Source organism: Oncorhynchus nerka, linkage group LG13 (genome assembly GCF_034236695.1).
Source record: "Oncorhynchus nerka isolate Pitt River linkage group LG13, Oner_Uvic_2.0, whole genome shotgun sequence".
NCBI lineage: Eukaryota > Metazoa > Chordata > Actinopteri > Salmoniformes > Salmonidae > Oncorhynchus > Oncorhynchus nerka.
This window is the reverse complement of record NC_088408.1, coordinates 51,038,155-51,110,243: the sequence shown is the minus strand read 5'-3', so window position 1 is coordinate 51,110,243 and position 72,089 is coordinate 51,038,155. Positions and strand designations below refer to the sequence as shown.

Genomic DNA, 72,089 nt, shown 5'->3' with positions numbered 1-72,089 from the left:
TCTGCGAACCGAACCCGTTAGAGGGATTAAATTCGACAACATACAGTGATCGCTACATAAATAGTCATATTAAACATTCATGAAAATACAAGTGTCTCACATGTTTCGAAAGCCTAGAATCTTGCTCACCCAACTGCGTTGTCAGATTTAAAAAAGGATTTACAGCGAAAGAATACAATGCGATTATCTGAGGATAGAGCCCCATAAAAAACTATTTCAACCAGCACAGGCATAACAAAATCACAAATTGCAATAAAATTAATAGTTTACCTTTGACGATCTTCCTCTGTTTGCAATCCCAATGCTCATTGTTACACAATGAATTGTCTTTTGTTTGATAAAATCCATTTTTATAGCCTAACACGAAACATTTTTTGAACCGCTTGTGTCTTGAATTCTGTCTCATTCAATTTTCGACGACACATTCGATGTAAATACACACACTAAACGTGACTTTTCCAGTCATGTTTGGTTTCATTGCAATCAACTGGTTTGTTTGTAACACAACCAAACGTGATGGGTCATTTCGCGGGACGTATTGACTGAAAGAAACCGATTTGAAGACAACAAGTAATGACATCTTGTGCACCAATGATATGACCTCTGTTTCGTTGATTGACTATATTTTAACCCAATGACCACTGATCGTCTTGAAATCTAGCTGGGTAGATAGCCAATGAGCTGAGGTAAACGGCAATATGTAATGGTTATGTGTTGGAAGACCAACCCATGTGATAAACTCCGGCGTAAAGAGGGTCATTCGCCATTGAAGATTCATACTGGAAGGAGCGCATGTTACACACAGCACTTTTTTGGTAAAGCGCATCGTCAGCTGTTTATATATCAATCAGTATGGCGACTAAGTCAGGGAAAGCTAAATCTAAGTCTATATATACAGATGAACACACAATTTTAGAAGAAATTGATCGGGAAAGTGAGACAGAGATTGTTCGAGGACGACTCATTTAGCTAGCATAGTTTGATTCCCAAATGGAGGTATTTTTTTTGAACGGAGAGGACATCGTTTTGGACTGGTAAGTTCTTTTCGTGCTAATGTTGAAATTAATAATATAAAATATTATTTGTGATTTTTAAATTTTTTAGTAGCAATATATAATAATTTAATGAAATGTGTCAAGTACACGTTGGCTATACATTGTGGGTGGGGGTATGTTTGTATGTATGTGTTTTACCCATAGCCTATGTTTGTGTGTGTATATATACATATTGTGGATTAGAGGGAGCATGGCCGAGATGCGTGTCTGCCGCTCCATCCCACCCCACCCCAACCCCACATGAAATAGCCTGTTTGAGGCTGTTGAGGGGAGGGCAGGCCCACAACAATGGCCAAAGTGAAATGGAGACAGTAGATACAGCTGGTCTGTTGTAATATAATAAAGACAGTAGATCTAGCTGGTCTGTCATAATATAAATGAGACAGTAGATCTAGCAGGTCTATAATAATATATTCAACCTTATGTTCCCTGTACTCTATATATATATTTGTTTATTATACCTGTTGATACAGGGCTCATATGTGAAACTATTCTAACTGAACATTTTCTTTCACAGTGACACTGACTCCGAATGGGAGCCCCCAGTGCCAAGGTGTCCATCCCCCACTGAAGCTGGTTCATCCAGCCGGACACCTGTTGTCTCAGCGCTACTGGGGCATGGACCCCAAAAAATGTCCCCATTTCAACTGCAATAAAGGACTACAACAAGAGCATGGGATGTGTGGACCTGTCAGATGTGCTGAGGCTATTACAATGTCCTCCATAAGACGATGAAATGGTACAAGACCTTCTTCTATCATTTCATCGACATTGCTGTGGTGAATGCATTCATCCTACACAAGGAAATTGCTAAGAGCTGATGAAAGCCCGCCATCTCACAGCTAGCCTTCAGAGAGCTGCTCATCAAGGAGCTTGCTGGCTACAGCACCACTGCACCACGTTCTGGCCACTCTACCTCTGTCGCTTCTGCTCCTGCCACAAGTGGTGTTCATCTGCCCAAATGTATTTCTGCAGGCATGGATGTGCCTCAGGGCCAAAAGGGCACAGCATGGAGGCGTCGCTGTGTTCTTTGCAAAATTAAGTCCCCCATCACCTGCACCACATGCTTGGTGACCCTCTGCTTTACAGCAGAAAGAGATTGCTATGGCACCTGGCATCAGCAGCACAATATTGTGTAGAGGACTGAGGGTCTTCCAAATATTGAAAGTGTTATTTTGTAAATGTATATATTTTTCTTAATGTTTTTTCTCCATTTTTTGGGGGTGGTGTGTTAGAATACCATTTTGGTATTTTGTATATAGTTATTCCATTCAAAAAGTATAACTTCACCAATTTGGCCACTTGGATACATTTGGGCTACTTGTATGGGACACCTGGGTGACTTCATGATAAATGTCATGTAGCACACTCATTTCGGAAGTTATCATTCTGAAACCTTGCACTAGTACTGTTGCCCTCTTATGTTTTTCACTAAAATTGTCCCCATCATCCTATCTGAATGTTGGTTTTGTCTTGTTCATTTTAAAGATGATGATACAACAATAAAAAGTATTATCTAAACTAGATCTATTGTGTTATATTCTCCTACATTCAATTCACATTTACACAAACTTCAGAGTGTTTTTATTTCAAATGAAACCAAGAATATGCATAGAATAGCTGTAAGAGGTTAAAGGACGACAGGGTAGGTCGGAAGTTAGAGTAGCAGTAATCCAGTGTATTGCCGCACGTGTGTTACAATCAATATGCTGATAGAATTTAGGTAGCCTTGCTCTCAAATTTGCTTTGTTAAATCCCCAGTTACAATAAATGCAGCATCTAGATATATGGTTTCCAGTTTGCAGGCCGTCGTGTTATCAGCTAGAGGGGGATATACATGGCTGTGACAATAACTGACTAGAATTTGCTTGGGAGATATGGTCGGCATTTGATTGTGATGAATTCTAGGTCAGGTGAACAAAAGAACTTGAGTTAATGTATGTTGTTACGATTACACCTTGTGTCGTTAATCATGAAGCATACACAGCGCCCTTCTTCCCGGAGAGATGTTTATTTCTGTCAGCGTGATGCATAAAGAATCCCGGTGGCTGTACCGACTCCGCGAGAGAGCCATGTGTCAGTGAAATAGAGTATGTTACAATCCCTGATGTCTCTCTGGAAAGCAACCCTTGACCGAATTCTTCTTCCAGGTATGAAGGTAAGACCCAGATGCAGACCACGTCGAATAAACAATGTTTTAATATTCCAACAGGGGCAAGCAATAGACAGGTCAAGGCATTCAGGGGTCAGCAAACCAGTGGTGGGGTAATGGTACCGGGTGGCAGGCAGGCTCAAAGTAAAGCAGAGATTGGTAAATCCAGTGGGGGACAAAGGTACAGGTTGGCAGGCAGGCTCCCGGTCAGGGGCAGGCAGTGTGGTCAGGCAGGTGGGCTCGGAGTCAGGACAGGCAAGGGTCAAAACCAGAAAGGTGAGAAAAGAGAGACTGGAAAAAACAGGAGCTGAGACACGAAACGGTGGTTGAACAAACAAGATGAACTGGCAACAGACAAACAGAGAACACAGGTATAAGGGGATACATGGGAAGATGGGTGACACCTGGAGGGGGTGGAGACAATCACAAAAACAGGTGAAACAGATCAGGGTGTGACAACCTCGTTATCTAGAGACTGGATATTGGCGAGTAATGTACTCGGAAGCGTGGGTGGTGTGCACTCTTCCGAAGTCTGACCAGAAAGCCGCTCCGTCTACCTCTTCTGCGGTGGCATTGTTTTGGGTTGGCCTCTGGAATCAAATCAAATGCCCTGGGTGGTGGTACAAACAAAGGATCCGCTTCGGGAAAGTCGCATTCCTGGTCGTAATGTTGGTAAATTGACGTCGCTCTGATATCCAATAGTTATTCCCGGCTATATGTAATAGCCCAGAAAATCTTAAGTGTTAACAATGTAAGAAAATAAACATTAGTAATGCATTAAAAAAAAAATCTGCGTAGTTTCCTAAGGACTAGAAGCGAGGCGACCCTCTCTGTCGGCGCCATCTTGCATTAGAGAGGAAAAATGAAAAAATTACAGTGGAACTGGCTTCAGGGTCCAGAGTTGAGTTTGAGGGCTCCTACGATTCTGTGCTTCCAACTTTGTGGCAACAGTTTGGGGAAGGCCCTATCCTGTTTCAGCATGACAGTGCACAAAGCGATTTACGTACAGAAATGGTTTGTCGAGATTGGTATCGAAGAACTTTACTGGCATTAACAGAGCCCTGACCTCAACCCCGTCGAACACCTTTGGGATGAATTGGAATGCCGACTGCGAGCCAGACCCTAATCACCCAACATCACCCAATGACCTCACTAATGCTCTTGTGGCTGAATGGAAGCAAGTCCCCGCAGTAATGTTCCAACATCTACTGGAAAGCCTTCCCAGAAGAGTGGAGGCTGTTATAGTAGCAAAGGGGGGACCAACTCCAAATTAATGCCCATGATTTTGGAATGAGATGTTCGAGGAGCAGGTGTCCACATACTTTTAGTCATGTAGTGTAGGTAAGAGGAGAAACAAAGAGATGTACAGATGAAGAGTCTTAATTTGATCACTCTTTTGTTACTGAGAATGTTCCTGCACTGCATGAAATGCAGATGAGCTTCATGATTTACACAAATTCACTGAAAACCCGCAATAACACATGGCTGTATTAACAGTAATGCACTTTTATCGAGCAGGATTATTTTTATGCTCGAATACTGGTCAAATTAAGATGTGTAAGAGAAGGGATGGAATATGTATAAGGGAGAGAGCTTACATAGACAACAAGCTGAGAAAGCAGAAGACCGTAGCCCACAGTATAATACTTGCCTGTGGTGATTTTGCATCTTTCAGCAAGCCTCCTGAAATCCCCACTCTCAAACTCAAATTCAGTGATATTGAGCCTGAAGCCTAGATAGCCCAAATACACTACTGTAACATTCTATCCAGAATGGATACAAGTATGTTTGTGAATTCTGTTATTTCAGACCATGTATGCCGAGATAAGTTAAAAAATAAGTTTGAGTAACCAGTAAGACTAGTCATGCTGTAAGGTTATGATGTGTGGTCATTGTACTATATGTCAAAATCCTAGTTCCATTGGCTCATTTGCCACCACATAGGGATGTGAGCGATGCAAGCCTTAAAGCAGTGTGTGACTCAACATTGATTACTTATAACAACCATATGGCCGCCTCTCCTTCTGGTTCTCTGCTGCAATGACTGGAACGAGCTACAAAAATCTCAAACTGGAAACACTTATCTCCCTCACTAGCTTTAGGCACCAGCTGTCAGAGCAGCTCACAGATCACTGCATCTGTATATAGCCCATCTATGATTTAGCCCAAACAACTACCTCTCCCCCTACTGTATTTATTTATTTATTTAGCTCCTTTGCACCCCATTATTTCTATCTCGCACATTCTTCCACTGCAAATCTACCATTCCAGTGTTTTACTTGCTATATTGTATTTACTTCGCCACCATGGCCTTTTTTTTCTCCTTTTTTTGCCTTTACCTCCCTTATCTCACCTCATTTGCTCACATTGTATATAGACGTATTTTTCTACTGTATTATTGACTGTATGTTTGTTTTACTCCCTGTGTCTTGGCCAGGTCGCAATTGTAAATGAGAGCTTGTTCTCAACTTGCCTACCTGGTTAAATAAATGTGAAATAAAAATAAATAAATAATAATGACGCTGACTGTAAAGCTTATGAGATGATATAACTTGTGTATTCTTGCACTCACCCTTGAATTCACTCTCTGAAGTTTGGAATGCCTTACTTCATTCAGAAAACAGGGCCCATCTTTTTAATGTTTTTATGAGCATGGTTCTGAATACGTAATTTGCTTGCTAGCACATCATTTGTCCACCAGAGGGAAGCAATGGGCTTCACTATTTCTCTATGGGAATGACTGCAGACCATGGACATAGAGCCAGGTGCCCTCAGCTACAGTAGGCTATCATCCACACTGGGAGTCACAGTATTGTTATCACAGTGCTATTTATAAAAGCCCTGATTCAGCTCCAGAAAAGTATCCATTCTGAAAAAAAGTTGTGGTGGGACATTTAATGTGGACCCAAGGAGAAGAGGGATGTCAGGGAGAATGTTCCTTTTTTAGGTACTAGGACAAATGGGACTGAAGGAATTCACCATCACACAGCCCAATATACAACAGGCTTCTATGGGGATGTAGTGATTGTAGATATAAATCAACTAAGTCAAATCATAATAATGTTGATGATGACGTTATGCATCATTATTATGATGAGAGGATCTGTTTTATCATATAATAATACATGCATTTTATCCAAAGCGACTTACAGTAGTGCGTGCACCCATTTTGGTACCTGCAAAACTCCAGTCTCAATGTCAACTGTGAAGAGGCGACTCCGGGTTGCTGGTCTTCTAGGCAGAGTTCCTCTGTCCAGTGTCTGTGTTATTTTGCCCATCTTAATATTCTCTTTTTATTGGCCAGTCTGAGATATGGCTTTTTCTTAGCAACTCTGCCTAGAAGGCCAGCATCCCGGAGTCGCCTCTTCACTGTTGACGTTGAGACTGGTGTTTTGAAGGTACTATTTAATGAAGCTGCCAGGTGACGACTTGTGAGGCGTCTGTTTCTCAAACTAGGCACTCTAATGTACTTGTCCTCTTGCTCAGTTGTGCACCCACAAATGCTGATTCTCCAGATACATAACTAGTCTAAAGGTCAGTTTAATTGCTTCTTTAATCATCACAACAGTTTTCAGCTGTGCTAACATAACTGCAAAAGGGTTTTCTAATGATCAATTAGCCTTTTAAAGTGATAAACTTGGATTAGCTAACACAACGTGCCATTGGAACACAGGAGTGATGGTTGATGACAATGGGCCGCTGTACGCCTATGTAGATATTCCATTTAAAAAATCTGCTGTTTCCAGCTACAATGGTGATTTACAACATTAACAATGTCTACACTGTATTTCTAATCAATTTTATGTTATTTTAAAGGACCAAAAATTATATTTTCTTTCAAAAACAAGGACATTTTTATATGTGTGTATGCTTAGTAAGACAGCTACATGGAGATATCCTATCATCGTCGCTCAGTGCCACTGGCCCCTCGCCTATCTGTCGGACTGGTCAGTGCACTGGGGTGATTCTGTGTGTGTGGCTAATACACATCTAGACCCAAAGAGCCAACAGCACCATTTGTACCATACTACAATAAGAAATCAAATAAAATGATTTTATCCTATGAAGTGTTAACCCGGAGATAGCCGACACCGGCATAGCTGGTGTTTCGGGTGTGTTGGAGGTACAACTGGAGGTACAGTTATAGCTGTAAAATCAGAGCGGCTAATCGTGTGGTCAATGTCATTATATCACAAATCAAATCACATTTCATTGGTCGCATACACATATGCCCTAGCTACAACAGTGCAGTAATATTTAACGATACACAACAATACACACAAATCAAAAAAGTTAAAAAACAGAATTTATATCAATATGTACATACATTGCATGACCAAAAGTATGTAAACACCTGCTCCTCGAACATCTCATTCCAAAATCATGTGCATTAATATGGAGCTGGTCCCCTCTTTGCTGCTATAACAGCCTCCACTCATCTTGGATGGCTTTCCGCTAAATGTTGGAACATTGCTGCGGGGACTTGCTTTCATTCAGCCGCAAGAGCATTAGTGAGGTCGGACTATGATGTTGGGCGATTAAACCTGGCTCGGTGTTCTAATTTATCCCAAAGGTGTTCGATGGAGTTGAGGTCAGGGTTCTGTGCAGGCCAGTGAAGTTCTTCCACACAGATCTCAACAAACCATTTCTGTATGGAACACACTTTGTCATGCTAAAACAGGATAGGGCCTTCCACAAACTGTTGCTATAAAGTGGGAAGCACAACATTGTTTAGAATGTCATTGTATGCTGTAACGTTAAGATTCCCCTTCACTGGAATTAAGGGGCCTAGCCCGAACCATGAAAAACAGACCCAGACCATTATACCTCCACCAAACTTAGGGCAGGTAGCGTTCTCCTGGCATCCGCCAAACCCAAAATCGTCTGTCGGACTGCCAGATGGTGAAGCGTGATTCATCGCTCCAGAGAATGTGTTTCCACTGTTCCAGAGTCCAATGGCGGCGAGCTTTACACCACTCCAGCCGACGCTTGGCATTGTGCATGAAGCTCCTGATGAACAGTTCTTGTGCTTCTTGGGCTGACGATGCTTCCAGAGGTAGTTTGGGAATCGGCTGTGAGTGTTGTAACCAAGAACAGATGATTTGTATGCACTACGCGCTTCAGCACTCGGGAGTCCTGTTCTGTGAGCTTGTGTGGCCTACCACTTCGCGGCTGAGCCGTTGTCTCTCCTAGACATTTCCACTTCACAATAACAGCAATTATAGTTGACTGGGGCAGCTCTAGCAGAGCAGAAACTTGACAAACTGTCTTGTTAGAAGGGTGGCATCCCATGACAGTGCAAATTTGAAAGTCACCGAGCACACCAGTAAGGCCATTCTACTGCCAATGTTTGTCTATGGAGTTTGCATGGCAGTGTGCTCGGTTTTGTACACCAGTCAGCAACAGGTGTGGCTGAAATAACCGAATCCACTCATTTGAAGGAGTGTCCTCATACTTTTGTATATATAGTGTATGTGATGGGATGTATAGCCAAATGGACAGTTTATGGATTGAATAAGTAGTATATCTGAAAAAAACATAGGACAGAATAGTTATGTACAGTTGAAGTCGGAAGTCTACATACACTTAGGTTGGAGTCATTAAAACTTATTTTTCAACCACTCCACAAATGTCTTGTTAACTATAGTTTTGGAAAGTCAGTTAGGACATCTACTTTGTGCACAATACAAGTACATTTTCCAACAATTTTTTACAGACAGATTATTTCACTTATAATTCACTGTATCACAATTCCAGTTGGTCAGAAGTTTAAATACACTAAATTGACTGTGCCTTCAAACAGCTTGGAAAATTCCAGAAAATTATGTCATGGCTTTAGAAGCTTCTGATTGACATAGTTTCAGTCATTTGGAGGTGTACCTGTGGATGTATGTCAAGGCTTACCTTCAAACTCAGTGCCTCTTTGCTTGACATCATGGGAAAATAAAAAAGAAATCAGCCAAGACCTCAGAAAAAATTGAAGACCCCCACAAGTCTGGTTCATCCTTGGTACCATGTTCATCTGTACAAACAATAGTACGCAAGTATAAACACAATGGGACCACGCAGCTGTCTACCGCTCAGGAAGGAGACGCATTCTGTCTCCTAGATGTGAAAGTACTTTGGTGCAAAAAGTGCGAATCAATCCCAGAACAACAGCAAAGGACCTGCTGGAGGAAACAGGTACAAAAGTATCTATATCCACAGTAAAACAAGTCCTATATCAATATAACCTGAAAGGCCGCTCAGCAAGGAAGAAGCCACTGCTCCAAAACCACCATAAAAAAGACTACGGTTTGCAACTGCACATGTGTCACGACTTCCGCCGAAGTTGGTGCCTCTCCTTGTTCGGGCAGCGTTCGGCGCTCGTCGTCACCGGCTTTCTAGTTTCCACCAATCCATGTTTCTGTTTTCTTTTTGTTATGACTTGAGTGTACACACCTGGTTCCCATTAAGTTATTATTATTTCCCTATTCAACCCTCTGGTTCCCATTATGTTTTGTGCTTGATTGTTCCTGGTTTGTGTTAGTCTTTTGTGTTAGGGTTTGTGATCCCTGCATGGATTTATTTTTCCTGATTATTTTCCTGAATAAAGTTTGTTATTTTACTGAGTTCAGTGTCCTGCGCCTGACTCCGTTCTCACCTCTGCACAACTAACACCTGACAACATGGGGACAAAGATAGTACTTTTTGGAGAAATGTCCTCTGGTCTGATGGAACAAAAATAGAACTGTTTGGCCATAATGACCATCAATATATTTGGAGGAAAAAGGGGGAGGCTTGCAAGCTGACTAACACCATCCCAACCGTGAAGCATTGGGGTGGCAGCATCATGCTGTGTGGGTGTTTTGCTGCATGATGGACTGGTGCACTTCACAAAATAGATGGCTTCACGAGAAGGAAAATTATGTGTATATATAAAAGCAACATCTCAAGACATCAGTCAGGAAGTTAAAGCTTCCCGCTGTCCATTTGGGTATTCCAAATGGACAATGACCCCAAGCCTACTTCCAAAGTTGTGGCAAAATGGCTTAAGGACATCATAGTCAAGGTATTGGAGTGGCCATCACAAAACCCTGACCTCAATCCTATAGAAAATGTGTGGGTAGAACTGAAAAAAGCGTGTGCGAGCAAGGAGGCCTACAAACCTGACTCAGTTGCACAAGCTCTGTCAGGAGGAATGGGCCAAAATTCACCCAACTTATTGTGGGAAGCTTGTGGAAGGCCACCCGAAACGTTTGACCAAAGTTAAACAATTTAAAGGCAATGCTTCCAAATACTAATTGAGTGTATGTAAACTTCTGACCCACTGGGAATGTGATTAAAGAAATAAAAGCTGAAATAAAACATTATCTCTACTATTATTCTGACATTTCACATTCTTCAAATAAAGTGGTGATCCTAACTGACCTAGAACAGGGAATTTTTACTAGGATTAAATGTAAGGAATTATGAAAAACTGAGTTTAAATTTATTTGGCAAAGGTGTATGTATACCTCCGACTTCAACTGTATATGTACAGCAATAGTTAAATAGAATAGGCCTAGAATAGAATACAATATATACATATGAAGTGAATTAAACAGTATGTAAAAGTTATTAAAGTGACCAGTGTTCCATGACTATGTACACAGGGCAGCAGTCTCAAAGGTGCATGTTAGAGTAACCGGGTGGTAGCCGGCTAGTGACAGTGACTAAAGTTCAGGGCAGGGTACTGGTTAACGGTGAATATTTAACAGTCTGATGGCCTTGAGATAGAGGCTGTTTTTCAGTCTCTCGGTCCCGGTGTTGATATACCTGTACTGACCTCGCCTTCTGGATAGTACCAGGGTGAAAAGGCCGTGGCTTGGGTGGCTGAGGTCCTTGATGATTTTCTTGGCCTTCCTGTGACATCGGGTGCTGTAGATGTCCTGGAGGGCAGGCAGTGTGCCATCAGTAATGCACTGGGCAGACTGCACCCCGGTCTGGAGAGCCCTGCAGTTGTGTTCGGTGCAGTTTCCGTACCAGGCGGTGATACAGCCCGACAGGATGCTCCGAATGGTGCATCAGTAGAATTTAGTGAGGGTCTTAGGGGCCAAGACAAATTTCTTCAGCCTCCTGAGATTCAAGAGTAGCTGTTGCATCTTCTTCACCACACTGTTTGTTTGGGTGGACCATTTCAGCTTGTCAGTGATGTGTATGCCGAGGAACATGAAGCTTTTCACTTTTTCCTGTTGATGTGGAAGGGGGCTTGCTCTCTCTGCTTTCTCCTGAAGTACAAAATCAGCTCCTTCATTTTGTAGTTGTTGTGGGAGAGGTTATTTTCCCTGCACCACTCCACCAGGGCCCTCACCTCCTCCCTGTAGGCTGTCTCATCGTTGTAGGCCTACCACTGTTGTGTTGTCTGAAGACTTGATTATTGAGTTGGAGATGTGCCTTGTGAGGCCTCTGTGTTGAGGATCAGCATAGTGGAGGTGTTGTTGGCTACCTTCACCACCTAGGGGCGGCTGGTCCGGAAGGACCACCCAGTTGCACAGGACGGGGTTCAGACCCAGTGTCCCGAGCTTAATGATGAGGGTACTATGGTGTTGAAGGCTGAGCTGTAGTCGATGAAGAGCATTCTTACATAGGTATTCCTCTTGTCCAGATGGGATAGGGCAGTGTACAGTGCGATGGCGATTGCGCAATCCGTGGAGGTGATATGATCTTTAACTCAATGCACTTCATGATGAGAGAAGTGACTGCTACAGGTGATAGTCATTTATTTCAGTTACCTTTGCACTCTTGGGTACAGGAACAATGGTGGACATGTTGAAGCAAGTGGGGACAACAGACTGGGATAAGGAGAGATTGAATATGGCTGTAAACACTCTATTCAGCTGGTCTGCGTATGCTCTGAAGACGCGGCCGTCTGGACCAGCAACCTTGCGAGGGTTAACACGCTTAAATGTCTTAAATGTCTTACTACAACCCTACAGATTATCTCTCAACCCCAACAGAGGAAGAGAGATCTAGGGGTCTGAAGATGTGGGGGTTTTATGACCCCTCACGCACCTGGTAAATCTTAGGCCATAGACAAATTCCTTTTGTCCTGTTACTATGGAGAACCAGCCTCAGAACATTAAACATGAAATAAAGGGACTTTGGAACAATGGTTTCCGTCAGCCACAATGGTGGTCATGATGGAATATGAAAATGTATGTAATTTTTATTTTGTTATTAAAGGTTAATAGATGACGTTATTACGAAAACATTGTAGGTCAACAGTTTACCTAGTATATGTTTGATGTTTATACATTGTACGTTGTATGGAAAATGTCCAAATCAAAAACAATGTTTTGGTAAAGATGAAATGTGAAGTTAGTTGTCTAAAATTGGATATAAGTCTAATCTAGACCTTGCCTCTTAACTAGGTACGCCCAGAGAATTGCCCTAAAGGCGGTTACGCCCACTTCTGACACGATGGTATAAAACCTGTGAGTGAAGAATTTACAGATAAGACTACGTGACCCAAGCTGCAGCCGAGGTCTAAAACGAACTCAAAACGCAACACAAGTTTGAAGACAAAAGAAATATTTTTCTACCCAAGCTACGGATGAGTAGCTGTGTCTAAGCGGGTGAATTCAAGTCGAAACACCTAGCCTCCATCTCCCATCGAATCTTGGTAACTACACTGTTTCATTCCTTTGCTGTGAGCTCTGAGCTACAGAGCTGTCTGTCCTCAGAAGACCCCTTCCAGAACAAGGGCGAGGGAACAGACTCCTAAGCCAAATGGACACTGACATCGTGAGGACGACCAGAGAGGTGCGCCGGAGAAGTGCGTCATTGAGCAGCCTGAACGGTCCACGTGTAGAATCCATAGAGACCTTCCCCACGCAATTACATCATTATATTCTGATCCATAAGAGCGGCAGTTTGGGGCAAGGCTAGGGTTAGAATAAGCATAGCTGACAAATTCACCCAAATGTATATTTCTCTCGTGTACTTTCTCTTTTTCTCTCTTTTTTAATCCCCATTTTGGGTAACATGCGCCATAGTGTGTTGGCCCGTTATACTAAGTTCTAATCAATAGCCTAGAATGTGTTTTTGTGCATGTGTATCTTTTATCATCATTTTAGCTTTCTAGTAAATAAATACTCAACTAAGATTGGTGTGGTACGAACTCATTGGTGAGACCCGGGTCCGTGCAGATTCCCGGATTATACGACGTTCAGAACGAGATTGTAGAGGTAACTGATTAATTAGCGGCTGTTGTAAAATCGATATTATGATATCCTTTGAGTTAATTTGGGAAATAGAAACTCAATAAAAACGTATTTTCCCATGGTGCCCCAGGTTAATGAGTTAATAATGGCTTGATTCAGTTAATCACTTATAAACTTTTAATCATTCGATGAGCAACAGTCGTCACATTAACTAATACAGCGTTACGACAGTAGCGATTACAGCTATGAGTCTATCTGGGTAAATCTCTAAGAGCTTTATATACCTGGATTGCAATGTCAATTGCAATGCATTTCAATTAACAGGTGTGCCTTCTTAAAAATGAATTTGTGGAATATCTTTCCTTCTTAATGCGTTTGAGCCAATCAGTTGTGTTGTGACAAGGTAGGGGTGGTATAGAGAAGATAACCCTATTTGGTAAAAGACCAAGACAATATTATGGTAAGAACAGCTCAAATAAGCAAAGAGAAATGACAGTCCATCATTACTTTTGGGGCGGCAGGGTAGCCTAGTGGTTAGAGCAACCGGAAGGTTGCAAGTTCAAACCCCTGAGCTGACAAGGTACAAATCTGTCGTTCTGCCCCTGAACAGGCAGTGTTCCTAAGCCGTCATTGAAAATAAGAATTTGTTCTTAACTGACTTGCCTAGTTAAATAAAGGTGGGAAAAAAACATGATGGTCAGTCAATGCAGAAAATTTCAACAACTTTTAAAGTTTCTTCAAGTGCAGTCGCAAAAACCTTCAAGCGCTATGACGCAAATTGGCTCTCATGAGGACCGCCACAGGAATGGAAGGCCCAGAGTTACCTCTGCTGCAGAGCATACGTTCATTAAAGTTACCAGCCCCAGAAATTGAAGGCCAAATAAATGTTAGACATTAGACCGGTGGAAATTTGTCCTTTGGTCTGGAGTCCAATTTGGAGATGTTTGGTTCCAACCTGTGTCTTTGTGAGACGTGGTGTGGGTGAACAGATGATCTCCATATTTCCATCAATGGATGCCGATTTAACTTTTATGACTGCTAGGATTGTGAATAAATCCCTTATGCGCTTGTGCATAACTATAGATAAATCCAACAGGAGAGTTTGAGGGATGAAAGTTGGACATATAAAATATGTTTAGAATTGTTTAACACTTTTTTTTGTTACTACATGATTTCATATGTGTTATTTCATAGATTTGATGTCTTCACTATTATTCTGCAATGTTGAACATTATAAAAAATAAAGAAGAACCCTTGAATGAGTTAGGTGTTCTAAAACTTTTAACCGGTAGTGTACTTCCACTTTAACATTATGGAGTATTTTGTGTAGGCCAGTGACACAAAATTCAGGCTGTATAACACAAACAAATGTGGAAAACATCAAGGGGTATGAATACTTTCTGAAGGCACTGTACATGTTTCCCTGAAGTTTCAACAAAAACCTGTGTGGAGGCCTGGGACTTTAAAACCTGTATTTGACATGTGCATAAATCAACCAGTTCTGAGTTATCTCATCAGGCCATAGTATAAAAAATATTGAAGCGTTCTAGTTTTTAGGTAGCATAGTTTAGCTTTGGCAAGCAGCACCTTAGAGAGCAGTTGCAGTATTTGTGTTACAGCATTTTATCCAGGCTTGAAGGGATATCGTGCGAGTAGGTTGATTTCATCCCTCCTATGACACAGGAAACTGTTTTGACGGTTACCAGTGCAGCAGGGCTCAAACTGAAACCTCCTCCCTGGTTTATTTCTGAGTCCTCTGGCTGGGAGGCAGCAGAGTGTATACAACTGTGTGTGTACGTCACAGGAGGCTGCTGAGGGGACGACTCTTAATAATGGCTGGAATGGAGTGAATGGAATGGTGTCAACCACATGGAAACCATGTGTTTGATGGGTTTAATACTATTCCTTTGATCCCGTTTCAACCATTACTATCAACCCCTCCTCCGCAATTAAGGTGGCAATTAAGGTGCCACCGTCCACCTATTGTGTACGTGTATGTAGCTATGTGTGTTTGAGTGTGTGTGTGGGCGCACGTGCATGCGTTTGTTTGTGTGTGAGTGTGTGTGTGTATATGCCTATTTACAGTACGCAAGTGTACATAATGTATGTGTGTGTGTTTATATTGTGTGTGTGAGATAGGCCGTCCTCTTGGGCCCAGAGCTGGGAGAGCCTGCCTTTCCTAATACGTCCATGAAGCGTAGCCAGGGCCGGGGAGTGGGGAGCAGGGAGGGAGTGGCGCGCATGCAGCAGCGCTAAGATCAGGGCTATTCTGGTGCAGCCGGCCTGCCCAGCGCTGAAAGGAAAGGATTAATGAGGCAGGGCCGCTCATCACTCATAATTAGAAACAACACAAAAAACTATTTCTGGGCCTATTCCTATGGAGGGAACTTGACCCGCGCTGTGTTAATCAAACCCCCCTATTCCCCATAGCCATGCAGCAGTGGATTCCTGCAGGGTTGGAGTAAAAATAGGCCCATAAGTCCTGCAGCTATGTGACACAGGGTTCAATGGACGAGTGCAAATAATTCACAACTCTGTTTCGGTGCAGCGGCGACGTGACTATTCGCATTTCAGTAGGCTGGGATAACTGGGAATAGTGCCACTCTTTATGGACTGTGTGGTAGTGTTACACTGTGGTGAAACTGTTGTTGTTATTGTTGTTGCTGTGTTATAATGTACATAACAATAAAATATTTACCCAAAATGTGTGTGCTTTACAGTCAATGCAACCAGGAAATGGATTCAAAAGGAAGAGAACACGTAAACATTTTTACAAACGCAAAAACACACGCAACCCCAGATAAAACTTTTAGCCTCGGTTTATTTTAAACCTTTACACGTAGGGAAGGGATTACAAAATTACAGTGCTTAAACCACAACTGTTTAAGAATAGAGAGGAGGAGAGGTTCATAGTCATAGATCCGTCATAGGGGGTAATATTAAGCAGGTCATGCAAAAAGGTGTTGTCCGGGAGAAGGCCTCCATTATAATAGCACCCTTTGTGAAAAAATAAAATCCAGCTGTCCATCCATAGGTCAGTGCAAAAATAGTAATGGATATAAATTTATGCATAGAAAAGTTGTGAATATAGAGTATATGCTTTAACTGCGGAACTATAGACACACACTCACTGTTAAAGTACATACACTTGTATAGTGACCCCCCTGTTCTCCCCAGAGTCTCCGAGCCCAAAGCAGAAACTCAAACAGGTCTAGCCATAAACAGTCCCAAATCAAATATGACAGTTTTAAATGGTTCTAATACAGAGGTGTCTTTCCAAATAAAAGCCATATACCGGAATCCCTTTCAGGGAGCTGTCACTCAAAACCGTCTTGGCGAGAGACACGAAAGTTGCCTCCCAAATGGCACCCTACTCCCTATTTAATGCACTACTTTCGACAAGTCTAATCAAAAGAAGTGCACTATGGAGGGCATGGGTAGGCAAATATATTCACATAATTTGAATAATTTGTAAACTGCAAATTGACCACAGCTAAACCCAAAAAGAGATTGCATTTGAAAATAACAATAATTTAATATATTGATTACATTGCGATATGATTTTTCTATTTGTGAGAATACATGTCCTAAAGAAACTAAAATCCCCCAAATCGCTGATATTGGGTGCCATTTGGAACGAGGCATAAAAGCTCGACATCCACAGTGAGAGAGCATCATTGGAAAGACAGTAGAGAGTTATGAGCGTCTCTCATGAACCGACCGGGGACATTCAACACACATGCTTTGTTTTCCAACCATAGAAGAAGAATGTACAACAGTAACATTTATCAACCAAATAACACACTAATTACAAATGAAAAGCAAATATGTGCCGATAGGGAACAGGTTTAGGAACCAGTGGAAGAGAAATGGGGGTTTATATTTTTTTACTTAATTGGTTCAGATGTGTACTTCTTTTGCAGATGGTTATCATTTCATATACTGTAAATGTACAAGCTACAAACATATGGTAAACGTTTGAAGACCAGTCATATCCACGTACAGTGTTTGTATAGCACCAATATACACCAATGTACTGTAAATGATAATAGCAACTGAAGACAGGAAGAATAGGTGAGAATTCAAAAAATATAATTTATTACCCCAATACATAGATATTTTGTGGATAGATAAATGCTTTGTACTCTCTTTAGTTGTGCAATCTCCTAAAGAACACCTCAATTTGCTTAATTTGTCTTGTAGTCTCCCTAAACTCTCAAATGTTTTCTTGAGTGGACTATACGATGAATAATCATGAGGTTTTGGGTGCAGCAGTAGCAACAGTATGTATATAACCTATATGCAAAGTAACTTCAGTTCAAACCCCAAGGACACTGCCACACAAATATTATGATTGCGCGTGCTAAGCATATTTAAGTATACTTTTCCTAATTTATTCAGACACTAGTATATGACTCCATGTTTTGTCTTTGTTTCTGGGTCGTATTCATCAAGCACTAAATCAGGGGTGTCCCAAAAAAAATTCCCCGGGCGGTCTTCAACGAGATCCGGAGTGCCGCACTGAAAATGTGTTTTATTTCCACGGCGTAAAAATGTGCATCTAAATTTGCATCTATCCAAAATTTTAATCTATCCATCTTTTCTGGAATTTTCGATACTACCTGACTGTCTAGCTTTAATTTAGGTGAATATTAGCGAGCTGGATACAGTCAAGAACCTATATAAATGTAGGTCCATTCTAATTTCCACAGTTTTGATTTGGTTTTAGTCATTTTAAAGTATATTGAGTTATCCCGCCCAATTTTGGACCCCCTTGCGGGCCGGACCCACTTATCCAATGAAAACTCAAATTTCCATTTTCTGTTGTGAAAATTTTTAAGCATTACATGCCCTATTGAATTACGACCCTATTTTGTCTTTCGTTGTATAGTCTACCATTGTTTGAGTTGTCGTGCTAACCCTAATGCTAACGCTAGTTAGGGCCAAAACTGAGCATCAACATAATTAGCAGCTAAGTGGCTGCACATCACCTTATTTGAAACAGCATGCATTATGCAAGGTAACATTTCAGTGACTCGTCTTTGATGAGATTCAAAAGCTCAGCGCGGAGTCACACACAGCCATCATAACATACTTTTTTTGCTTCCGCACAGCCTGTGTGGAAGAGGCCTAGACTATAAGTTGGTCAGGATCTCAATTCTCCTTTCAAATATCAGATTCAGCACCAGATCATAGTCATTTTAAAATACACATTATCTAAATAGCCCAAAGTGCCTTAAAAACCAAAGCAGCACAGAGTCCATTAGTGAAATTTGGTTTTAAAACAAATTCTGTGACAGGCTCTTTGGAGTGAAACTGTGTGCAAACTGCCTTAATATCCTTTTGAATGTATCACAGAGTTGACTGCTGCTGCTGAAGGTTTGGCCGTGTAGTCGACCCCAGCCTGCTCGGCTGCTTCTGTCTGCATGCGATGATGGCCTGTACTGTACAGTGCCGCAAAAAGATCCAGTGGAGAAAAGATAGGTGTTAGTTAAGGCATAGATAGAGGCACAAGTACTGAGCTTGGTGTTACACGAAGTGGCAGAACAAGAGCTCCCCGTTAGCTTAGCTTAGAGGTAGGACTGGGAGGTTTCAAAATATTAGAAAGGGGTTACAGTACCTTCCTTCTACGACAGGTCTGACTTTTAACAATGACCCTTGATACAATGTCTTGTTTGATGCCAGAGGCCCAATTCAAGGTAATCTCAGAACTGTGTTACTTTGTAATGTAGTAAATCATACTCTATAAGGGCAACTATACCAAAATATATCTGAAGAGGTTAGACACTACATTAAAAGAGGGACAGGTTAGAAGCGAGGGTAAATTATTTAAAAAGAAACACAGAATAGTCCTCAAATCTACTTTACAACTGAAGTAATACTTAAAACAGAATTACCACCATTTCGTTTGAGGAGCAATATATCTGCTTTCAGTAAACTTGGGGTACAAAGCTCTTTATGGCAGTAAATGTATTACTAAAAACAAATGGTATGGTTGATGGTGATGGGCAATGGAAAAACAAAAAACACAGACAACGTGAATGTTTTCATGTATAGTATTTTTGAAGAGTAAACAGAATGAAACAAATATACACACACAACTGAGACACTTCAAAAAAAATACAACTATTTTGTCAATCTAATTTGTGCCAAACGTAACAGCTCAATTGTATGTGCCAAAAAATACGGAATTGAGAACAACAATAAAAAATTAAAAAAGGTACTTAATGTCAAATCAGCGGCGAGCTGGAAATGTTTAATCGTCATTGAATACCCATATATACACATAATATCAAGCTCTCAGGCGCAGACCACTCAGAAATTATTGCACAGTAAGCCACTTTGGGCTTGTCATGGTCACTCCCATAAACTCCTGTATAAAAATAGAACAAGAACATCAACACACCAAACAAGTCTTCATCATTTCTGACAGGCACCGCCTCGGCCAGCTCGTTCCCAGCCTGCCTTCAACATTAACCATGCACAGTGTGAGCCTGAAGAGTTCAGTTTCTATAACTACTAAATTGCTCAGTCCCCACAGAACATGGTGTTTTTTTCTCTCAAAATAGTTCATATATTTTCTTTTCCTTCCATGTTTTTGCTCCTCCGTTGTCATGCACAGACAACTTCCCACTGACCGTTTTCTCTCCCCAACACTGCTGTTCCTCCGGGAAGCCGGCCAGTTCAGAACAGCTGGGATTTTTGGCGTATCTCATCTCAAGAACGTTGGCACTCCTGTGACAGTCCCAAAAGAGCATGATTAGGAGATTAGGAGATTCTGAAATAAAGATTTCTCTCTCAGAATCAGCCTTTAAGAGTAGCCTGTTGGATGTCCTCCTAAAGCAGGAATGGCAGGTGTCCTCCTTAAACCATGGTCTCCACCCCAATGAGCTTTGGCGTGAGGATGCGCGGCGTGACACCGTTGTTCAAGTCCTCCTCGAACTCAAGCAGCTGGCCCATGAAGTTAAGGTTGGGTGAAATGATGGGCCGCCGAGTCTTGACGAACTTGTAGGCGTCTGTCATGGTCATCCAGGTGTGCTTCATCAGGTAGGCGATGACAATGGTGGCCGAGCGAGACACACCCGCCTGGCAGTGGATCAAGAGGCCCGTCCCTGCTTGCTGTGCTTCCTCTGAAGAAAGGAAAGAGAGGAGCATTTTAGGAGAGTTTTAGGAGTGTTTTAGTGCTAAGGCATATGAAACATTGTACAAAATAGACTTCAACAGAAACAGATAATCATTTTAGTCTCTTTAGAATAGAACTCATCATAGCAACATAAAACATGCAGTAGTACAAAATAGACTTCGACAACATCACATTAATGTTTTAGTTATGTAACTAATGTGTCATATTTTACCCTGCAGTCCGCTCACTCAAAACCTACACTGTGCATACGTTATACTAACTGTAGAGCTAACAAATCCATAATTTCAAAAGTCCAACAACCTACACAGCCTCTGATCGATAAAAACAAGCCATTTGAATATGTATAAACCAAGCTAAATCACTGACTAACTCCAATCATAATGTGGCCTGAAAATAAATAATACAACTGAATCGATTCAATGAGATCCCACCACTGCCACCAACTGCAACCCCTGCCGTGCTCTGCCCTATTCACTGAGTCTACAATGCGTTATGCACTTTCCATGACATAGACTGACCAGGTGAATCCAGGTGAAAGCTATGATCCCTTATTGATGTCACTTGTTAAATCCACTTCAATCAGTGTAGATGAAGGGGAAGAGACAGGTTAAAGAAGGATTTTTAAGCCTTGAGAAAACTGAGACATGGATTGTGAGGGTGAATGGGCAAGACAAAATATTGAAGTGCCTTTGAACGGGGTATGGTAGTAGGTGCCAGGTTTGAGTGTGTCAACAACTGCAACCTTGCTGGGTTTTTCACACTCAACAGTTTCCCGTGTGAATCAACAATTGTCCACCACCCAAAGGACATCCATCCAACTTGACACAACTGTGGGAAGCATTGGAGTGAATATGGGCCAGCCTTCCTCTGGAACGCTTTCGAGTCCATGTCCCAAAGAATTGAGGCTGTTCTGAGGGCAAAAGGGGGTACAACTAAATATTAGGAAGGTGTTCCTAAATGAGTTGTACACTCAGTGTACACTTCTACTGTGCACCCACCCAAATAAGAAATACTACAGTTTACTATAGCATACTTTAGAATACTATACATTTGTATCCCTCAATTATGTGTAGTACTTAGTATAGAATTTTGTAGTATAGTATAGAATACTACAGTATTATCCACACAAAAAAACACTGTAGTAAATACAACAGAAATGTCTGCAAAAACGTAATATATGTTTTACTATAGTAAATGCTACAGTATTGAATTTGCATATACCTTGCCCATTCCCCTCCCCCATATCCCAATTTGTGCTACCTGTAAGTGAAAAACCTACATGTCAAATATAGACCATATACTGTGTTCCCTACAGGTCATAGAAAAGAGCAGGAGCACTAAACTCTCTGTTCAGAACCCAGTCCTTCCTGCCTGCCTGCCTGCCTGTCTGTCTGTCTGTCTGTCTGTCTGTCTGTCTGTCTGTCTGTCTGTCTGTCTGTCTTTAATAAATACAGTAATGTCCCCAAAAACACTACAGTAAATCCTAAAGTATAAAGACATTACAGTATACTTCAGTCCGCAAAAACACGACAATAATGACTATAGTATATACAAAAAAAATACTACAGTATTTATACTATAGAAAACTATAAATACTACAGTATACTACAGTAAAGTCAGCAAAAACAGTACAGTGAATACTATAGTATTCCTATCATTGTACACAATATAGTACTTTTTCATGTGGGCCAAGCCGCCATGCACTGACTAAACTTGGAAAAATTTCGTACCGATGAATTCAAATGCCTCCTCAAAGTACTGGCGCAGGTTCTGCTTGTTGCTGTCAGTTGCGGGCAACCGCTTGTAGCTGAAGAGACCCGTATCGTAATGGTAGAGCGGCAGGTGGGTGGTAACGTTAAGCACGAAGCTGATGTTGTAGCGCTTCAGCGTGTGGGCGTCCTGCGCGTCGTGCTCATTGCCCAAGTAGAGGAAGGGCAGAATTGGAGTCAGGTCGGCATTCTCGATGTCCGGCGTGGAGGGCAGGGACATGGAGTGAGGTAGCACCCCCGTGTGGCCGGAGGCCCCACTGACGCCCATGCTGGCGTCCAGGCTCTCGTGGAGGTGGAGGGAGTGGTCACACAGGCTCTGGTGGTTCTGTCTAAAGGAGCTGAGGCCCCCTGGGTAAACAACAGACAACAACAGGATGAGTTAGCGAAACATAAATACACTTAAATGTGACAATAAACTTAACGCCTGCAGGTATAATCCTTTATGTCAATGGCAGGTTACTACTGTCTGACAGGAACACGTCTGCTACGTGTCTATTGGAGGGAAATATTACTGTATTAAACTATCAAAAACAATCCATGTCCATATTGTTAGCAGTTGATGTTATTCTTCAATAACACAGACTCCAAAGCAAATCAGGAGGAGAAAAATAGGTTTATTTGAGAAGGACAAATCATAGATGTTATGCTGGGAGGTAGATGTTCAGTCTCCTCAGCTTTTCTCCGCAGAACAAAGGAACAGGACGCCATTTATAACCCCCCACCCTAGCCTGGGGTTGACCAATCAGAAGTCCTTGCAGTACAACTGGGCCAATGGCCGAATAACAACTATCCTGCTCCCGACTCAATGCACAGAACGTAGCACACGTAGCTCTGAGTTCAGCAGTGACATTCCACAGATTCTAAACAGCTGTTGAACTGAAAACCAACTCCTATTTACATTGACAATTCCCTATTGACCATTAGTATATTTCATTTTTAGTACTCTCATCCTCTCATCCTATGTGTTGTGTATTTATCTTTAAAATATTCCAATTGATGTATCTACCTATTATTCAGTTGTTCTTCCTTCTTTCTGGCCCATCTCTCCTCGTTCTACTTTGAAAAGTGGAGTTCTTCATATCAATCTGATAGGGTGGCAAAATAGGTGACCAAATTATCATAACGTACACTTCTATAGCCTGAAGTCGAACACTGGGACACTCCAATCCCCCAACTAACCAACTAACCCAACCATTCAAACCATATAATGTGTTTGAATTGGATATCACAACAGTTTGAAGAGAAAGCTTTGCACTTCATTTGTTTCTGTCTCTCAATCACCTACGGTCCTGGAGGTAATGTCATATTTCCTTGATCATTTAGAGAGTGAGAGAAACATGGCCCCAAGGCAATCCACACAGCATTCCCTTTTTTACCTCTGAAAAATAGCTGTCATCACTCTCCTCAGAGCCAAAGATGATGGCCAAATAAGGATAATAAATGTTGAACATTTGTCTTTCTGGACATCTGCACTCCTTCAAATAACACTGTGTAACGTTGACACAATGTTGACACAACGTTAACATAACGTTACCACACATAGGGCATGACGCCATCGGCATGGGGGGGGTTGCATGGGGGCCTGACACAGAGTATCAGTGTCAGTGAGCAAAATCTAACATCATGCTAAGTGAGTTCATGGTATGGCCTCAACGGCTTCGCCATAGAAATGGGGCAGGTAAGGATCTCCTATCAACTTTCAACTAGGGAGGATGTTGTCTATCATAAGAGGGTCATAAAATGAGTCTAACTGATAGGGCCACACTAAACAAACATATTAAACTGCTATGTTTCTAAAGTAACGCTTTTTCATCACTCTCTCACGCAAGTATTCCAAGATGGCGTAGCAGTCAGACGTCTTTGTCCTCGTTTTGTTGTGTCCTGTGTATATATCTTTATATATTCTTTTCTTCACATATTTTTTTTTATTAACCTCAACTTCAACATACTCTCCTGCAATCCGTCTCACCGAATGTGGTACGGATCTGCTATTTTCTTTACTTTTGAACCGGAACCCCCAACAGAAGCTAGCCAGCTAACTAGTCAGCTAGACACTGCTAGCGGTCATCAGCTAACCTATAGCCCGGACAACTCTTGCCAGTATGCACAGCGCGACTCAGACCACAGCAAATCTGATTTATTTTTCTCCATATCTACGGATTCCTACTGCAAGCTCTGAACCTTTTCACCTGGATCATCGCTCCTAGCTAGCTGCTATCCGAGTGGCCACTCCTGGCTAACGTCTCTGTCCCGAAGCAAGAACCAATTAGCCTGGAGATAGCCTTTGCTAGGCCCATCTCCCGGCTAGCCAAAGAGGTCCATCAGCCACTCCTTGGGCTACAATACCTATTTTGCCAATTGGCCTGGACCCCTGTTACTGCCGACACGGAGCCATGCCCATCCATCACGACTGGACTACCGATGTAATCTGCCCGAGGTGTTTTTTCCACTGGCTCCTACGTCACGACGTCCTCTGAATGCCCATCTGCTAGCCTGCTAGCCACGGCCCGCTAGCTGTCTAGAGCATATCGGACTGTTAGCTGAAGAGGCCCATAGGACAAAATCTTTGGCCACTATACCTATTTTGCCAATTGGCATGGTCCCTTTTACCACACGGAGCTCTGCTGATCCATCACGACTGGTCTGCCAACGTAACAGCACGAGGGGGCTACAACAGACTTCTTTCATTGCGACGTCCCTCTAAGGCCCTACTGCTAGCTAGCTGCTAGCCCCGGCCCGCTAGCTGTCTGAACCGCCGTGTCTTCAGCCCGCTGAGCTACTCACTGGACCCCTATGATCACTTGGCTACACATGCCTCTCCCTAATGTCAATATGCTTTGTCCATCGCTGTTTTGGTTAGTGATTATTGCCTTGTTTCACCGTAGAGCCTCTAGCCCTGCACAATATGCCTTAGCTAACCCTTTAGTTTAGAGGTCGACCGATTATGATTTTTCAACACCGATACCGATACAGATTATTGGAGGACCAAAAAAGCCGATACCGATTAATCGGACGATAAAAAAATGTATTTGTAAGTAATAATGACAATTACAACTATACTGAAGGAACACTTATTTTAACTTAATATAAAACATCAATAAATTCTATTTAGCCTCAAATAAATAATGAAACATGTTCAATTTGGTTTAAATAATGCAAAAACAAAGTGTTGGAGAAGAAAGTAAAAGTGAAATATGTGCCATGTAAAAAAGCTAACGTTTAAGTTCCTTGCTCAGAACATGAGAACATATGAAAGCTGGTGGTTCCTTTTAACATGAGTCTTCAATATTCCCAGGTAAGAAGTTTTAGGTTGTAGTCCCTCTATACCATTTGTATTTCATTAACCTTTGACTATTGGATGTTCTTATAGGCACTTTAGTATTTCCAGTGTAACAGTATAGCTTCCGTCCCTCTCCTCGCTCCTCCCTGGGCTCGAACCAGGAACACAACGACAACAGCCACACTCGAAGCAGCGTTACCCATGCAGAGCAAGGGAAACAACCACAGGCTCAGAGCGAGTGACGTTTGAAACGCTGTTAGCGCGCATCCCACTAACTAGCTAGCCATTTCACATTGGCTACACCAGCCTAATCTCGGGAGTTGATAGGCTTGAAGTCATAAACAGCGCAATGCTTGACGCACAACGAAGAGCTGCTGGCAAAACGCACGAAAGTGCTGTTTGAATTAATGTTTGCAAGCCTGACACCACTCAGTCAGATACTTACAAACTTGTATGCTTGTATGCTCAGTCAGATTATATGCAACGCAGGACACGCTAGATAATATCTAGTAATATCATCAACCATGTGTAGTTAACTAGTGATTATGATTGATTGATTGTTTTTTATAAGATAAGTTTAATGCTAGCTAGCAGCTTACCTTGGCTTACTGCATTCGCGTAACAGGCAGTCTCCTTGTGGAGTGCAACGAGAGAGAGGCAGGTCGTTATTGCGTTGGACTAGTTAACTGTAAAATTAGATCCCGAGCTGACATGGTGAAAATCTGTCTTTCTGCCCCTGAACGAGGCAGTTAACCCACAGTTCCGAGGCCATCATTAAAAATAAGAATGTGTTCTTAACTGAGTTGCCTAGTTAAAAAAAAGATTAACTTGAAATCGGCCTTAATTAATCGGCCATTCCGATTAATCGGTTGACCTCTACTTTAGTTCCACCACCCACACATGCGGTGACCTCACCTGGTTTAAATTGTTTCTAGAGACAATATCTCTCTCATCGTCACTCAATGCATAGGTTTACCTCCACTGTATTCACATCCTACCATACCTGTCTGTACACTATGCCTTGAATCTATTCTACCATTCCCAGAAACCTGCTCCTTTTACTCTCTGTTCCGAACGTACTAGACGACCAGTTCTTATAGCCTTTAGCCATACCCTTATCCTACTCCTATTCTGTTCCTCTGGTGATGTAGAGGTTGCAGTGCCTAGCTCCACTCCCATTCCAAAAGGCGCTCTCATTTGTTGACTTCTGTAACCGTAAAAGCCTTGGTTTCATGCATGTCAACATTAGAAGACTCCTCTCTAAGTTTTGTTTTATTCACTGCTTTAGCACAGTCTGCCAACCCGAATGTCCTAGCCGTGTCTGAATCCTGGCTTAGGAAGACCACCAAAAACACTGAAATCTCCATTCCTAACTATAACATTTTCCGACAAGATAGAACTGCCAAAGGGGGCGGAGGTGCAATCCACTGCAAAGATAGCCTGCAGAGTTCTGTCTTACTATCCAGGTCTGTACCCAAACAATTTGAGCGTCTATTTCTAGAAATTTACCTTTCCAGAAACAAGTCTCTCACCGTTGGCGCTTGCTAGAGACCACCCTCTGCTCACAGCTGTGCCCTCGACACCATATATGAATTGATTGCCCCCCATCTATCTTCTGAGCTCTTGCTTCTAGGTGACCTAAACTGGGACATGCTTAACACCCCGGCCATCCTACAACCTAAGCTTGATGATCTCACACAAATTATCAATGAACCTACCACGTACAACCCCAAATCTGTAAACATGGGCACCCTCATAGATGTCATCCTAACTAACTCGCCCTCCAAATACACCTCTGCTGTTTTCAATCAAGATCTCAGCGATCACTGCCTGCATCCGGAATGGGTCTGCAATCAAACGACCACCCCTCATCACTGTCAAACGCACCCTGAAACACTTCTGTGAGCAGGCCTTTCTAACTGACCTGGCCGGGGTATCCTGGAATGACATATTTTTTTTTATATATATATATATATATATATTTTAACCTTTATTTTACTAGGCAAGATCAGTTAAGAACAAATTCTTATTTTCAATGATGGCCTAGGAACAGTGGGTTAACTGCCTGTTCAGGGGCAGAACGACAGATTTGTACCTTGTCAGCTCAGGGGTTTGAACTTGCAACCTTCCGGTTACTAGTCCAACGCTCTAACCACTAGGCTACCCTGCCGCCCTATTGACCTCCACCCATCAGTAGAGGATGTCTGGTTATTCTTTAAAAGTGCCTTCCTCACCAACTTAAATAAGCATGTTCCATTCAAAAAATGTAGAACTGGGAATAGATATAGTCCTTGGTTCACTCCAGACCTGTCTGCCCTTGACCAGCACAACAACATCCTGTGGAGTTCTGCATTAGCATCGAATAGCCCCCATGATATGCAACTTTTCGGGGAAGTTAGGAACAAATATACACAGGCAGTTAGGAAAGCAAAGGCTAGCTTTTTCAAACAGAAATTTGCATCCTGTAGTATGACCTCAAAAAAGTTCTGGGACACTGTAAAGTCCATGGAGAATGAAAGCACCTCCTCCCAGCTGCCCACTGCTCTGAGGATAGGAAACACTGTTACCACTGATAAATCCACTATAATTGAGAATTTCAATAAGCATTTCTCTATGGCTGGCCATGCTTTCCACCTGGCTACCCCTACCTCGGTCAACTGCCTGGCACCCTCCACAGCAACCCGCCCAAGCCCCCACCATTTCTCCTTCACCAAAATCCAGATAGCTGATGTTCTGAAAGAGCTGCAAAATCTTGACCCCTACAAATCAGCCGGGCTAGACAATCTGGAACATCTCTTTCTAAAATTATCTGCAGAAATTATTGCAACCCCTATTACTAGGCTGTTCAACCTCTCTTTCGTATCGTCTGAGATTCTCAAAGATTGGAAAGCTGCCGCGGTCATCCCCCTCTTCAAAGGGGGTGACACTCTAGACCCAAACTGCTACAGACCTATATCTATCCTACCCTGTCTTTCTAAGGTCTTCGAAAATGTAATGCGGTGGGTGTAGCTGGTGCATGGAAGTCAGGCGCAGGAGAGCAGAGATGAGTGAATAAAGAAGCACTTTACTGAGGCAATTGTAAGAACAGAACGCAACCGCATCACAGAAACAAATGCCCAAAGAACAAGTGAGGCAGCACAAAGTACAACAACCAAGTACAAAGTACCGGCTGCCACAAATCACGAGTACAAATAAAACCTGGCGCAACCCAGTGTCACGAACCGGCTCAAAGCCCGTAACAAAGGGAGACAACGTGGAGATAAGGCGTAGCAAAATATATATTTATTAAATAAGTAACTAAGTATAATATACAATGGTGTGTGTAATCAGTAATCAGTAGTGTAAGTGAGTGTTTTGCATGCATGAATGTGATAATGCAGGGTGATGAAAGGTGCCAAAGCAAACAAACAAAAGGCCACCAAGAACCACAACACAATCTACAAAGGTGTCTGCATGGAGAGAGTCTCCTCCATGAATGTGGAAGAGGTCTATTTATCCTGGGAGACACCTGGCCCAGGTGTTTCCCATGTAGCTGACGACCCTCCCAACTCCGCCCACCGGCATCCTAATAAGGAAACAAGAACAAAGACAGAATACGGCAGACAGAGTGGGAGGGTCGTCACATTCCCCCCCATAAAACCGGGGACCAACAAGGACCCCGGAACAACATACCAGCCTCCCGCGTCCCAAATTGACACAGGCCTCCCGCGTCCCAAATTGACACAGGCCCCAAATTGACACAGGCCTCCCGCGTCCCAAATTGACACAGGCCTCCCGCGTCCCAAATTGACACAGGCCTCTGCGTCCCAAATTGACACAGGCCTCTGCGTCCCAAATTGACACAGGCCTCTGCGTCCCAAATTGACACAGGCCTCTGCGTCCCAAATTGACGAGGGGTTATGTGTTCACACCTCCACCTGCACCAACCAACCTCCTCCTCCCCAGACCTCAGCAACCTTTGTGCATAGGAAGCAATATTTTAAGAGGAAAGAAGAACACAAGACCAGGAGGGAACAGACAGGAAAGATAGAACATGACAACCCGAAACAATGGTCAGTCACGTAAACATTCAGGAACATGGCACAAAAGACCAACAGCTACAAACTCCAACGAAAAGAACATCAGGGTCCTTCTTAATTTTTACAACTCCCAACGATTCATAGTCACTTCCAACGATTCATAGTCACTTCCAGCGATTCATAGTCACTTCCAACGATTCATAGATTTCACGTGCCCTACTCGTCAGTGGCACCTGCCAATAGCCTTTTAACAGGTCAAATTTGCTCACAAACTTAGCTGCACCGACTTGATCAACACAGTCCTCCATCCGAGGAAGAGGAAATGAATCTGGCTTTGTGACACTGTTTACCTTACGGTAGTCCGTACAAAAACGGTTTGTTCCATCCGGTTTACTGACCAAGATACAGGGAGAAACCCAACTGGAGAAAGAAGGCTCTGCTATCTTACTCTCCAGCATGTACTTGACCTCAGCATCCAGACAACGTAGTTTCTCTGAAGAAACTCTATAGAACCGCTGACGAATGGGGTCAGCACCTCCAATGTCAATATCATGTTCTATTAAGTTTGTACGTGTAGGTGTATCAGAAAACAAACCTGGAAATCTCTGAATCAGACCAACCATCTCTTTCCGCCCATCAACAGGTAGGTGAGTGAGAAGACTGTCTAAAATATCCAGTGTTTCTGAAGTTTTCAATCTACCCTGCAATATACAATCGTCAGGACCAGGAACATCTTCCTCCTCATGCACAGATCTAGCATGACAAGAACCCAAGGAAACAACGGTATCAGCCAAAAGAACAGGTTTTACCGTCCTCTGTAGAATCCCACTGTTCAGTCTCAGAGGAAGGTGCATAATAGGGTTTTAACAGATTTACATGGCACAGCTGGTGTGCTTTCCTCCGTTCTGGAGTGGCAACTAGATAATTTTGCTCAGTGTACTGGCACACCACTGTATATGGACCTTGAAACTTGGCTTGAAAAGGAGAACCAACAATTGGCAGCAGAGCAAGAACCTGGTCACCTGGACTAAAGTGACGAGGCTCAGTTCGGCGATCAAATATGCCCTTCATCCTCTCCTGTGAAGATGATAACTTCTCTTTAGCCATTTCACCAGCGGCGTACAGCCGTCGCCGGAAATCACACACATACGATAACAGGGACTGAGGAGGCTCGGGAGACTTCCAGTCATCCTGGAGAACAGATAAAAGTCCACGCACCCTATGTCCAAACACAAGGTCATTTGGACTGAAACCTGTGCTCTCCTGTGAAACTTCCCTAGCGGCTAACAGTAACCAAGGCAACCCCTCCTCCCAATCCTTATCCATCTCAGTACAATAAGCTCTCAACAAAGACTTAAGTGTTTGATGGAAACGTTCCAGTGCTCCTTGACTTTGCGCGTGATAGGCGCTAGACAAATTGTTTTTAATATGGAGCTGTTGAAGAACCTGACCAAACAGATTAGAGGTAAAATTAGATCCTTGATCACTCTGAATGACCTTAGGGATTCCAAACAATGAGAGAAACTGAGTCAAAGCTTTTAACACCGATTTAGTCGTGATAGATCGGAGAGGATAGGCAGCAGGAAACCTAGTGGTCTGACACATCACAGTGAACAGGTAACTGCTACCCTTTTTAGAACGAGGCAGAGGACCCACACAGTCAATAATCAGATACTCAAAAGGTTGGCTGAGTACAGGAATAGGAAACAATGGTACTGGTTTAATAGCTTGATTAGGCTTACCAGTTAATTGACAGGTGTGACAAGTTTTGATAAAATCAGAAACATCCCTCTTTAATCTAGGCCAAAAGAAATGTCTTAATATGCGATTGTAGGTTTTCCTCACCCCCATATGTCCAGCCACGTCGCTGTGAGAAGTTTCCAACACCAACTCACGAAGCTTAACTGGTACAACAACCTGACTAATTGCCTCCCCCAGAAAAAAACTATCATGAGACACCCACTTTCTCATCAGGACATCCTCTTGGAGAAAATAGCCATGGGCGACATCTCCCACCTGTTCTATAGGCACAATTTGATCACGCAACTCTTCCAACGTGGGGTCATCCCGTTGCGCCTTGATTAGATCTGAGCGGGTTACAGATAACGGGATAACAGGGAAAACAGTGACATACTTTGTATAATTATCATTAGTCGGCGCAGTGACCAGTTCGCCACGGCTCATAGAACGTGTCACTGCACACGCAGAGAACACATCTGGGAAACTCTGTACAATCTCATCAGGAATCCCAACAAATGACGGCTTAGTGGAAACCACTAGAGATGGAAACACGACAGGCCATACACGCTCACCAGCCAAGTTATTCCTAAGGATAACATCGATACCCTCAATAGGCAACGAAGGACGCACACCCACAACAACTTCACCCTGCACCAGCCCACAATCCAACATCAGTTTATGCAATGGAACTGACAGAGTGTTCAACCCTATTCCCCTAATTAGAACACTATTCCCCGAATCAGTCTCAGCAGAAAAGGGTAACACAGACTCCAACACAAATGATTCAGAGGCACCTGTGTCTCTCAGGATCTTCACTGGCACTAGGTCTTTACTTCCTAAGATAGACACAAAACCTTCCGTAATGAAAGGTAAATAGTCTGGATCAATGTGGACTTTCACATTCTCCTGGGCCTGAGGAAATGAGTCATGAATGAACTGATGTGGAACAGGTGCAGCTAACGCAGTAGGCTTAGATTTAGCGTAAGCACCCTTTGACCTGAGAAGTGGACATTCGTTTTTCCAATGACCTGAACCTTGACAGTAGTGACACTCCTGCCCAAAGTCAGCTTTACCATGGGAGTCAGGTTCAACCCTAGTTGAATAGAACTCTGCCGGAGAACCAAAGTATCTCGGTGAGCGAAGCCCAAATCTATCCGAACGCCCCCACTCTTTCCGAATACGGGGCTCTGCAAAGACACTTTTGTGAGTCAACACATACTCGTCCGCCAAAACCGCAGCTTCAGCAACATTCTTTCCTTTCTGTTCATTAATATACGTGGCAATACGATCAGGAATTGTGTCCTTAAATTGCTCTAACATAATCAGATCACACAGCCCTTGGAAAGTCACAACTGCAGAGGCGGAACACCAGCGATTAAACTGTAAAGATAACTGTCGCGCAAACTCAACATGAGTCTGGTTATCATCCCTTTTTAAAGTTCTAAATCGTTGGCGGTAAGCCTCAGGGACCAATTCATAAATCTGTAACACAGCTGTTTTAACTTTATCATAACTGGCACTGTCGTGTACACTAAGAGCTGAATATGCTTCCTGCGCTTTACCAGTCAGCACACACTGCAACATTAAAGTGCGGTCAGAATCAGGCCAACTCCTAGCGTCAGCAACCCGCTCAAACAACGAAAAGAATGTCTCAGGGTCCCTTTCATTAAACCGAGGCAATAACCGTAAGTTCCCAACAATATCAAATGTCTCTGGGGCAGGACCAAAAGCGGAACTACCCCTAGGTAAATCTGGGTCACCTTCCCAAAACAAACTCTCCCCTGAGATCTTTCCTTCCCTAACCAACTCTATACGTTCTTGTTGCAACTTGATTTTAGCACGCTCCATTTCTTGTTTAAATGCCAATTCCTTTTCATATTTTACACGATCATGCTCTAGCTTCTAGCTTCTTTGTGCCCACCTAGACAATAAACAATACCCCACACAGACATGGAGGGAACAGAGGATGTGTGGAAAACAAGACAAAACAAATGGAAAATGAAAGGTGGAGCGGCAATGGCTAGAAGACCGGTATAACGTCGACCGCCGAACGCCACCCGAGCAAGGAGAAGGACCCACTTCAGCGGAAGTCGTGACAGAAAGCCAAGTTAACAAACAGATTACTGACCATTTTGAATCCCACTGTACCTTCTCCGCTATGCAATCTGGTTTCAGAGCTGGTCATGGGTGCACCTCAGCCACGCTCAAGGTCCTAAACGATATATCATAACCGCTATCGATAAGAGACATTACTGTGCAGCCGTATTCATCGACCTGGCCAAAGTTTTCGACTCTGTCAACACGTGGACAACTAGACTGTAAACTCTCCTTCCAGACTCACATTAAGCATCTCCAATCCAAAATGACATCTAGAATCGGCTTCCTATATTGCAACAAAGCATCCTTCACTCAAGCTGCCTAACATACCCTCGTAAAACTTACCATCCTACCGATCCTTGTCATCTATAAAATAGCCTCCAACACTCTACTCAACAAATTGGATGCAGTCTATCACAGTGCCATCCAGTTTGTCATCAAAGCCCCATACACTACCCACCACTGCGACCTGTACGCTCTCGTTGGCTGGCCCTCGCTTCATACTCGTCACCGAACCCACTAGCTACAGGTTATCTACAAGTCTCTGTTATCTACAAGTTATGCCATTACTAGGGCTGTGTGTGTGTGTGTGTGTGTGTGTGTGTGTGTGTGTGTGTGTGTGTGTGGCAAGATTCTCTATTGATGCATTAAATAGTTTGTTGAAAAATCCAGAAAGAGAAAGCTAACAGATTCAACTGTTCAACCAAAATCATCTTTGAAAAAATTGTACTTGTAATGCAATTGGTAAATAGCTTCCTTTGAGAGAGGAGAGTGAGAATAGTAGAAAAGGCTAAATCATTTTCTGCCACATTGTGGAGAGAGATGAGATCTGTGAAGCATCTTTCGACAATCTCATGGAGGAAAGCATCTTCATGTGTCTCTCTCACTTTTAGAAGCCTCCAGCACAGTTCCTCACTCAAAAATTACAACTTCTCTGAAGCTCTGAGGGCTTCTCACAGGTTCCACTATTCAGTGCTATCCATCAAAAAAGCTTCCAGAAAATTGGAACGGAAATGGCGCCACACCAAACTGGAAGTCTTCCGACTAGCTTGGAAAGACAGTACCGTGCAGTACAGAAGAGCCCTTACTGCTGCTCGATCATCCTATTTTTCTAACTTAATTGAGGAAAACAAGAACAATCCGAAATTCCTTTTTGATACTGTCGCAAAGCTAACTAAAAAGCAGCATTCCCCAAGAGAGGATGTCTTTCACTTTAGCAGTGATAAATTCATGAACTTCTTTGAGGAAAAGATCATGATTATTAGAAAGCAAATTACGGACTTCTCTTTAAATCTGCATATTCCTCCAAAGCTCAGTTGTCCTGAGTCTGCACAACTCTGCCAGGACCTAGGATCAAGAGAGACGCTCAAGTGTTTTAGTACTATATCTCTTGACACAATGATGAAAATAATCATGGCCTCTAAACCTTCAAGCTGCATACTGGACCCTATTCCAACTAAACTACTGAAAGAGCTGCTTCCTGTGCTTGGCCCTCCTATGTTGAACATAATAAGCGGCTCTCTGTCCACCGGATGTGTACCAAACTCACTAAAAGTGGCAGTAATAAAGCCTCTGTTGAAAAAGCCAAACCTTGAACGAGAAAATATAAAAAATTATCGGCCTATATCGAATCTTCCATTCCTCTCAAATTTTTTAGAAAAGGCTGTTGCGCAGCAACTCACTGCCTTCCTGAAGACAAACAATGTATATGAAATGCTTCAGTCTGGTTTTAGACCACATCATAGCACTGAGACTGCACTTGTGAAAGTGGTAAATGACCTTTTAATGGCATCAGACCGAGGCTCTGCATCTGTCCTCGTGCTCCTAGACCTTAGTGCTGCTTTTGATACCATCGATCACCACATTCTTTTGGAGAGATTGGAAACCCAAATTGGTCTACACGGACAAGTTCTGGCCTGGTTTAGATCTTATCTGTCGGAAAGATATCAGTTTGTCTCTGTGAATGGTTTGTCCTCTGACAAATCAACTGTACATTTCGGTGTTCCTCAAGGTTCTGTTTTAGGACCACTATTGTTTTCACTATATATTTTACCTCTTGGGGATGTCATTCGAAAACATAATGTTAACTTTCACTGCTATGTGGATGACACACAGCTGTACATTTCAATGAAACATGGTGAAGCCCCAAAATTGCCCTCGCTAGAAGCATGTGTTTCAGACATAAGGAAGTGGTTGGCCGCAAACTTTCTACTTTTAAACTCGGACAAAACAGAGATGCTTGTTCTAGGTCCCAAGAAACAAAGAGATCTTCTGTTGAATCTGATAATTAATCTTAATGGTTGTACAGTCGTCTCAAATAAAACTGTGAAGGACCTCGGCGTTACTCTGGACCCTGATCTCTCTTTTGAAGAACATATCAAGACCATTTCAAGGACAGCTTTTTTCCATCTACGTAACATTGCAAAAATCATAAACTTTCTGTCCAAAAATGATGCAGAAAAATTCATCTATGCTTTTGTCACTTCTAGGTTAGACTACTGCAATGCTCTACTTTCCGGCTACCCGGATAAAGCACTGAATAAACTTCAGTTAGTGCTAAATACGGCTGCTAGAATCCTGACTAGAACCAAAAAATTTGATCATATTACTCCAGTGCTAGCCTCCCTACACTGGCTTCCTGTCAAAGCAAGGGCTGATTTCAAGGTTTTACTGCTAACCTACAAAGCATCACATGGGCTTGCTCCTACCTATCTCTCTGATTTGGTCCTGCCGTACATACCTACACGTACGCTACGGTCACAAGACGCAGGCCTCCTAATTGTCCCTAGAATTTCTAAGCAAACAGCTGGAGGCAGGGCTTTCTCCTATAGAGCTCAATTTTTATGGAACGGTCTGCCTACCCATGTCAGAGACGCAAACTCGATCTCAGTCTTTACTGAAGACTCATCTCTTCAGTGGGTCATATGATTGAGTATAGTCTGGCCCAGGAGTGGGAAGGTGAACGGAAAGACTCTGGAGAAACGAACTGCCCTTGCTGTCTCTGCCTGGCCGGTTCCCCTCTTTCCACTGGGATTCTCTGCCTCTAACCCTATTACAGGGGCTGAGTCACTGGCTTACTGGGGCTCTCTCATACCGTCCCTGGGAGGGGTGCGTCACCTGAGTGGGTTGAGTCCCCCCCCCCCCTTGGGTTGTGCCGTGGTGGAGATCTTTGTGGGCTATACTCAGCCTTGTCTCAGGATGGTAAGTTGGTGGTTGAAGATATCCCTCTAGTGGTGTGGGGTCTGTGCTTTGGCAAAGTGGGTGGGGTTATATCCTTCCTGTTTGGCCTTGTCCGGGGGTGTCCTCGGATGGGGCCACAGTGTCTCCTGACCCCTCCTGTCTCAGCCTCCAGTATTTATGCTGCAGTAGTTTATGTGTCGGGGGAATAGGGTCAGTTTGTTATATCTGGAGTACTTCTCCTGTCCTATTCGGTGTCCTGTGTGAATTTAAGTGTGCTCTCTCTAATTCTCTCTTTCTTTCTCTCTCTCGGAGGACCTGAGTCCTAGGACCATGCCTCAGGACTACCTGACATGATGACTCCTTGCTGTCCCCAGTCCACCTGGCCGTGCTGCTGCTCCAGTTTCAACTGTTCTGTCTTATTATTATTGGACCATGCTGGTCATTTATGAACACTTGAACATCTTGGCAATGTTCTGTTATACTCTCCACCCGGCACAGCCAGAAGAGGACTGGCCACCCCACATAGCCTGGTTCCTCTCTAGGTTTCTTCCTAGGTTTTGGCCTTTCTAGGGAGTTTTTCCTAGCCACCGTGCTTCTACACCTGCATTGCTTGCTGTTTGGGGTTTTAGGCTGGGTTTCTGTACAGCACTTCGAGATATCAGCTGATGTACGAAGGGCTATATAAATACATTTGATTTGATTTGATTTGATCAACTGTAAGGTCCACAGTCTTACATCAATAATGATGTTTGCTTATGACACATTTGACAGCTATATAACTCATTACTACAATTAGGACTGGTTCACAGGTAAAAAAGCAAGTCAGGACCAGAAATGTTGCTGTTCTCTGCATCAAAATATGCCATCCCAAGTTCCAACAACCATATTGATATACGCCATTTGATGATTTACTCTTCTGGAAAAAGCCCAATAATTAAACCGGAGACTGAGGTTGCGTCCCAAAAGACTGAGGTTGCGTCCCAAAGATGGTGCCGACAGAGAGGGCCGCCTAGCTTCTAGTCCTTAGGAAACGTTGAAATATATATTTTTTAATGTATTATTTCTTACACTGGTGGCCCAGAAAATCTTAAGTGTTATTGCATACAGCTGGGAAGAACTATTGAATATCAGAGCGAAGTGAACTTACCAGCACTATGACCAGGAATACAACTTTCCTGAAGCGGATCCTTTGTCCGAACCACCCAGGGCATCTGAACTGATTCCAGAAGCTAACCCAAAATAACATCACCATAGATGAGGTAGACGGTGTGGCCTTCTGGTCAGACTTTCGGAGGCGCACACACTACCCACCGCTTCCGAATATATTACTCGCTAATGTCCAGTCTATGGATAACAAGGTAGATGAAATTAGGGTAAGAGTTGCTTTCCAGAGAGACATCAGGGATTGTAACATACTCTGTTTCACGGAAACATGGCTCTCTTGGAATTTGCTGTGGGAGTCGGTACAGCCCCCGGGAATCTTTGTGCGTTGCGCCGACAGAAATAAACATCTCTCCGGGAAGAAGAAGGGTGGGGGTGTATGTTTCATAATTAACGACTCATAGTGTAATTGTAACAAAACATACAGGAACTCAAGTCCTTTTGTTCACGTGACCTAGAATTCGTCACAATCAAATGCCAACCGTATTGTCTCCCAAGAGAATTCCCGTCGGTTATTGTCACAGCTATGTATATCCCCCCTCAAGCCCATACCACGACGGCCCTCAAGGAACTTCACTTGACTTTACACAAACTGGAAACCATAGGGCCCTCCCCCGCCCTCCCTTCGGCAAATCTGACCACGACTCCATTTTGCTCCTCCCTTCCTATAGGCAGAAACTCAAACAGGATGTACCCGTGACACGGACTATTCAACGCTGGTCTGACCAATCGGAACTGGGATATGTTCAGAGCCTCAGAGAATAATATTGATTTATACGCTGATTCTGTGAGTGAGTTTATAAGGAAGTGCATAGGAGATGTTGTATCCACTATGACTATTAAAACTTACCCTAACCAGAAACCGTGGATAGATAACGGCATTCACACAAAACTGAAAGCACGAACAACTGCATTCAACCATGGAAGGTTTACTGGGAATATGACCGAATACAAACAGTGTAGTAATTCCCTCAGCAAGGCAATCAAACAAGGCGAATTGTCAGTATAGAGACAAAGTGGAAACACTATTCAACGGCTCAGACACAAGACGTATGTGTCAGGGTCAACAGACAATCATGGACTACAAAAAGAGAACCAGCCACATCACAGACATCGACGTCTTGCTTCCAGACAAACTAAACACCTTCTTCGCCCAGTTTGAGGATAATACAGTGCCACCTACCAAGGACAATGTGTGCTCTCCTTCTCCGTGGTCAACGTAAGTAAGATATTTAAACGTGTTAACCCTCGCAAGGCTGCCAGACCAGAGAGCATCCCCAGCAGCGTCCTCAGAGCATGCTGGCTGGTGTGTTTACAGAAATATTCAATCTCTCCCTATCCCAGTCTGCAGTCCCCCACATGCTTCAAGATGGCCACCTTTCTTCCTGTACCCAAGAAGGTAAAGGTAACTGAAATAAATTACTAGCGCCCCGTAGCACTCACATCTGGGATCATGAAGTGCTTTGAGAAACTAGTCAAGGATCATATCACCTCCACCTTACCTGCCACCCTAGACCCACTTCAATTTATGTACTGCCCCAATAGGTCCACAGGTGATGCAATCGCCATCACACTGCACACTGCCCTAGCTCACCTGGACACGAGGAATACCTATGTAAGAATGCTGTTCATTGACTACAGCTCAGCATTCAACACCATAGTACCCTCCAAGCTCATCATTAAGCTTGAGGTCCTGGGTCTCAACCCCGCCCGTGCAATTGGTTTCTGGACTTCCTGACGGGCCACCCCCAGGTGGTGAAGGTAGGAAACAACATCTCCACTTCGCTGATCCTCAACACTGGGTTCCCACAAGGGTACATGCTCAGTCCCCTCCTGTAATCCCTGTTCACCAATGACTGCGTGGCCATGTGCACCTCCAACTCAATCATCAAGTTTGCAGACATCACAACAGTAGTAGGCTTGATTACCAACAACGACGAGACAGCCTATAAGGATGAGGTGAGGGCACTCGAACTGTGGTGTCAGTTAAACAACCTCTCACTCAACGTTTACAAAACAAAGGAGATGATCGTGGACATCAGGAAACAGCAGAGGGAGCACCCCTCTATCCACAACGATGGGACAGCAGTGGAGAAGGTGGAAAGTTTTAAGTTCCTCAGCGTACACATTATGGACAAACTGAAATAGCCCACCCACACAGAGAGTCTGGTGAAGAAGGCACAACAGTGCCTCAGGAGGCTGAAGAAATTTGGCTTGTCACCTAAAACCCTCACAAACTTTTACAGATGCACAATTGAGAGCATCCTGTCGGGCTGCATCACCGCCTGGTACGGCAACTGCACTGCCCATAACCGCAGGGCTCTCCAGAGGGTGGTGCGGTCTGCATCACCGGAGGCAAACTACAGCATCCGATGTCACAGGAAGGCCAAAAAGATCATCAAGGACAACAACCACCCAAACCACTGCCAGTTCACCCCGCTACCTTCCCGAAGGCGAAGTCTGTACAGGTATATCAAAGCTGGGACCAAGAAACTGAAAAATAGCTTCTATCTCAAGGCCATCAGACTGTTAAATAGCCATCACTAAGACAGTGAGGCTGCTGCCTATATGCAGACTTGAAGTCATTGGTCACTTTAATAAATGGATCACTAGTCACTTAATAATGCCACTTTAATAATGTTTACATATCTTACATTACTCATCTCATATGTATATACTGTATTTGATATCATCTAGTTCATCTTGCCTATGCCGCTCTGTCATTGCTCATCAATATATTTATATGTATATATTCTTATTCCATTCCTTACTTAGATGTGTGTCTATTAGGTAGTTGGTGTGGTATTGTTAGATTACTTGTCAGATATTTCTGCACTGTCGGAACTAGAAGCACAAACATTTCGCTACACTCGCTACACTTTCGCTAATACATCTGCTAACTAGAGTTCAACCGATTATGATTTTTCAACGCCGATACCGATACCGATTATTGGAGGGCCAAAAAAAGCCAATACCAATTAATCAGACGATTTAAAAAATATTTTATTTTATTTTATTTGTAATAATGACAATTACAACAAAACTGAATAAACACTTTCATTTTAACTTAATATAATACAGCAATAAAATCAATTTAGCCTCAATTTAGTTTTAGGTTGTAGTAATTATTATAGGAATTATAGGACTATTTCTCTCTATACCATTTGTATTCCATATACCTTTGAGTATTGGATGTTCTTATAGGCACTTTAGTATTGCCAGTGTAACAGTATACTGAGCATAGCTTCCATCCCTCTCCTCGCCCCTACCTGGGCTCGAACCAGGAACACATCGACAATAGCCACCCTCGAAGCATCGCTCCACAGAAGCCGCAGCCCTTGCAGAGCGAGGGGAACAACTACTTCACTGTCTCAGAGCGAGTGACGTCACCGATTGAAACGCTATTAGCGCGCACCCCGCTAACTGACTAGCCATTTCACATCGGTTACCACAGCCTAATCTCGGGAGTTGATAGGCTTGAAGTCATAAACAGCTCAATGCTTGAAAGCACAGCGAAGAGCTGCTGGCAATTGTTGAATCATCCCCAGTTTGGCGAAGTTGGCTGTCTTTGTTAGGAAGAAATAGTCACACATTTTGCAACGAGCCAGGCGGCCCAAACTGCTGCATATACCCTGACTCTGTTGCATAGAATAAAAGAGAAGTGACACAATTTCCCTAGTTAAAAGAAGCAGGCAATATTAACTAAATATGCAGGTTTAAAAACATATACTTGTGTATTGATTTTAAGAAAGGCGTTGATGTTTATGGTTAGGTACACATTGGTGCAACGACAGTGCTTTTTTCACGAATGCGCTTGTTAAATCACCCGTTTGGCGAAGTAGGCTATGATTCAATGATAAATTAACAGGCACCGCATCGATTATATGCAACGCAGGACAAGCTAGATAAACTAGTAATATGTTAAGATTGATTGTTTTTTATAAGATACATTTAATGCTAGCTAGCACCTTACCTTGGCTCCTTGCTGCACTTGCATAACAGGTAGTCAGCCTGACACGCAGTCTCCTCGTGGAGTGCAATGTAAATCGGCCATGATCGGTGTCAAAAAATGCTGATTGTTATGGAAACTTGAAATCGGCCCTAATTAATCGGCCATTTTGATAAATTGTTGACCTCTACTGCTAACCTGTTAAGTCTACCCCCTACTTTTTCGAACATTCTGTTAAAAATCGCGCAACATTTCAGCGTCCTGCTACTCATGCCAGGAATATAGTATATGCATATGATTAGTATGTGTGGATAGAAAACACTCTGACGTTTCTAAAACTGGTTAAATCACTGCTGTGACTATAACATAACGTGTGTTTCATCGGAAAGCGCAAGAAAAACTGATCACTGAAAACTGGAAAATATATCAATGCGCCACTTGCATCTATTGTCTATTGGGAAGCAAATTAGATGGGGCTGAGATTGCAAGTCCTACAGCTTCCACACGATGTCGCCAGTCTTGTCAATTGCCTGGCCTTTGTTTCTTGGTCAAACGAGTGAGAGAGAGCCCATTCCTTCCGGTCTCCGTCAGGATGTTTTGGATGAGAAATTTCTGAACATGGTTTCAAGACGTGGAGCTATTGAATACACATCGCCCCGTGATCAATTTGATAGATTATTAACGTTTACTAATACCTAAAGTTGGATTACAAAAGTATTTCAAAGTGTTTTGTGAAAGTTTATCGTCGACTTTTTTAATTTTAAAAAATGACGTTGCGTTTTAAAACGCTGTCTTTTCCTGGATCACACACTCTTCATATATCGATATTTAGGGTATATATGGACCGATTTAATCTAAAAAAAAGACCCAATAGTGATGTTTATGGGACATCTAGGAGTGCCAACAAAGAAGATCGTCAAAGGTAATGAATGTTTTATATTTTATTTCTGCGTTTTGTGTAGCACCGGCTATGTTAATTATTTTGTTAGATGGCTAGATGGGACGCATGCGTGTCGGGTCGACTTAAGAGGTGCTAACCATGTGTATGTGAACAATAAAATTTGATTTGAAATCCCTATGTACTTTTGATTCTTGAACAGAGCTCTATGGGCCCTGTCAAAAGTAGTGCACGTAAGTAGCTAGGGAATAGAATGTTATTTGGGATGCATCCAAAACTGTTTTTCACATTCATTAACCTCTTCAACCTATGGGGGCGCTATGTCATTATTGGATTAAAAAACGTGCCCGTTTTAAGCGCAATATTTTGTCACGAAAAGATGCTCGACTATGCATATAATTGCCAGCATTGGAAAGAAAACAATCTGACATTTTCAAAACTGCAAAGATATTATCTGTGAGTACCCCAGAACTGATCTTACAGGCGAAACCAAGATGAAACTTCAAACAGGAAATGAACAGGATTTTTGACGCTGTGTTTTACTAACGTCTCCTTATATGGCTGTGAATATGCTGTGAACGAGCTTATGTGCTCTGCCGTTCATCCAAGATGTCTGCAGCATTGTGGCATATTTGTAGGCATATCATTGGAAGATTGGCCATAAGAGACTACATTTGCCAGGGGGCCGTCCGGTGTCCTTTGTCTAAATTGGTGCGCAATTGTCAGTAACACTCATTTTGCCATGGGACACAGAAGCAGAAGCACACTTCCAGGAACGATACATCATTGAAGAGATATGTAGAAAAACACCTTGAGGATTGATTCTAAACAACGTTTGCCATGTTTCAGTCGATATTATGGAGTTATTTTGGAAAAAGTTTGGCGTTTTTATAACTGAATTTTCGTTTTTTTTTTGGTAGCCAAACATGACGCAGAAAACGGACCGATTTCTCCTGCACAAATAATCTTTCAGGAAAACTGAACATTTGCTATCTAACTGAGAGTCTCCTCATTGAAAACATCCGAAGTTCTTCAAAGGTAAATTATTTATTGAATGTTTTTGCTGGTTTTTGTGAAAATGTTGCCTGGTGATGCTAACGCTAAATGCTAATGCTAAATGCTAACGCTAAATGCTAGTTTTGCTTTGGTAGAGAAGCATATTTTAGAAAATCTGAGATGACAGTGTTGTTAACAAAAGGCTAAGCATGAAAGCTAGCATATTGATTTCATTTCATTTGCGATTTTCATGAATAGTTAACGTTGCGTTATGGTAATGAGCTTTGAGGCTGTATTCATGATCCCGGATCCGGGTTGGCCCGACGCAAGTTAATGCATGAGTAAATCGTAACTAACATTTGGTATCCCTCCTTATGGGTAAATTAAATACCATTCATAAATTTCACAAACAATTCTCAGGAAATCAAAAAAGTACTGATCGCCAAAAAATATCAATCACATATGTTTCGTGGTCTATGTACATTACACGGCCGAAAGTACATTTACATTACATTTGAGTCATTTAGCAGACGCTCTTATCCAGAGCGACTTACAAATTGGTGCGTTCACCTTAAGACATCCAGTGGAACAGCCACTTTACAATAGTGCATCTAAATCTTTTAAGGGGGGGGAGGTGAGAAGGATTACTTTATCCTATCCTAGGTATTCCTGAAAGAGGTGGGGTTTCAGGTGTCTCCGGAAGGTGGTGATTGACTCCGCTGTCCTGGCGTTGTGAGGGAGTTTGTTCCACCATTGGGGGGCCAGAGCAGCGAACAGTTTTGGGCTGCGCGGGAACTGTACTTCCTCAGTGGTAGGGAGGCGAGCAGGCCAGAGGTGGATGAACGCAGTGCCCTTGTTTGGGTGTAGGGCCTGATCAGAGCCTGGAGGTACTGAGGTGCCGTTCCCCTCACAGCTCCGTAGGCAAGCACCATGGTCTTGTAGCGGATGCGAGCTTCAACTGGAAGCCAACTGTCAACTGGAAGTATGTGGAAACCCGCTCGTCGAACATCTCATTCGATGTGGTTGAGGTCAGGGCTCTGTGCAGGCCAGTCAAGGTCTTCCACACCGATTTCGACAAACCATTTCTGTATAGACCTCGCTTCGTGCACAGGGGCATTGCCATGCTGAAACAGGAAAGGGACTTCCCCACAAAGTTGGAAGCATGTGTAGTGTTAAGATTTCCTTTTACTGGACCGAAGGCGTCTAACCTGAACCATGAAAAACAGCCCCAGACCATTATTCCTCCTTCAGCAAACTTTACAGTTGGCATTATCCATTGGGGCAGGTAGCGTTCTCCTGGCATCCGCCAAACCCAGATTCTTCTGTCAGACTGCCAGATATTCATCACTCCAGAGAACACGTTTCCACTGCTTCAGAGTCCAATGCCAGTGAGCTTTACACCATTCCAGCTGGGCATTGCGAATGATTGCGAATGATGATCTTGGGCTTATGTGCAGTTGCTCGGTCATGGAAACCCATTTCATGAAGCTGACAGACCAACAGTTCATGTGCTGACGTTGCTTCCAGAGGACCGAGGACAGATGATTTATACGCGCTACTAACCCAGACCCAATCTGTGAGCTTGTGTGGCCTGCGGCTGAGCCGTTGTTGCTCCTAGACGTTTCCACTTCACAATAACAACGCTTACAGTTGACCCGGACAGCTCTAGCAGGTCAGACATTTTAAGAACTGACTTGTTGGAAATGTAGCATTATATGACGGTGCCACGTTGAAAGTCACTGAGCTCTACAGAATGGGCCATTCTACTGCCAATGTTTGTCTATGGAGATTGCATGGCGGTGTGCTCAATTTTATACATCTGTCAGCAATGGGTGTAGAGGAAATAGCCAAATCAACTAATTTGAACTGGTATCCAAATACTTTTGGCCATGTAGTGTATTTCTGGCTTTTGATTGCAGGGTCATAACTGATTAAAAAAATACCCACAACTTCTTGATCCAATGAAACTTGACTAAAGTTTTTTTTTAAATGTATTTACAATTTTGAAGAAGAATGAAAGAAGAAGATGAAGAAAATAACATGCTCCTTTTATTTTTCAAAACTTCTTTAACTTCTTGCGGCGAGCCATCCCGGATCCGGGATAGTTAACGCAACGTTAACTATTCATGAAAATCGCAAATGAAATTAAATCAATATGCTAGCTCTCAAGCTTAGCCTTTTGTTAACAACACTGTCATCTCAGATTTTCAAAAAAATGCTTCTCAACCATAGCAAAACTAGCATTTGTGTAACAGTATTGATAGCTATTGATAGCTAGCATTAGCATTTAGCGTTAGCATTCAGCAGGCAACATTTTCACAAAAACCAGAAAACCATTCAAATAAAATCATTTACCTTTGAAGAACTTGGGATGTTTTCAATGAGGAGACTCTCAGTTAGATAGCAAATGTTCCGTTTTTCCTGAAAGATTATTTGTTTAGGAGAAATCGCTCCATTTTGTGCGTCACGTTTAGCTACTAAAAAAACCTGTATCCAGAATTGTGTAAATCTATATCCGCAAGCTCATTAGCATAACACAACGTTAATTATTCATGAAAATCGCAAATGAAATGAAATCAATATGCTAGCTCTCAAGCTTAGCCTTTTGTTAACCTCTTGCTCCTACTGAGACGCTTGCGTCCCATTTAGAGCTCTGGAAATGCAAATGCGCTACGCTAAATGCTAATAGTATTAGTTAAAACTCAAACGTTCATTAAAATACACATGCAGGGTATTGAATTAAAGCTACACTCGTTGTGAATCCAGGCAACAAGTCAGATTTTTAAAATGCTTTTCGGCGAAAGCATGAGAAGCTTTTATCTGATAGCATGTAACACCACAAAAGACCCAACCGCACAATAAAATAGAAAACATTCATTACCTTTGACCATCTTCTTTGTTGGCACTCCTAGATGTCCCATAATCACTATTGGGTCTTTTTTTCGATTAAATCGGTCCATATATAGCCTAGATATCGTTATATGCAGACTGTGTGATCAACGAAAAAAAACAGCGTTTCATAACGTAACGTCATTTTTTTAATTCAAAAAGTCGACGATAAACTTTCACAAAACACTTCGAAATACTTTTGTAATGCAACTTTAGGTATTAGTACATGTTAATAAGCGATAAAATTCATCAGGAGGCGATGTAAAATCATTAGCTGTCGTCTTGAAAAAAAATTCAGGAGAGAGCTCTACCAAATTATCTGGGCGGAGACTGGAGGTAAGTGGTTCCCTTGATTCGGTTCAACCAAGAATCAAAGCTGAATCAAATGACAAGACTCTAGACAACGTGTGGAAGCTGTAGGCGTTGAAACCTCGGTCTTATGTAATTCGGTTCACTTTTAACAATTGCTGGAAGTGGCGCAAGGATATTTATTTCCATTTTCTGTGATCAGGTTTTCCTGCGCTTTTCGATTAAACTCCCGTTCTGGTAAAGCCACAGCAGTGATTTAACCAGTTTTAGAAACGTCTGAGTGTTTTCTATCCACACATACTAATCATATGCATATACTATATTCCTGGCATGAGTAGCAGGGCGCTGAAATGTTGCGTGATTTTTAACAGAATGTTTGAAAAAGTAGAGGGTAGGAGTAACAGGTTAACAACACTGTCATCTCAGATTTTCAAAAATATGCTTCTCAACCATAGCAAAACTAGCATTTAGCATTTAGCGTTAGCATTTAGCATTAGCATTTAGCGTTAGCATCAGCAGGCAACATTTTCACAAAAACCAGAAAAACATTCAAATAAATCATTTACCTTTGAAGAACTTCGGATGTTTTCAATGAGGAGACTCTCAGTTAGATAGCAAATGTTCAGTTTTCCTGAAAGATTATTTGTGCAGGAGAAATCGGTCCGTTTGGTGCGTCACGTTTGGCTACCAAAAAAACCTGAAAATTCAGTTATCCAAACGCCAAACTTTTTTCCAAATTAACTCCATAATATCGACTGAAACATGGCAAACGTTGTTTAGAACCAATCCTCAAGGTGTTTTTCACATATCTCTTCGATGATATATGGTTCGTGGAAGTGTCCTTTCCCCTCTGAATCGCATGGCAAAATGCATGCAGCTGAAGATTACGCAACAATTTAGACAAAGGACACCGGGCGGACCCCTGGCAAATGTAGTCTCTTATGGCCAATCTTCCAATGATATGCCTACAAATACATCACAATGCTGCAGACATCTTGGACGAACGGCAGAGAGCTTAGGTTCATCACACATTCACAGCCATATAAGGAGACGATGGGAAACAGAGCCTCAAAAATTCTGCTCATTTCCTGTTGGAGGTTTCATCTTGGTTTCGCCTGTAGCATGAGTTCTGTGGCACTCACAGATAATATCTTTGCAGTTTTGAAAACATCAGAGTGTTTTCTTTCCAAAGCTGCCAATTATATGCATAGTCGAACATCTTTTCGTGACAAAATATTGCGCTTAAAACGGGCACGTTTTTTTATCCAATAATGACATAGCGCCCCCATAGGTTAAAAAGACTAGTAACACCCTATTCCAGTACAAAGGGAATAGAATGCCATTTGGGACGCATCCTATGTCTAGAGGCCTCTCTTCTACAGGATCCAATTAATCACTAAGACCCTCCATGATCAACATTCGAATTAATCATGTCTTGTTATGAATTACACTGACGCTGGGAAACACACACACAGGTTGAGACCAGCCGAGACAGAGTCATAAGTATTTGTTATTTTAAACTAGGCAAGTCAGTTATGAACAAATTCTTATTTTCAATTACGGCCTAGGAACAGTGGGTTTAATTGTCTGTTCAGGAGCAGAAGGACAAATTTGTACCTTGTCAGCTCGGGGATTTGAACTTGCAACCTTCCGGTTACTAGTCCAACGCTCTAACCACTAGGCTACCCTGCCGCCACAGGAGACACAGGGTCGATGGAGCTCAGGGCTGAAGCTAAGTCGTTGGATTCCTGCAGCAGCAGATGTCTGCATTTCAGGGGAATTAAATCAGAAAAAAAGACCAAGACATTCTGCCCTACTGTAGCCGGCTCCCTGTTCCCCACCGCCGCAGACAGAGAGGGGCGCAGAGGGAGAGCGAAGGAGGAAGGAAGGGGGAAGGAATGGAGGAAGCCATCAGGTCGAGAGGAGAGGAGGGTAGAGAGGACAGTAGAGCCATAGGAGGATGGGATGGCATCAAGGTGCTACAGTATGATCTCCCTGCAAGACAGCGTCTGTGAAGCAGACGGCAGAAACATGTCCTAGCCCCCAACCCAGAACACAGCCTGCTGCTGCTCCAGCTCTGCACACACACAAACACTCACACACAGACACACACGAACCGAAGATATAAAACATGGCACTAACCCAGAGGCTGCTGCCTCAACAGGGCTCAGTATTTACGAACAGCTGCCTCCTAGTCTCTGCACAACAGCCAAAGCATATTACATACCCTGGCAGGACTAGAGCTGCCTGCCAAACACATTGTGTGTGTGTGTGTGTGTGTGTGTGTGTGTGTGTGTGTGTGTGTGTGTGTGTGTGTGTGTGTGTGTGGAGATGAAGCAGAAGTGTCAGTTTAGGCCTTCATTCTGTAATTTATATGGGTAGTACAAAGTAAAAGTACAAAGTAAATTGCAGTGTGAGTTACAGTATAATAGTCTTACACACAATGGAGGCAAGACAAATTCCTTAGATGTACTTTACACCTAACATGAGCCTATTCATCAGGGACATACAATCAATAGCAAATATCACTATTGCACCAACTTCATTGCCTATTGTCATCTAAACGTCTATCTCCATCACAACAGAAGCATAAAGATTCTGGAAAAGGACTTGGATGGACCAGCATAGAGCTACGTAAACCAATCTCTCTCATCCTCTCAGAAACAAACCAGAGCTCTTAAAAAATTGTCTCTAATTAAAACAGTCCTGTAGGCTTTTTATATGAAAGACCTCATCCTCATCTTTCAACAATTCCAGTTAACATCCCTGATGTTTCTACATTGACTCACTGAAGCTTCGACACAACCTCCGGAGAACATCAAGATTATGATCTGGAAGGCAAAACTGATGCTAGATCCGCACTCCTACACTACCTTATCTGAGACATTTTGTGAATATGAGCCCAGAACTTCGTCCTACCTTTGAGAACGATGGGGTCCTTGCCCTCCCTCCTCAGCGAATCCAGGACCACATGGAGGGGCTGCGAGGAAGTCACCCTCTGGGGATCCATGGTATTTTCGTCATACACCACGATCTCTTTGGAGAAGATGCTTTTGAAGGAGTCCTTGCCGGAAGACTCGCGGCATGACAGGAGGTCCAACACTGTGATCTTGCCCTGCTGCAGCCGCCGCCGGCTGATCTTGTCCGAACAGTTGATGTGTACCGCTCCCTGGATGTGGCTCTTGTTGTACTCCATGAAGGGTCGGCAATCGATGATGACCGGGACCGGCCCGACCAGGTGTCCCATGGGGCATCTGGCCATTCGCTTGGCCAGCTCATTGGGGTGGATGACCCGGATGGCGGACCCTAGAGCCTTGGGTGAGCCTGAGGTGAGACTGGGGTCACTAAAGGCCTCATGGTGGACCATGCCCATGGGGTTGGAGGAAGAGGTGGGTCCAGCATAGCTGAGGTTGGGGCTGCTGGCGCTCACCTGGCTCACGTGGCTCTGGTGGCTCTGCTGGTGGCGCTGGTTGTGCTGGCTGTCCTTCTCGTAGGTGGTGACCGAGCAGCAGCTGGCACTGCTGCATCCACACGACAGGGAGCGCGTGGAGCCGTTGGATGAGGGCATATACGTGAAGTTGGTCGCCCGGATCTTCACCACCGTGGTGCTGATGACCGTTGCCTTGCTGCTGTGGCTGGTGACGGTGGTGTCCAGGTAACTGGTGTCCAGGCACAATCGGAGTTCCTGAGGTCGGATCGGCCTTGGCAGCGCCACCACAATTCTGTCGTCGAGGGGAGATGGAGGCATGGGGAGGCTGAGGGTCAGGACGTCTAGGGAGAACTACAAGAAGCCAGTCTACATGGGGAAAGATTGACAGAAAAAACAAAATGTCAGGGCTTGCATGCATAAAGCATTTCAGAGTAGGACTACTGTTTTAGGATATGTTTTGCCTTTTAGATAATAATAAATAAGATTACAATGACACGGAGCTTGAAGCTAGACCAGTACTCCGAGATGCTTTATGAATATGGGCCTAGATTAGGTTTGTGAGTGCACCAACGGAATCCACTATAGACTAGAGGTCTTTATGGGTCCACCCTAACCTGAATACCCGAGCCCGACCCGGGACCCAAGCGGGCCCGGATCCAAAATTCAAACTTTTCCCTCAGGTTCAGGTCAGGTCCTGTTTGATTGTCATCGGTCTCTGGTCTATGTAACTGCAATTGATAGACCCAAGTGGACCTGAATGGACCTGACCACGGGTCTGCATAGCCTATAGCATATTTATTTTACAGTAATAAGGTGAATCTGTTCACTTATAGAAGGCCTAGCCAACATATGAAGACCTATTCGTTAACGAGAAGAGCAACGGGGCTGATAATCTTTTTTATTTTTTATTAAGGTCCAATTGGGTCTGATATAGTTGTAGTCTGGCCCATTTGGGTTCGGATGTGATTGTTCAAGTCCGGGTCCCCTTTTCTTAAAATGATTGTGTTGTATTACTTTATTGTATCACTGTATTATTGTATCACTGTATTACTTATACAACTAATATAAGGACAGGACATGAGACGGGAGTAGAAATTAACATGGGCATTGTTTAATGTGTTTCACAGGAATAACATTCCAAGCATTTCATCGTAGGTAAGCAAGGGAGTTACAGGTGCCCTAAAGGGACAAAACTAGAATATCAATACACAACATATTCCTCCCCCTTTACCTTTGATGATTCAATGTTTTGCCTATTGTTTTCTTTTTAACATAAGTTATCTTAATGTAAATAAATGAACTTCTCAGAATAACCTTTTTTATACTAGGGAAAGTGGGTAGACTGACACAGTTCCCCGACTTAACCCCGGGGTGTATTCTGCCCCAATGTCAGAGGTTAGTCTGAACTAAATAGTCAACCTGTCACGGGTTCGTCTTTCTCTTGCAGGGTAATGACGACGTACAGGTGAGTCTACAGTCACATTGTCTCTGAGTCGGAGTGGTGATGGTGTATGCACAGACTGGGGTGCAACAGTACCCTGAATAGGCTCTCTGGCTGGTTCAGGTGAGTCTGGAGCACTTTCCACATTTGTAGGTTGCTGCAGTGGATGTTCAAGTGATGGCTCGTAGTCATGGTAGGCCTCCAGTAGCTGATCTTGGATTGTCGCTTGACAGGAGTCATCTCTGAGGTTGGTTCCTGGCAACAGTTGATCCACGTGTCTCCTCCAGATGATGTTTTCTGGTGTGTGAACTGTGTAGGACACAGGTCCTGTTTGTGCAACCACTGAGGCTGGTATCCACTTTGGAACTTTACAGTAGTTCCGAGCAAGAACTTTCTCTCCAGCTATGAAGCTTCTGTCATTTGCTTTGCTCTGTCTCTCCGCCCTGTGCTCTCTGTTATGTCTGTACAACCTGTTTAATCTTTGGAGGTCTCAGGAGGTTGAGTCGCGTGCAAAACTGTCTTTTCATCATGGCTGACGCGGGTGCCACTTTGGTTGTAGCGTGGGGAGTGTTTCTGTAGGTTAACAGGAAGGTGTTTTTAGGTGCCTATTGGGGGAGCCGTTCCCTTGTGATGATTTTAAAGCTTGCTTCATTGTTTGGACAAACCTTTCGGCGAGGCCGTTCGTTGCAGGATGGTACGGCGCTGACTTGATGTGCTGAATTCCATTTGCTTCCATGAATGATCGGAACTCCTCAGCCACCTGTTGGGGGCCATTATCACTAATGAGTTGCTTTGGCAAGCCGAAGCGACTGAAGATTGACAGTAGCTCTTTAATGGTTCTCTCTGCTGAGGTGCTCTTCATCACTATGACCTCAGGCCATTTGCTGTGTGCGTCAACTACGACTAAGAACATACAATCCTCCAGTGGGCCTGCATAGTCTATGTGGACTCGCTGCCAAGGCTCCCCTGGGAAGTCCCATGGGTGTAGTGGCGCTAGCTGAGACATGTTCCTCGTCTTTTGACGTGCAGATCATGACTTGACCTTGTCTTTGATAGCTGTGTCCAGACCTTGCCACCAAAAGTAGCTGCGTGTAATCTCCTTCATTCACACCATGCCACGGTGCCCTGAATGGAGTTCTTCAAGCACCTGCCTTCTCAGTGGCGGCGGTATGATAACCGGAAAACCCCATAGCAAGCATCCGAACTGAACTGTGAACTGGTTTCTCCTCACTAGGTAAGGTTATAGGCTGCCCGACATCTCTCCTTCTTTTCCACGAGTGACAATGTCCGCGACCTCAGACATCACTGGGTCAGTGTGGCTGAACTTTTTCACTTGGACAGATGTAACTGGGGCGTTCGTCACTTCCTTGAAGTAGAAGATTTCAGCCTGGGAGTGCTCAGTGTGTGCGACAGGTAAGGGAAGCCTTGAGAGACCGTCTGCATTGCAGTGCTGCTCAGACCTTCTGTACTTGATATCGTACTGGTGAGCAGATAACAATGCCCATCGCTGCATGCGGCTGGCTGCAAGCGGCGGAATACCGGTGTGGGGACCAAAGATGAAGTTGAGGGGTCTATGGTTTGTCAGCAGTGTGAATCGTCGGCCATACAGAAACTGATGAAATTTCTTAACTCCAAACACAATGGCGAGTGTTTCACGCTCTATCTGTGCATAATTGCTCTCGGCTTTACTTAAGGTCCGTGATGCGAAAGCAATTGGCCTTTCTTCACGTGATGGCATAATGTGTGAGACAACTGCACCAACGACATAAGGCGATGCATCAAATGCCAACTGTAATGGCAGGTTGGGGTTGAAGTGGGTTAGGGCCTCTGACTGAGCTAAGGCTGTTTTCACTTTCTTGAAGGCCTCCTCACATCTGTCTGTCCACTTCCACTGTTTGGTTTTGTTCAGAAGTTAATGCAGTGCTTTAACATGTTAGCTAGGTTGCTTCCGCAACGGCCTTCACCTTCGATGGCACCTTGTGGAGACCTGAACTGTCGATGACGTGGCTCAGGTACTCAACAGAGGGCCGGAAAAACTTGCATTTGTCCTTCCGGACCCTCAGACCGTTCTCCTCCAATCTCTGTAGTGTAGCGTTCTTGTTTCTCAGGTGCTCCTGCTCGTCTTTGCTGGTGATGAGTAGATCATCGAGGTAACATTGGACCCCAATGAGCCCACTCAATATCTGGTCCATAGCTCTCTTGAAACAAGGCCGGAACTGAGGTGATTCCAAAAGGAAGCCTCCGGTACCTGTACAGTCCTTTGTGAGTCACTATGGTCAACAGTTCTTGTGACTCTTGGTCCACATGCACATGTAGATAGGCCTGACATATATCTATCTTACTGAATTTTTGTCCTCCAGCTAAACCAGAAAAGAGGTTATCAATGAGGGGTAGTGGATATTTTTCAGCAGTCAAGACTGGGTTAATTGTGACTTTGAAATCACCACAGAGTCTGAGGGATCCATCTTTTTTTATGACTGGAACAACGGGTGTAGCCCATTCACTGGATCCAATACTCCACTCTCCACTAGTCTGTTTAGCTCAATTTCAACTTTTGGTTTTATGGCGTATGGGACAGGTCTAGCTTTGAAGCATTTAGTTTCATGTCTGGTTTCACGGTCAGTTTAACTGTTATGTCCTTCATACTGCCAAGTTCTCCTTTGAACACATCCGCGTGTTTCCTCAATATCCCTTGTAGGTTTGTGTCCTCTTTTGCAACCATGTGAATTTCCTGCCAGTTTAGTTTGATCTTTTCCAGCCATGTGAGTCCTAGCAATGCTGGATGGTTGCCTCTCACAATGTAGAGTGGTATCTTTACCTTCTGTTTGTTGAGCTCCACTGTAACAATCACGCTTCCTCTCACTGAAGCAATCTCACCGGTGTATGTTTTCAGCGTCATCTTTGTGGGCTGTAGTGTGAGGTAATGTAGTTTCTCCTTGTATACAGCCTCAGACAGCAAAGATATGGCTGCTCCAGTGTCCACTTGCATCCGTACTGCGTTTCCATCCAGTAGCGGTGTCACCCAGTATTCGTATCCATTGTCTGAAATGGACAAAACATGCAAAGATTCTTCCCCTTCAGACAGGGTATCACTTTGTTCATCCTCTATGTGCTCCATTTTATGCACTTTCTTTTTGTACTCCCTGAAGTCGCTTTTCCTTTGTCCAGTACTTTTGTTTGATTGTCTCTTTTTGTTTTTACATGCACGTTCGATGTGACCCTTTTTTCCACAACTTCTGCAGTCTAAGTCTTTGCACCAACACTCCACCAACACTCGTGCCTTGTTTTTTAACTCCATAGACACCTTTGGCACTTGGGTCGATGCACTTAACTGTTGTGCATCTTTATTTGCCATTTCCAATGACGTACTCACTTCTATTGCTCTCTGCAATGTTAACCTCTTGAAGCTAGGTTGCACTATTTTTATGTTTGGAAAAATAACGTTCCCAAAGTAAACAGCCTATTTCTCAGGACCAGATGCTAGAATATGCATATTGACAGATATGATTCATCACCAGGTTTTACAGGCGTTACCAGGCTGTGCAATATATTGAATGTTTTTCCTCCCATAACAGTCAAACATGTTGGCACGACTTCTGTTTTAATTCCATTTGCCAACACAAAGTACTCAAACGTTCTGTGTAAGAACTCCATTGTTCCACATATTCATCAAATGTTCCTATATTTCCAACCAATGCAGACATTTACGGTTTATTTTTCTTTCTCACACTTTTCAGACGTTCCCTTTACTCCCAGGCCCTTTTTTTATTTTAACTCACGCTGACTTCACTTTCTCCCGCAGCTAACTCTTCCTTTTTTAAATCTTTTTTTTAAAGAAATGTAGCGCAGCTAACTCTTCCTATCCCTCGAAGATCTCGTTGCTGTGACATCAAAAGCACGTTTTGTTTGTGTCTTTCTACAGCGAATTATTTTTAATGAATTTAACTCAGACTTTCTGCCGAAGATAATGAGCACAAACGTGAGAACGTTTCTTTTTCGTCGCCAGTTGTGTTGTATAGCACACTGTATTACTTATACAACTAATATAAGGACAGGACATGAGACGGGAGTAGAAATTAACGTGGGCATTGTTTCATGCGTTTCACAGGAAGAACATTCCAAGCATTTCAACGTAGGTTCTACTGGGGCCGTTCGGGCCCAGTTAAACCAGAGAAGACTTCTGCTATAGGCTACTAATGACGTGGGTAGAATCAATAATAACCACAGCGTCTATCGAATAGCATGGAGGTTTGTTGATGACCAATGCCACTGCCTGGGGACAGTGAATGAGAAACTAAACAGCTACACAGTCACCAAATATCTGCTAAGTAAACGTCTGCAAGACAACTACCACAGTCATGGGAATATGCAGGTTAAACAGAGAGCCTACTGACCATTTAGTGAGGGTGGATATAAACCATAGACTATATGATATATGTGGAGTGTCCAATGAATATATAGCCTATGAGCAAATAATATAATCCTCACAAATATGTGCAGGTCACACGGGATTGAAATTCACAGAGCAAATATCTGGACTACGCAACTAGGCTACTGTCAATTTCACATTGCAGTGCAATAAAGGCTATGCATTTCAGGTGACAAAAAAGACTGGAATACTGCCCCAACCTGTAGTAGAGCTACGCCGCAGTTTGGTCTCTCCCTCCAAATCACATCTGGGACAGTCATGGGATGCGCGAGGCTGCTTAAATTTCATCAAACGTTGTAATAATAACGATGTAATAAGCCATGTCCTCACATCAAAGTACGCCCATGGTCGCGTCGTCTGGCCCGTGCATTTAGTGTCCAGCTGTTTCAACTGGCTGGTAAATGTTTTTTAAAAATCACAGGGTGTACATTCATTGAAGAGACCGGCATGAGGACGTGCTGAGAATAAAAGTATGGAGGGCTTCCGCGGTACAGACACGGTTTGATTAGATTAAACATGTCAATTCCAATTCAAAGATGCCGCGGTTGGACAGCACATATTTATCTCGTATAGTAAAACATTGTATCGTTTGTACTGATAGTCTAGTCTGGATAATTTTGGCAACATTGTAGCCAGTAACAGATATTTGTAAAAAGTGATATTGAAAAACCAGCAGTTTATCATGTCAGTTAGCATGAAGAAAATTAGTTCTTGCAACGATCTAAAGGATATAGGATATCAAATAGCCTATAGTTTCATGTGAAATTCCCGATATCTGAAATCGTTCATATTTAACGTTAGCACTGTTATGACTTGAAATTGCTGAGTATGGTCTGTTCATGTTGATAACGCCAGCGTAATTTATACACAACTTGTAAGCTATATACACTGTGAAAGGTCGCCTAATAAAGGAATTTTAGAAGTTTACTTACATTTTTGTAAGACAATGTTTTGGGTGCTCCGGTTGAGTGTTGACGAATGTTATTTGTGCTCAATGTTGATTCCATTCAGCCTTTCCCAGTGCCGCGGACCCGCAACATTTCTACTTTTAGCCTGGTCCCCAGTAATAATATACAAGGGGTTCAGCCAACCTAGAGAATTGGCACTTTCGGATTGGCACGTGTATGAGCCAATAAACGAAATCATTAATATTCAATTAGTCGTTTTGTACAGTGAGAGCGCAGCGAGAACCAACCCAGTAGTGGGTGTTCCGCAGCGGGTCTTAAAAATCGGCTAGGTAGGGGAAATCTCAATTGTTATCCTCGTGTACTCCTTGTTGTCTCCTCGCCTCTTTCTCAAAACACATTGGATGAGAAATTCAGAGGGGAGGGACATTTGGCTTTCTCATCCAATGGATTTTGAGAAGGCGAGGAGAGCAGAGACAGGACGCGAGGAGTGAGTAATTGAGTTTCTCCTTAAATAGTCAAATGAACAATTCTCAGAGTCCCATGTATGAGAGTAGGGTGATGTCACTGGCAACCAATCAAAAGTGCTTTACGAGGAAGAGTGAAGCAAGTGTAGACGGATGATAACATTCTCAGATTAGAAATTCGTTCATCCTGTTTCGTCTTTAATGCGTTCTTCTCCGCCTATTTATGCAGAAAATACAGTCATAACCACTGTAGTAGTTGCATGCAATTTAATAGTTTAATAATGATTGTTTTTTCAGGGGCTAACTGGTTTATAGTGATTTATATTATGCAGCTAGGCTATGATATTACAATGGTAATGCATAATCTACAATAGCCTATTATATAAAGTTATGGCCACAGGTGCCTTCAATTAGCCTGTCTGTGATTCATGTTCATTGTAAATGATCTTGACAATTTGCTCATTTAGGGGTGTATCATGGATAATTATAGTCATGTGATGTCCTGCTCCAGAATAGCCATGCCTAGGTTCTCCCTAGTAGATACTGTATAACAAGGCTCATGTCTCTGCATATAAGACCCTGAACCAATACCCTACTCAAGATATTTTGATGTAGGGCTATGGCTTAGTCATGTATTTTATATGGACATTTAAAGGTTCATATGAAAGGGCTTATGCCTCTGCTTATAAGACCCTGAACCAATACCCTACTCAAGATGCTGTGATGTGTAGCTTGCACATCTAGGTTATATGGACATATACTTGTTCATTATAGCCTGTATACATTCTTCTTGGATATGCACTGAGTGTACAAAACATTATGAACATTAGGCTCTTTCCATGACCTAGATTGACCAGGTGAAAGCTAAGATCCCTTATTGATTTCACTTGATAAATCCACTTCAATCAGTGTAGATTAAGAGGAGACAAATGCATTTATTTTTATGCCTTGAGATGATTGAGGCGTGGCTTCATAACTTTTCGGGGTTTTGAAGAAAATGGCAGAATATATTCAGCCGAAGTCCGACGAAAGCAGATACAGATTCATTGCTTTAACTAATTATGACAAATGTTAAGAAAATTTAGAAAAATGTAATAAAGTAATGCCTTTTCAAATAAGTTACGTTACATGTTAATGTTGGCTGACAATTTGTTAGCTACGCTTTCCTTACGAACCGCATAGCATTATAGCAGTATGTACCGGTATGTTAGCTAGTTACCTAACGTTATTTGGCTACCAATACATCCAACTTGCCAGGCAGTATATATACTATCTGCTATCTATCAAACTACCCAGTGTTTATTGACTTGATCATTTTTCATCAAATCAAAGTTTATTTGTCATGTGCGCCGAATATAACAGGTGTAGAACTTACAGTGAAATGCTTACTTACAGGCTCTACCCAACAGTGCAATTAAAACAAAAACAAAAAAAAGGTATTTTGTGAACAATAGGTAAGTAAAGAAATAAAAACAACAGTAAAAAAAATTATAACAGTAGCGAGGCTATATTCAGTAGCGAGGCTATATACAGGCACCGGTTGGTCGGGCTAATTGAGGTAGTATGTACATGAATGTATAGTTAAAATGACTATGCATATATGATGAACAGAGAGTAGCAGCAGCGTAAAAGAGGGGTTGGGTAGGGGCACACAATGCAAATAGTCCGGATAGCCATTTGATTACCTATAGAGCGTGATCACACAGTTGTCCGGAACAGCTGATGCTCTCATGCATGCCTAAGTGTTGCTTGCTTCGAAGCAAGCATAGAAGTGATTTAGCTCATCTGGTAGGCTAGTGTCACTGGGCAGCTTCTCTTTGTAGTCTGTAATAGTTTGCAAGCCCTGCCACATAAGAAGAGCGTCGGAGCCGGTGTAGTACGAATCAATCTTAGCCCTGTATTGATGCTTTGCCTGTTTGATGGTTCATTGGAGGGCATAGCAGGATTTCTTATAAGCTTCCGGGTTAGAGTCCCGCACCTTGAAAGCAGCAGCTCTACCCTTTAGCTCAGTGTGAATGTTGCCTGTAATCCATGGCTTCTGGTTGGGGTATGTACGTACAGCCGCTGTGGGGACTACGTCCTCGATGCACTTATTGATAAAGCCAGTGACTGATGTGGTGTACTCTTCAATTCCATCGGAAGAATTCTTGTTCCACTCTGTGATAGCAAAACAGTCCTCCTCTTGCAAATAACTGGGATGTTGGCCTTGTCGGGTGTTCGGAGAATGTCCTTTGCGTTCTGCTTGTTGAAGAAAAAAAATCTTAATCTAATTCGAGTTGAGTGATCACTGTCCTGATATCGGTCATCCCGGTCATCCCCCTCTTCAAAGGGGGGGACACTCTTGACCCAAACTGCTACAGACCTATATCTATCCTACCATGCCTTTCTAAGGTCTTCGAAAGCCAAGTCAACAAACAGATTACCGACCATTTCGAATCTCACCATACCTTCTCTGCTATGCAATCTGGTTTCAGAGCTGGTCATGGGTGCACCTCAGCCACGCTCAAGGTCCTAAACGATATCTTAACCGCCATCGATAAGAAACATTACTGTGCAGCCGTATTCATTGATCTGGCCAAGGCTTTCGACTCTGTCAACCACCACATCCTTATCGGCAGACTCGACAGCCTTGGTTTCTCAAATGATTGCCTCGCCTGGTTCACCAACTACTTCTCTGATAGAGTTCAGTGTGTCAAATCGGAGGGTCTGCTGTCCGGACCTCTGGCAGTCTCTATGGGGGTGCCACAGGGTTCAATTCTTGGACCGACTCTCTTCTCTGTATACATCAATGAGGTCGCTCTTGCTGCTGGTGAGTCTCTGATCCACCTCTCACGCAGACGACACCATTCTGTATACTTCCGGCCCTTCTTTGGACACTGTGTTAACAACCCTCCAGGCAAGCTTCAATGCCATACAACTCTCCTTCCGTGGCCTCCAATTGCTCTTAAATACAAGTAAAACTAATTGCATGCTCTTCAACCGATCGCTACCTGCACCTACCCGCCTGTCCAACATCACTACTCTGGACGGCTCTGACTTAGAATACGTGGACAACTACAAATACTTAGGTGTCTGGTTAGACTGTAAACTCTCCTTCCAGACCCATATCAAACATCTCCAATCCAAAGTTAAATCTAGAATTGGCTTCCTATTTCGCAACAAAGCATCCTTCACTCATGCTGCCAAACATACCCTTGTAAAATTGACCATCCTACCAATCCTCGACTTTGGCGATGTCATTTACAAAATAGCCTCCAATACCCTACTCAACAAATTGGATGCAGTCTATCACAGTGCTATCCGTTTTGTCACCAAAGCCCCATATACTACCCACCATTGCGACCTGTACGCTCTCGTTGGCTGGCCCTCGCTTCATACTCGTCGCCAAACCCACTGGCTCCATGTCATCTACAAGACCCTGCTAGGTGGCACACGCTCCAGCAGGTATATCTCTCTAGTCACCCCAAAACCAATTCTTTCTTTGGCCGCCTCTCCTTCCAGTTCTCTGCTGCCAATGACTGGAGCGAACTACAAAAATCTCTTAAATTGGAAACACTTATCTCCCTCACTAGCTTTAAGCACCAACTGTCAGAGCATCTTACAGATTACTGCACCTGTACATAGCCCACCTATAATTTAGCCCAAACAACTACCTCTTTCCCAACTGTATTTAATTTATTTATTTATTTTGCTCCTTTGCACCCCATTATTTTTATTTCTACTTTGCACATTCTTCCATTGCAATACTACCATTCCAGTGTTTTACTTGCTATATTGTATTTACTTTGCCACCATGGCCTTTTTTGCCTTTACCTCCCTTCTCACCTAATTTGCTCACATTGTATATAGACTTGTTTTTTTTTTTTTTTTTTTTTTTTTTTTTTTACTGTATTATTGACTGTATGTTTGTTTTACTCCATGTGTAACTCTGTGTCGTTGTATGTGTCGAACTGCTTTGCTTTATCTTGGCCAGGTCGCAATTGTAAATGAGAACTTGTTCTCAACTTGCTTACCTGGTTAAATAAAGGTGAAATAAAATAAAAAAATAAAAATATCTAGAAGCTCTTTTTTGCCGTAAGATATGGTTGCAGAAACATTATGTACAAAAAAGTTACAAAAAACACATAATAGTCTAATTGATTGGGCGCCCGTAAAACTGCTGCCATTTCTTCCGGCGCCACGATTCAATGGCTATCTACTAATTTCTAATTTCAGAGCACTCTCGCACAGAATAACTGATGAATTGATGAGTGCTCAACACCCATTCAATATGGCCCAGTGTCAGTAAATGTTGGCAAAAAAAAGCGTAACTAAATTGTTCCCAGCATCACAGGTACAGTCACCAACGCTCTGGATAACATGAAAACAGCCTATCCAGCTCTGCTAGGGCGAGTAAAATGGTCAGAGTGAGGTGTTCTCTCATTTGTGTCTGGAAGTAGCTAGCAAGCTAGCCAGTTAGCTTGGGTGCTTGACTGCCGTTGTGAGGGCAGAACGCTCGGATCAACCCTACTCTTTGGCCAGAGCGTCCAGTGTGTGCTCTGAATTTACAAACGGACAATCTGACGCTCTGAATTTAGAGGGCACACTCCAGATTGAATTTACGAATGTTTAGCTAGTCATTTGTAAAACTAACAATCTAGCAACAGCATCAACGTCAGGTAGACAGTCGAAGCCCTGGTATGCTCAAACTTAAACGATACCGTTCATTTCCAGTATACTAAAATTAACTAAGAGTACATAGTATGTAGTATATACTTATTAAGTATGTAGTATACAGTATGTTAGTATGGGTATTCGAACACAGCTATGGATTATGTATGTGTGCCATTCATAGGGTGAATGGACAAGACAAAATATATACACTCAACCGTTTCCTGTGTGTATCAAGAATGGTCCACCACCCAAAGGAAATCCAGCCAACTTGACACAACTTTGGGAAGCATTGGAGTCAACATAGGCCAGCATCCATGTGGAACACTTTCAACACCTTGTAGAGACCATGCCCGATGAATTGAGGCTGTTCTGAGGGCACTATATTGTAATTATTTCGCCACTATGGCCTATTTATTGCCTTACCTCCCTTACCCTACCTCATTTGCACACACTGTATATAGACTTTTTCTATTGTATTATTGACTGTATGTTTGTTTATTCCATGTGTAACTATGTGTTGTTGTTTGTGTCACACTGCTTTGCTTTATCTTGGCCAGGTCGCAGTTGTAAATGAGAACGTGTTCTCAACTAGCCTACCTGGTTAAATGAAGGTGAAATAAACATTTTTTTAATTGAAAAGGGGTGTTTGGGAGGTGGTGCAACTCAATACTAGGAAGTTCTTAATATTTTGTACACTCAGTGTATGTCCTTTCAAGAATCAATTAACCCCTATGATACAAGTCTATTACTGTAGAATAACTTTTATTTAAAAAAAAGAAAATTTAACTGCCACTTAGTGTCATTCAAATGTACTTTTATTCTGTTTTATTTTGACTTGAGGAACTTATTCAAGAATGATCTAATGCAATCTATTACAAAAAATAAAGCAAACGGGATGGAATATGGACAGAAATGCACAAAATTCTTCCCGAATCTCAAATACAAGAAAGCTAACAAAAATAATTAGCAGAAACCCGTTAGTGAAGACGGAGTCATCTATGGTTCCCCAAATTATATTTTAAAAGAGGAAGCTAATTATTTTAGGCAGATGTTCTCTTTTCCGTCTCATCCTCTCCCACTGAATGAAGATTACGGTAAGGAATTCTTTCCAAATAATATAAAAAATGGAAAATTAACAAATGTACAGAAAGTTCAGTGCGAAGGCCAAATTAAAGGAATAACGTTTTGAGGCTATTAAATCCTTTCAGTCTGGAAAAACCCCAGGGCTTGATGGCATACCGGTAGAGGTATATCAAGTATTTTTTGATATACTAAAAGCTCCATTTGTCACACCCTGACCTTAGAGAGCCTTTTATTCTCTAATTTGGTTAGGTCGGGGTGTGACTAGGGTGGGTACTCTAGTTTTTGTATTTCTATGTTGGCCTGGTATGGTTCCCAATCAGAGGCAGCTGTCTATCGTTGTCTATGATTGGGTATCATATTTAGGCACCTTTTTTTCCCACTGGGTTTTTGTGGGATCACATTTCTGTGTAGTTGCCTGTGAGCACTGCTTGAGCTTCACATTTTGTTTGCTGTTTATTGTTTTTGTGAGTTTCCTTTATTAAACATGTGGATCCCAAATCACGCTGCTGAGTATATTTCCAGTTCGTACGACGATCGTGACACCATTGTTAGATTGTTTTATCTACTCCTATAGAAATGGTAGTTTGCCAGGTACTCAGCAGGAAGGTCTGCTTTTTCTATTACTAAAACAACACCCAGATGGCAAATATAAAGACCCAGTCCATCTAAAACACTGGAGGCCCCTTACACTTCAATGTGTGATGCAACAATACTAGCAAAATGCATAGCACTCAGAATTAAAAGGGTTTTAACCAGGTATTGTTCATCCTGATCAGACAGGTTTTTTTTACATGGATGATACATTGGAGATAATATACAACAACTACTAGAAATAATAGAACATCATGAAACATACAGTGGGGAGAACAAGTATTTGATACACTGCCGATTTTCTTCCCTCAGTAAGAGCATTGAAGATACTAAGCAGTGGCTCCGTAAGAAGCATCTCAAGGTCCTGGAGTGGCCTAGCCAGTCTCCAGACCTGAACCCAATAGAAAATCTTTGGAGGGAGCTGAAAGTCCGTATTGCCCAGTAACAGCCCCGAAACCTGAAGGATCTGGAGAAGGTCTGTATGGAGGAGTGGGCAAAATCCCTGCTGCAGTTTGTGCAAACCTGGTCAAGAACTACAGGAAACGTATGATCTCTGTAATTGCAAACAAAGGTTTCTGTACCAAATATTAAGTTCTGCTTTTCTGATGTATCAAATACTTATGTCATGCAATAAAATGCAAATTAATTACTTAAAAACCATTCAATGTGATTTTCTGGATTTTTGTTTTAGATTCCTTCTCTCACAGTTTAAGTGTACCTATGATAAAAATTACAGACCTCTACATGCTTTGTAAGTAGGGAAACCTGCAAAATCGGCAGTGTATCAAATACTTGTTCTCCCCACTGTATAAGAAGCCAGGAATGGTATTTATAGCGGATTTTGAAAAGGCATTTGATAAAGTAAGACTGGATTTTACTTATAAATGCCTGGAGTTTTTTCAATTTCGGTAATTCTCTTATAAAATGGGTAAAAATAATGTATAGCAACCACATGTGTAAAATAGTAAATAATGGCTACTTCTCAGAGAGTTTTGAATTGTCAAGAGGAGATAAACAAGGGTGTCCGCTGTCACCATATCTATTCGTTATGGCCATCGAAATGCTAGCTATTAAAATCAGATCCAAGAACAACATTAGAGGATTATAAATCCAAGGCTTAAAAACAAAGGTGTCCATGTGTGTCGATTACTCAAGTTTTATGTTAAGTCCACAAACTAGATCCCTGCAATGTCTCATTAAAGATCTCGATAACTTTACTGTACTCTCTGGACTAAAATCTAATTATGATAAGTGTACAATATTACGTATTGGATCCTTAAAAAATACAATGTTTACATTACCCTGCAGCCTACCTAGAAAATGGGCTGATGGTGAAGTAGACATACTCGGTATTCATATCACAAAATATATAAATAAGCTCTCCACAATGAATTTCAATAGAAAACTTGTAAAAGTAGACAAGATCCTGCAACCACGGAGAGATAAATTCCTGTCTATTTGTGGAAAAATTGCCCTGATTCCTTAGTCATATCTCAGTTTACTCATTTACTTATGGCGCTGCCTACTCCTGATTTGTTTTTCAAATCATATGAGCAAAAAGATATTTCACTTTGTCTGGGACGCTAAACCAGACAAAATAAAACGTGCCTATCTATATAATGAATATGAATTGGGTGGGTTGAGATTAAATATAAAAGCACTAAACATCTCTGTAAAAGCTTCACTCATTCAAAAGTTTTATTTGAATCCTAAATGGTTCTCGACTAGATTAATAAGAAAAGCTCATCCATTGTTTAAAAATGGCCTTTTTGCCTTTTTTCAAAGAATCTGTCTTTTTCAAACAAGCATTGCAGAGCTGGCTACAATTTCAATTTCATCCCCCTGAAAAGATATTACAAAAAATATTATAACTGAACTCAAATGTGCTGGTTGACAAAATACCTGTATTTATGTGAAAGATGTTTGAAAAGGGTATTTTGTTCTTAAATTATATTGTTGTGTCCTTCATGGAGTTATCAGAATTGTATGGGAAGGTCTGCTCAATCCAATAGTACAACCAATTGATTACAGCATTGCCCAAAAAATGGATGAGGCGGGTGGCAGCGGGAGGAGGTAGGGAACTGGTCTGTCTGCCCAATATAAAGGATCAAAACTGGAGGAATAAAAATAGCATAAATATGAAAGTATAACAGTTTCATTTGAGGACCAGGATGTTGACAACTGCCATACAGATTGCAAAATAGATTTTTGATGTACCGATTTCATGGTACAGGGTGTATGAGTTGATATATTAAACAACGCAAGATTCAAAACTTTGTGCTTTTCAGCTAAAATTATTATATAGAATTCTTGCCACCATCAAAATGTTGAATATTTGGGGCATAAAATCATCGAAGCTCTGCAGATTTTGTTGTGAGGATAGAGAATCAATAGACCATTTATTTTGGTATTGCCCTCAGGTAGCCTGTTTCTGGTCTCAGGTTCAGGAATGGCTGAAAATGCATAGCATTGACCTAAAATTGACCCTAGAAATAGTCATGTTAGGAGATGTGGAGAGACTGGATCAGTCAATTACTAATATACTATTACTCTTAGTAAAAGTATTTATCTTCAACACACAATCTGTAGATTCTATTCGATTAGATGTTGAAAGATATGTGTTGTGTAGAAACACGAAGTGGGTGGCCAGCAGAGATAGATGGGATGGGCTGAGGGTTGGTATGTGGAATTGGAGACAAGTGGGAGTGGAGTTGCTGTGTGTGAGAGAGTATGATGGTCAAAAGATAAAATAAAAAAAGTCAAAATACAACTTATTAAAGTTAGTTTTGATTAACTACACAAAGTTGGCTGCCCATCCCATCCAGTCAATTCTGACAAGGGATAGCAGGTCAATGACGCAAAGACTTTGAAAACCTGTCCAAGAAAATAGGGTTATAGTGCTGCTTGTTTACACACACAAACAAAAGTTACCCCTGAAGCCTGTAAAAAATGTGAGGTAATATTGTTGTTGGGTAATTAAGTGGCAGCGGGCCCGTTGAGAAAAGTGCCAACTTGGCTAAGAGCACATGCTCCCATATGACAGGACACATGTCGTAGGGAGAGGGTCTCACCAAGACTCTCTATTTATACCCGTTGGCAGCCTTGAACAATGCAGGACATTTATTATTGCTTCTATTCTTAGCAGCTGCACAGAGGGGGTATTTATAAATGTGTGACTGGAGCTGATCAAAGCCCCATCCAATTTGAATTATCTGAGACCTGGCCATGAATAATTGTTCACCCCGCAAGACCCTAGTTTAATCGTATCAATGTCCACACTTAAGTGTATGTATGGTATCATGGTTTGATAGAGAGTGTGATTGGTGTCGTTGATGTTTTGTTATGTTATGTTACGTTATGTTTATCCCATAAACTATTTCACCTGACATTATGCTAAAACTAAAAATGGATGCAGGTGTAGATACAGGAAATACAACACGTTCAGATTTACATAACATTCAAATTAATACTCATAGTCAATGTTGAAATAGCATCGGCAGTTGGTGATATCACAGCCGGGTTGTGTTGTTATGAATATGTGTCACTGTTAAAGGTGAATTTCACCCAGGGGAAATCTGGGATTGTTTTCATCATGTCTGAGGCATTTCTAGGACAGTGAGATGTGTTTCACACATAATTGCCCAGGAGTAAGGCAGGTCTGGGCTTTGCATGCTGAATTGATACACCGTATCACGGCCTCTGGTGTATTTATGGGGGAGGCTGACAATAAATGTAGTCCTGCTTTTTGGCATTTCGCAAAGGCTCTATGTGATGCTGATCGCACTATAAGTTTTGTGCATGTAGATATGGTTGTCCTTATTCAATAGAGCCTTTGGACATCTTTCAGCGATGTTCTTATCAGCAGATTCATTGCTAATTATACAAGCTGACACAATTTTTATTTGAAAGACTACAACTCGTATGGGCGGTGCTTCGTGCTCTGGCCCCGTCCTGCCCCAAAGGCAGACTTTTTTTAAAGGGAGGCGGACACAATCCATTTGGCAAAACGGAAATAACTGACCAGAGCACAATGGCTTCAAGTGACTCCTCTCATCAACACGAATTCGAAGATGGAGCTTTTTTTTTTGCTACATGGTGACATTCAACCATACATGTTTCAACCGGAATATAGCGAAGAGGATTCGAAACAAGGAGTTGGATTTTGCTAGAGGCTCAGCTACAGCCATTTACAGCACCAAGAGGGCAGATGACAAATACGGTGGCTAGTAAGTCATTTTTCCTGCAAGCCACCTAGATATCTTTAGTTTATCTACTGAAACCCATATTGCGTATTACTGACGAACATACTTTTGTGGTACAGTGGGGGGACATCATGTTTTTTCCCAGTTTGCTAACTTTAGGTAGCTAGCTAAATTAGCTAAACAATACATAGTCATATTCATGACAAAAAAATGTAAGAGGTTTTACCATGAGAGACCTATTGTATCTCGATTGTAAAACCTCTTCTCTTTTTAGTCGTAGATATGGCTACTTAACAGCAAGTGATAACGTTACAACCAGCTACCTAAAGCTAGGTTTATCAGCAAACGTTAGCACATGACTGGAGTTGGCTAGCTAGTTAGCCTGGCACCTGCTAACTTATTACTAGCAAACATGTAACATCAGCAACTGTAAATAGTTTTACTAGCTAGCTATGTAACATAATTGACAATGACCATGGATGCATTTCAAAATCACAAAATTCTAGGCATGACGCAAAATAGGATTACAAACAGATGTGAATAACAATTATAGGCTATGCAGCAAGCTAGCTACTTAAGTTTACTAGCTAACAGTGAGGAGAAAAAAAATAATACAACAATTTAAATGTTGTAAATCTCTAAAAATGCTAAGCTGGTTTTAATATAAAAAAGATTTGCCTAAGCATGCCCGTTAGACATGTCTGTAGCTAGATACTCTGCCTACCTACTTACCTAGGTACATTTCTACTGTCTGGTCACTGTGCAAAGATTGAAGGCTATGCCATATTTCTTTCTATTAGGCTAGATATTGTTCTAAATGTAATCTATGTGCCTATGCACATGTTTGCATGTTCAACTAGTCTACCCTAATAGTGTTATGCTGGCACAGTTCAACTGTTGTTTAAACTGTGCAATGGAGTATCATTTATTATCTTTTTTTGTCTTACAGGCAATACTGTGTGGTGCCTGGGCTTCTTTCTAGAGTGGATTCTTAGAGAGAGAAGTAATTAATTTGCCTGCGCATGTCATTGTAGAACTGACTCCTGTGAACTGTATCCCTCTCGATGGATTGGACATTATGCTGGATTTCAAGCAGAAGATGACTCAAGAGGAGCTGAATGGCAGTTTGATCATGACAACACACCTCCCACAGCTATACATTTGTTCTCTGAATTTACTGTATGTTTCTTTGGAATGGCAATTTTATCATGACCACCTCACCCATCATCTGCTGATCATCAGTTCTCTTAGCTACAAATTGATACACCAGACAATGTGATTTAACCAAATATGTTTGGTATCCATTACTGGGAGTTACAGGATAGGTACTGTTTGGTGTAGCACAGCATTTTTGTGGAAACAGGAGTCTCAGAAAATGTCCATGTCCAGTTGCAGGGGTTCAGTTTGAGTTTAGAAAATGCTAATTTATCGTAACAAATACTAGCTTATGCTAGCTAACATTAGTCCAAGATAGAAAAAACAGACAAACAAACATGCTTACTCGGCTGAAGGTAGCTACCAGTCTAGCAGTGACTACCATGGCATTGGCGAAATTGATTGACAGTGTGTATCCAAAAGATAGCTAGCAATATGATTTTGCTGATGGCTTTCAGAGTTCAATACAAGACTGTAATGTTTGCTAACGTAGATAATTTAACTAGTCCAGCTAACGTTACGCTACCTCGAATTGAGAATCTTTCATTTTGTTGTGAAAGGAGAAAACGATGGTATCGCATCACTTCTCAGCTATCGTCTAAATGGATTCCCCATCTGTTCAGCCTGAAAATCCCTCTGATAATCTTTGGTCACCGTAAGCATCATTCTTCATATCCGCAAACCACTGGCAGCATCTGGATAAAACTCTGGTAGGTAGAAAGGTGAAAGATAACACATTTTTGCACTTGGTTGTAATTAGGACAGCCAGACAGAAGACCACGCGGGCATGATGACAAACGTTAGTTAAAAAACAAACGTATAAATAAAATGTGCCTGGAGAAGTTCTGAGATTTCTGTGTGTTGTAAACAACGCCATGAACCAAGTTTGTGGGCACACCCCATCTACCTAACGGTGCTATCTGCATTCACTATGAATGCTGCCCTTACAAAAAAAACATTGCCGTTTGGAAACTGAAAAGTGCAGTAACTGCAGTTATACTGCACTCTAACTGCATTTGCACTGCAGAATTACTGCAGTAAAAAAAGTAATTTTGGACGCAGTATTTGCAGCATACTGCTGTTACACTGCACTATAATTGCAGTTATACTGCACTCTGACTGCAATCTTTTTTTGTAAGGGTGGACTGTGGTTCACTATGAGCAGACGAATACACAGGAATTCAAAACTTCCAGATTCTACCGGTAAAATGAAAATGCGCTCTTTCTAGCTTGTGGTTTGGATAATGTTGATGTTTATGACAAAAATTTAATATTGTCAATAAAATAATGACTATATGCTGTGATAGAGCCAGTGTGAAATTCCCCTTTCATGTTCATGAAAAGCACTTACAGTAATTGTCCCAGGTTGAATAAACATAACAATTAATCACCAACCCTGAATCAATATTCATCTTAGTCACATTTTACAATAGTAACCAAAATAATATCACCAGACCATTCTTGATGATGATCTCCTATTGTTTTCTGTGGTAGGTATGCACCATTCAGGACAGCAAAGGCTATGCAGCCTACTTGTCAGGTGCTAGTGAAAGCCACAACTATTTCCACTGGTAAAAAAATTAAGTGATTCTGTTATATTCTAAAGCCTCTTCCAAAATACACAACACGGTTGTACTCTGGGATTTCTGAAAAATACACAACAAATGACTCAGCATAGCAGATTCATCAGCTTTCCCCAGTGAAACCCATGCTAACACTGACAGCGTGGTGAATGTGCTTTTTGCAAACTGAGCCAGTTTGTCTGGTTACAAAACATGGAATAAAAGTACAGGTCAACGTTGGTTGGAGGATTGTCACACTGATGTTAGTGAGGTATTTTGAAAGGCTAGTTTGTCCTACAGAATGGTTTAGCTTAATGCGCATAGATTCTATGTTTGTCAAACCTAGAAATATCTTAGATAAACTGCATGAATGCTGTGGAACCTATACTCTAAAAACAAATAGTTATATATAGTGCCAAATAAGGTTTATTATAAAGAACCATGCTCTTAAGGTTCTAAATGGAACCTGTATGGTGTTATAAAGAACCATATCCCAAGGTTCTATAAATAACCATTAAAAAAAGGTTATATACACCATCAAAAAAGGGTTCTGCTATGGATACAACCCTTTTTAGGACTACAAATATAGGATCTTAATTTGAGCCAGTTTGCTACAGCAGGAAAAGAATCCTGCAGCAACAGAAAATGTAAATAATTATGTGAATTATAATTAATGTGCATGTTTTGTAGGGGTTAATACATTTTTCATTAGGGCAAATGAAGTCTGACATTTTCAAATGGAAATTGCAACCATTAGAAGCCTAAAATTGCCTTGAATAGACAAGTTTGCATTTCCTGCACAAAATAGTGATCAAATTAAGATATTGCATCTGTGTATATATAGCCTTCTATTATGGTTATTTGTGGAACCTTTATGGAGAATGGTTATATAAATAACCTTGCTCAATCTCAACGTTTTTTTTTATAACCTTACAGGTTTTTTTTATTCTGGTTTAATAGCCATACTATAGTTTACAATTTCAATAGGTTGTATTATTGTGTTTATTAACACGTTGAATCAGGTGTGCTAGCTCTGGAACAGCTAGGGGCCCCTGAGGAGAGAATTGATGTAACAAAAAAGCAAGTTCAAGTGAGTGTATTTAGTAAATAAATGAACATGGACCAAAACAAGAAACACGGGTAGCGTACAGACATGAACAGAAACACTTACGCCTGGGGAAGGAACCAAAGGGAGTGACAGATATTGGGAAGGTAATCAGGAAGGTGATGAAGTCTGTCTGAGTCTGATGAGGCACTGGTGCACGTAACAATGGTGACAGGTGTGTGTAATAATGAGTAGCCTGGTGACCTAAAGAGCTGGAGAGGGAGTATATGCGACAATTTAGAAC

At 42.3% G+C, this 72,089-nt stretch overlaps 1 protein-coding gene and 1 pseudogene across 1 annotated transcript; both read right to left on the bottom strand.

Annotated features, from left to right (window-relative positions):
- Positions 1 to 16,194: 16,194 nt before the first annotated feature.
- Positions 16,195 to 57,334, bottom strand: dusp10 (dual specificity phosphatase 10). The gene is made up of 4 exons (XM_029677281.1): positions 57,055 to 57,334; positions 49,742 to 50,618; positions 22,266 to 22,652; positions 16,195 to 20,521 (listed from the first exon to the last, which is right to left on the bottom strand). The coding sequence occupies exons 2-4, from the start codon at positions 50,568 to 50,570 to the stop codon at positions 20,256 to 20,258; spliced, it is 1,482 nt and encodes a 493-aa protein (XP_029533141.1). The 5' UTR covers positions 50,571 to 50,618; positions 57,055 to 57,334; the 3' UTR covers positions 16,195 to 20,255.
- Positions 52,934 to 54,682, bottom strand: LOC115140631 (uncharacterized protein K02A2.6-like; annotated as a pseudogene).
- Positions 57,335 to 72,089: the final 14,755 nt, after the last annotated feature.

Bases quoted from the DNA above. Each gene is read 5' to 3' on its own strand.
- dusp10 (XM_029677281.1), bottom strand. From the start codon at position 50,570: ATGCCTCCATCTCCCCTCGACGACAGAATTGTGGTGGCGCTGCCAAGG. The intron at 22,653-49,741 runs GTAGGACGAAGT...TTGTTTACCCAG, and splicing joins GGACCCCATCGTTCTCAAAG to GGGGCCTCAGCTCCTTTAGA. The intron at 20,522-22,265 runs GTACGAAATTTT...TCCTTTCTTCAG, and splicing joins GGAGGCATTTGAATTCATCG to AGGAAGCACAGCAAGCAGGG.